The sequence below is a fragment of the Vombatus ursinus genome, unplaced genomic scaffold, assembly GCF_900497805.2.
Source record: "Vombatus ursinus unplaced genomic scaffold, bare-nosed wombat genome assembly UNPS02014830.1, whole genome shotgun sequence".
Lineage (NCBI taxonomy): Eukaryota > Metazoa > Chordata > Mammalia > Diprotodontia > Vombatidae > Vombatus > Vombatus ursinus.
This window is the reverse complement of record NW_020954608.1, coordinates 38279036-38340933: the sequence shown is the minus strand read 5'-3', so window position 1 is coordinate 38340933 and position 61898 is coordinate 38279036. Positions and strand designations below refer to the sequence as shown.

Sequence of the window (61898 nt, the reverse complement as noted above, 5' to 3'; positions counted from 1 at the left end):
TTAAAGGCCTCGGATGCATGTCATATGGAACTGGGCATGGTTAGCCTGGAGAGAAGACTCGGGGTAACCTGATAGCTGTGTTCAGCTCTTTTGTGGAGCCAGGAAAAGACTAGTTCTGTTTGGCTCTAGAAGCAAGAAGCAGGAGTAAAGGGGAGACATTGCAAATTTAAGCCTGATGTCAAGAAAAAGAGGAGATGGGTTCCCTCTCCTGTGAGGTCTTCAAGCAGAGGTCCACTTTTATAGTGAGGATTCCTTTTGTTTAAGGATTGGATTGATGGCTGCTAGGATTCCTTACAGTTCTCAGATTCTGTGATTCTGCAAAGAGACCATTGCTCCTATTTTTGGAGAGAGGAATAATCCCTTATGGTTCATTATGATTGTTTTCCTAATTATTGTGGTAAATTGCCATATCCTATTTGAAATATTTTACTTAATATATTCCCACTGGTATTAATTAAGGCCCAGAGAGTAACAGCCTACAATTTCCTTTTTCCAGGTTTAGGCTTCAAAACCATATTTGCCTCATAGAAGGAATTAAGTAGCATATTATCTATATTTGTAAAAAGCCTATGTAACATAGGGATTGCTTGTTCTTTGAAAGGCTGGAAGAATTCATTTGTGAATCTGGTCCTCATTAAAGGCTTTTCTGAAGTCTCTTTCTGAGACTGGTATATTCAGGTTCATTTCTTGTTTTTGTCATTGAGCATTTAATATTTTTGTATAAAAACCTTTACCCTCCAAAGGGAGTCAGTCCTTGAAATAAGTAATAAAAGGGAAAAAAATTTGCAAAATGATGTATCCATTTCACGTTTTTGTTTTCTATATTTACATGATTATTTTGCTTGTTGTTTCCTCTCCACAATGGCATGTGAACTTCTTAGGAGCAGGGACCCTGTGTTTGGCCCTTTTTTTTTTGCCCCCTGAAGTGCCTAGCACATAGTAAGCCTATATAAACGTTGTTGTTTTTATTATTACTGCTATGTGCCAGGAACAGTTGACAGCATTCCACATCCATAATCAGTCAACAAGTATTTATTAAACCCCAGAGATAAAAAAAAAAAAAAGGATGGCAAAAAACCAGTCTCAGTCTTCATGAGCTCCTCACCTTTACAAAGAAACGGCTGACCCACTCATTTTCAATTACTAATTTCTGTATACACGTATATCTATGCATTTAAAATTATGCAAGAGAACACGGGCCCCAACAGACATATAAATACCAGGATTTCAGGAGAAGCAACACTAAACACTGATGACAACGTCGCAGCTACCCCTACCCCATTCCCGGGCACAATTTGCAACGGCAATGTGGCCGGCCATGTGCAGTAGAAAGGTCAGCATAGGCGCATTTCAAGCTGGAAGAACGAGGTTTCAATGCTGACTTGGTCGGTTAACCACCCGTGTGAACCTACGCAAAGCACCTAACCTTAGTTTCTTCCTCTGTAAGGCGGAGACCCATAACTAGATAACCCAAGGACCTTTTCCTGCTCTACACCTAGGATCCTACGTCCAAAATAATGCTGTATAATGCATGTATTAAGCGCTAAGTGCTAAGCGCTGTGCAAAGACAGTCCCTTCAAGCAGCTTACAAGCTAAAAAAAAAAAAAGGAAGACTAATTCACAGCTGAACTAGCTGGGTGGCGCAGAGATAGAGTGCTGGCCCTGGAAAACTAATCTTGAGTTCAAATGTGACCTTAGACCCTAGCTGTGTAACCCCAGGCAAGTCACTTAATCCAATTTGCTTCCCTTTCCTCAACTGTAAAATGAGCTGGAGAAGGAAATGGCAAACCACTCTAGGATCTCTGCAACGAAGACCCCAAACGGAGTCACGAAGAGCAGGACGCGACCTAAATGACCGAACCACAACAAACCGGCTCCACTCCTAGCTCCCCGCCGGGCAACGGCCCCGCCCCCTTTCCGTAGAGCGGTCGCGCGATTGGTCACCCGCGCCGTCCAATCAGGCGGGAGCGGGCTATAGGAAGGACTGCGGCATTGGCGTCTGCGCTGGCAACATGGCGGATCGTCTCACTCAGCTTCAGGACGCCGTCAACTCGGTGAGGAAATGGCGTTGGGGTCGCCGCCTCTTCCACTCCTGGGCGGGTAATGGGGTCGCCGGGGTCTTGGTGTTTTCTTTCACCTCCCGCAGCGGCAGGGGCTGAGGTGATGTGGTGAGGGAGATGGCGATGCCGCTGCCAGGCCGAAAGCCTCGGGTGGACTGACCCAGGCTGCGGGGCAGGGGGGAGGGGCCGCGGCGTCGGCCGGTGCGAGCGACCAATCGGAGACGTCATCGCCGCCGGCTCTTGTCTACTCTCCTCTCCTCCCCTCCCCCTCGCCCCTCCCCCAGCGCTGCTGGTCTGAGCCGAGCATCCCTTCTTACGCTGGGGGGAGGGGAAGATGGAGGGGAGGAGAAGCCCCTGGTCCGGGGAGGGCAGCGAGTTCTCCTGAGGAGGGTTTTGTTTTCTACCCTCGGCCCCCAAAGAGGGCCCCAGGTGTCTGAACACAGCCAAACCAGCCGCCTGCCCCCCAGTAGAGGAACGAGGCCATTATGGGCCAGCCGCTGTGCTGACCGCATTACAGATGTGTAACGAGTATTAAGTCAACAAGTATTAAGCGCCAGCTGTTTTACACGCTCTGTGAAGAGCCTACCAGATAAAAATAAACATTAAGCGCTCAGTACGTGCTAAGCACTTTACAGATGTTAATCAGTAAACATTAAGCAGCTCTTACGTGCCAGGCCCTGTGCTGAGTGCCTTCCAGATATTAATAGTAAACATTAAGTTCCTTTTACGTGCTAGGCACTTTGCAGATGTTAATCATCGATCAATAAACATTTGTTAAGCACCTTCTATGGGCCTGGTACCCTGATGATAATAAACGTTTATTAAGAGACTACTGTGTGTGAGGCACTGTACAACAGCTCTGGGAGATAGGGGCTAGTATGATCCCTATTTTACAGTTAAGAAAACTGAGGCAGACAGGTTAAGTGGCCTACCTGGGCACATACAACTTGTAAATATCTGAAACTGAGTTTGAATTCGGGTCTTTTTTAAATTTTTTTTTTTTTACTATAAGTTAACAGTTACCTTTATTTAAGGTTACCAATTTGCTTTACATGTTGTCTCATCTCTGTTGGTCCAAGAGGGCCAGATGTATTGGTAATCCAGAGTTAAATAACTTTATATGTGAATAAACCATATGTGTGTTTTCTTAGTTGTTTTTCACAGAAACTATTAAAGTGGTTATTATTGTTAGAGGCGGCTAGTGATGGTGGGTAGAGGCTGGGCCTGAGATCAGGAAGACTCATAGGACCTCTTTTAACTAGCCGTGTGACTCTGAACAAGTCATTTACCCAGTTTGCTCTGTTTTGCCTCAGTTTCTTCAGTTGTAAAATGAGAATAATAATAACACCTATCTCACAGAGTTGTGTGGTTAAAATGAGATAATATTTGTAAAAAAGCTCTTAGCACAGTGCCTGGCACGGAGTAGACCCTATTTAAATGCTTATTCCCTTCCTTTCCCCTTATCTCCATTTTAGGGATGACTAATACTGAGGTTGAGATGTTGGGTCTTCCTCATAAGTGACTGATTTGAATTCAGGTCTTCCTGAGTCCAAGTCTAGAGCTCTCCTCAACTAGCCACCTGGTCAATTGGGCTTGCTGACAAGTGTGGCAAGCAGGATGAGGAACCTTAAGTTCTTGATCATTGCAGTGATTGTTCAGCCAGGATTAAACTGGAGATGGCACTGCAAGATTGACCTTATTTTCAGGTAATTTTATGTGTAGAAAATATAAGATTATCTTATATAAGATTAATCTTAGCCTTAGCCATTGTCTTCAGGAAAGAACTTGTGGAAATTGAGGTGAAAGTAGAAGTTCATTCATTTGGCAGATAATGAGTCTATAGTATATACACAGCCCTGCTAAGTTCTGTAAGATATAGTTCTTTCCCTCAAAGAGCTTAGAGTTTAATTGGGGCAAACATATATACATTTTAAAAAATAACAGTATAAAACAGTATACTGAATTTTTTTAATTGCAAACTTTAATGTGATATATAAACATTAGTTATCATTCTCACATCATGCTAAGATAGTGGTTCATTTTATTCTGTTAGATTTCTTTCCGATGATAAAGACTCATATATTCTTAAATCCTGCTGCACTTTCCCATGTTAATCCTAATCCTAATTCCTGTAGGATAAAGTCATTTTCCTGGCAAAGTCATCTTTTTTAAAAAGATTTTTTAATCATCAAGTTACAATGAAATTCCTTCTGCAAAAGAGGCTACGGAAGCATCCACTTTCTCTTCCCTGCCCTCCTTGGGTGGAAGAGCTGAAGCAAGAATGCCCAGTGGTGTGGCCTAAAGCTGGACAATAAAAATGAAGAAAATTTACAAGTCAATCAAGAAATAAAAAAAAAAACCACTTATTTAGTACTTGCTGTGTGTAGAATATTTACATTTTTTTAAAGCAAACAAAATTACGAACAGTAAAATTTATTTCTCTAAGTTTGAGAATTTTAAGACCGGAGCAACATTTGTCAGTGGGTGGGCAAACCTGACCTTCATGTGTTGAATGAAACCATTTATTCATTTATTCAGCAAACATTAATGAAGCATTACAAGCAAGAGATAGAGAGATGGAATAAAATATAATCTTTACTCTTATTTTTATACAAAAAGGGAAATGACACATATATGGTAATTATAATGCAAATTAGGATATTATGAGCCATACAGGGTCCTCGGAGTAAGAAAAATCATTTTTGACTAGAGGGATCGGGGAAGGCTTTGGGGGAGGGGTCCTCCGGAGCCGGCCCTTGAAGCATGGGCAGTATTTTTTTTTTAATTAATTAAAAACAGTATACTGATTAAAAGCCAACACGAATGCTTACTCTAGTCCTGTGGGTTTGAGAAAGTAGAGACTTGCTTGCTCAAGAAATGTAGAAAGGGTTCATGGAGTCTAAATGAATCGGAGGATGTAGTTTAGGGATTAATATTGAGTGGGGGAGAGATTATTGAGAGTTTTGAAGCCCATCTAATGTATTTGAATTTTATTCTGAGGATGATAAGAAACTACTGAAAGATTTTGAGCAGAATGGTGACATAATGAAAGTAGTGCTTTTAAAAAAATTAAATGCCACTAATATACTGAAGGAATGTGAGACCAGAGACATTACAAATCTATTGCAGTAATATATAAGTGAGCAGATGATTAGGTAGTGGGAATGGAAAATAAGGGACAGATCTGACATATTTTGAAGGAAAAATTGCTATTGTTAACAATAAAAGAAGAGAATCATAAGATCATAAAGGTAGTTCCAGATGTTACAGGCTGTTACAAGCTCAAATAAGAATCAACAATGACAGGGCAACCAAAAAACTAAAATGATCTTTGACTTAATTAATCAGTTTAGAGCTGAAGGGGATATTAGAGGTCCAGCCAACTCACCGTAGAGAATAAGTGATTTGCCTAAGGTCTCACAGTTAGTAAATACAAGAATATCATCTAGAAAAAGAGGTGGTAGTTCTGTTGTGGGCAGCCTCATGGTACAGTGGATAGAGTGCCTGGCCTGGAGTCAGAAAGACTTATCTTCCTGAGTTCAAATCTGGCCTCTGGTGCTTACTAGCAGTGTGACCCTGGGCAGTCACTTATCCCTCTTTGCCTCAGTTTCCTCATCTGTAAAATGAGCTAGAGAGGAAAATGGCAAAGCACTCCGGTGTCTTTGCCAAGAAAAACCCAAAATGGAATTATGAAGAGTAGAGAACCACTGAAATGACTCAACAAAAACAAGTTGTGTTGTATTATGTTCTGATTACACCACATCTGGAAATTTGTATTCACTTCTACTTTTTCAGAAGGACATTGAAAAATTTGAGGATGACCAGAATCATTCAGAGACTAGAACTGAATTGAGGTGCCTTGGGAAATAGTGAGGTCCTCATTACTAGAGACCTTCAAGTAGAAGCAGAATGACCATTTGCTAATATTGTGGCAGTTGGTCTAGATGACCCTCTGACATCCATAGGTCCCTTCCAACTCTTGAATTCTATGATATGACACTTAGATTTAGAGCTTGATGGCTAACTGGAGAATGATGTTAATAGTACCATAGATAGACACAGGAAAGTCAGAAAGGGGAGTCAGTTTCATGTGGGAAGGTGATTTGGACATATGCTGAGTTTAGATGATGAAATATCTCCTTTGGAACATCTGGTCTGCAGTTGGAAATAGAGGGTAGGTTGAGAGGTTAAGGGCTGGAAAAAAGTTAGGAGTCATCAGCCTAGAAATGGCAGAGAGCAATTATGTCACTTTGACTCTCTCTACGTAAGAAGGCGAGAGAATCAAGAACAGTCTGTGAACAATATATTTATAGGTACCTGGGTGAGTTCTCATGATTTTTTCCCCTCTACCTTTTTACTTTTGTGCCTGTCCTGAGCTCTGAAGTAAATAAAGCAGCTTGGATGAAACGTACATGAAACCTCTTCTGTATAACTCCAGGGCTGTTAATAGGTGTTTGCCTAAAGATAGTAAGATTTTACACTTACAGTTGCCTTAGGAAGTGTTGAGAGAAGCAGAGTCATTTTAGAGGAAGAGAGTTTGACTTGCAAAGAGTCTTAGGGTTCTGAAATTGGAGTTTGAGTTCTGGTTCTGACATTTAACTTGTCTGATAACCTGGGGCAAGTCATTTAACTGTTTCCTTATCTCTAAAATGGGGGGTAGTGGTCACTTTGAACTATAAAACTATGGAACTGTGAGTTGTTAATAGTAGTATTCTTTCTTGACCTTATAGCTCATAACCATATTGGTATTCATCTTAGTTATGATTGTAGTGCTTTCATACAGAAGAAAGTGTCTTTTTAAATAATTGTTTAAAACTATTTTGTATAATTCTTCACCTGTATAAATAAAATACAGCCAATTAAGTTCATCTGATTTATTTTATTCAGAATCTCTTTTTAAAAGTATAAGTAATTATAATGCTTTATCTAGGGACTGTCACTAAAAAAAAATGTTGCTTCAAATATCCCTAAACTTTCCAGAAGTATCAACCCTGAGTCCCTAATCTTTTGGTAATCTGTTTCAAGCTTGCAGATCAGTTTTGTAATGCCATTGGAGTGTTGCAGCAATGTGGTCCTCCTGCTTCTTTCAACAATATTCAGACAACAATCAACAAAGATCAACCAGCAAATCCTACAGAAGGTAGTTTCTTTATATGTTTTAAATTTAACTTAAACTTCTTTAGTAAGGTATTTAGTTATATACACTTGCTCAAAAGATCAAAATATATTTTCTTTTTGTTCACTTAAAATGTGTGAAGCGATTTAGGTTTATTTGTAATGGGTTATTATAATATCAGTCTTGTGAAATAAGCTGTCCTTCTATACAGTTACAACATTGCGGATACACTGTCAGGTAGGTAGATGCTCTTAACTGTTCCCAGTAATGGTAATGGATTTGTGCTTCTCTACAGACTGAGTCAAGCCTGAGCATGTATTTTAGTAACATTAGCTCTAGTGAGTGCAGCCTGTAGCTGTGAATCACAGTGAAGCCAAAAAGCATTGAGACCATGGTTGGTACCATATTTTAACCAATTGAGCTAACTAGCTATAAATTAATCTTGAGGTCAATTATTGTTATTCCCATTTCATCTAGATGAGGGAAGTATACTTGTTCTGATTCATATAGTGGATCAGAAATGTGGTATCAGGTCATACTTGAATGCTTAGTCTTGTGAATGACACCTCTACTCTTCTGAGTGGGGCCTGGGAGAATGGACCAAGAGTGGTGAAATCTAGTGTTACAATCCATAAGCTATTTCCATCTGTTTTATTTAAAAATTTTTAAAGTTTTTATTATATATCTTTTGGTTTTTATATCACATTTGTTTCCAAGATATCCTTACCCTGGAAGCCCTACCTCATAACAGAGATTAAAAAGAGGCGGGGAAAAGTAGTGAGTAAAACTAACCAACACTGACCATGTCTTATATTGTACACAGTATTCCACATCAATGGCCCCCCAACCTTTGCAATTGAAGGAGGGTTTTCTCTCTGTTTTAATGAGTGCTTTGTGTTTTCTTCAAACAAACCTGAGAGTTTTTTGAAATGACCTAGTTCTGGGTACGATAAAAGTTGAGTTTACTTATTAGAGTAGCTGAACATGTCAAGTAATCCTGTTAATTGTATTTCATGGGAAATATAATTGTGTCGAAATGCTGCAGTGCTGAAAATTGTAACCCCTCTATGCTTTCTCCTGTTTGACTTCTCCATGTTTTCCCTTAGTTCTCTGTCTGCATCTAACATACTGGCAGTCTTCTTGTAGCTCTTGTCATATTATTTGGGTACCCGGGTGGCATTTGGATGGTCCATTTATTATCTCTCATTTTTGATACTTGACTGACCCATTTCCCTTTCTGGTCAGACAGATTTTTTTTTATCTCTTTTGCCCTGAATTTTGTATGCAATTTATATTTGGCAAAATGCTCCAGTTTTTTTATGTCTACCATGATATGTGGCTCTCCATTGCCTTTTCATTGGGTGACCTATTTTGCTTCCTTGAAGATTGTGATTTTTCATTATTTATATATATGTAGTATCAGAAGATTTTAATGTTAATTAGATCTCTACAAGATAACTTATTTTGGACACTACTTGTGTTAGATTTGCCTTTAATTCCCAGGTTAATTAATAGCAGTTAATAGCGATAAATATAAATTTCAGTTAATATAAGCTCAGTAGGATTTGGACATTAAAATTAAGTTTTAAGGATTGGGAACCTCAGGTTAATTAACTTAAAATGTGTTTGGTTTCTGATAGCTTGAGGTATTCTGTAATTTCCTAATAGAGTTAAATTCTTTCTGTAGAATACGCCCAGCTCTTTGCAGCATTAATTGCACGAACAGCAAAGGATATAGACGTTTTGATAGATTCATTACCTAGTGAAGAATCGACAGCTGCTTTGCAGGTAAGGTTCCTTCCTTCCCCCCTCCTTCTTCACCCCCTTTCCCCCCGTTTAAGAAGTGATTGCTTAACGACAGAAAATTTCTTAATAAGACAGATTAATATCTTTTTGATGTAGTATTTAACACCTAGCATGTGAGAGTAGACCTGGATTCTGCACTTGAGGGCAAACCTCAGTGTGCTGGGTATGACAGCCCTTTCCTGGTTTCTAAGATAACCTCCATTTTTGTTAACTTTATTAACAGGTAGGAGATCTGGGTTTGCATACTTTATCAAATACTAAAACATCTGCTAGCTCCCTGACCATAGCAAGGCACTTGCCCTTTCTCACCCTTAATATCCTCAGCCTTACAATGAGGATAATATATGTATTTCATAGGCTTGTTGTGAGGAAAATGCTTTGAAAACCTTAAAAAATTATGTAAATAGGAGTTGTTTTCTCCTAATTAAAGGTGTGAGTAGGGTAGAAATCTGAATATGGTATTATATTGACATTTAAAAATTGTGAGTAGGGGAATCACCAGTAGATAGCCCATATTTGCTTTCAGAGGTTCCTAGTTTTTGAAAAGCTACATAGCAGAGTTTGCTCAGTGTATAAGATACTGATTAATTTTGCTTTTCCCTCCAAGTCTGTGACGTTCATTGTATGGAAAGTCATCCAGATTTAAAAGCATATCAATTTATTGTTGAGTTCTTCACTTTTAACCTTCATTGATCACCAAAGTTTTTTCCCCCTTTTCATTCTAAAAGCATTTATTTGCTTTTCCCCCCCACTAAGGCTGCAAGTTTGTGTAAGCTGGAAGAGGAAAATCATGAGGCTGCTACATGTCTTGAAGATGTTGTTTACAGAGGAGATATGCTTTTAGAAAAAATACAGAGTGCGCTTGCAGACATTGCTCAATCACAATTGAAGACAAGAAATGGTACTCACAGCCAGTCTCTTCCAGATTCCTAGCACCAGAGTCCATACAGCACGTGGCTGAAAAATTGAACTATTTTAAATACAACCTATATTCTGCATCAAATTTAGATGTGAATTGTACCAACATTTGCAAAAAACATAAAGCACTGTGAGATGACTTATCTCTTTAGTAATTCTGAACAATCTGCCCATGTCACTTTTGATATAGAATAAGCCCTATAAAATGCTGAGTTGTGGTAAGTTTGTGAATTGAATCAGCTTTAAACTGTTTTGTTGTCAATGTTTCCATTGTTATCTGTATAAAGTTAAATTTCCTTTTGCTTATTGAGGATAATCTTGCTTTCAGGGTCTTACTAATATAGTTAAGTAGAGTCAGCTATAAAGTCCTGTGTTGAAACAACTTGCTGTCTCATTTAATTATTTCTACTAGATTGTAAATTCTCTTAGGGTAGGGAAGGGGGAGGGAAAGAAATAAGTATTTATTAAATACCTACTTCATGCCAGGCACTGTGCAAAGGGTTTTATAAATATCTCATTTAGATAAAACATGAAGTACATGTACTGCCCAACTGTTGTATCTTTTGGGGCACCAACATAGTATTCTTCACATAATTAAGTACTTAAGTGTTTGTTGAATTAAATTGGTTCCATAGTTTCTGCTCAATTTTAAAAGCAAAATTCTTTTTTTTAAAATAAATTTTTATTTATCTTTTTTGTCTTTATGTTGCGTAGATTTTCCCATATCCTTTAATGTTTTTCATCTTAGTCCTACCTTATAACAATTCTTTAAAAAGAAAAAAGAGAGGGGCAGCTAGGTGGTGAAATGGATAGAGCACCAGCCCGAAGTCAGGAGGACCTGAGTTCAAATCTGGCCTCAGACACTGGACATTTACTAGCCCTGTGACTCTGGGCAAGTCACTTAACCCCAACTGCCTCACCAAAAAAAAAGAGGAAGAAAAAAAATTCAGCAAAATTGCTCAATACATTGAAAAAAAAATCTTTTGTGTGATGTTCCATACCTGTAGAACCCTCTTCATTTTTCTAGTTATTTACCCTGCCTCCTCCCAAAAACCATTTCTTCCCTTCATACCCAGATACCCTTTCACCTTATCCCCACACCTGTCTTGCCAAGACTTCCCTTTGCTCTGCCCTTCTGCTGTTCCCTCTGGCATTTTGGTTCCATGTTCTATTCTGTTCTCTTTCTTGCACCCATTTCTCACTCTTTTTCCTACATCACCTAGTTCAGTTGAACAGTTACGAAGTGCTGTGTGATAAATGCTACAAGTAATGTGCTTTTGGAGTTCTTAAAAGGGAGAGATCTCTTCCAGCTGGGACAGTCTTGGAAGATTCCACAGAGAAGCTAGACCATGAGGATTTTGACACAGAGAGAGGGAGGTGAAAAAGAATAGAATGAAAAAAAGTAGGAAAACACAAGCTACATTGTTTGGCTACCACATAAAGTTAATGTAGAGAAGTAGTGGGAATTAAGACTGGAAAGTTAGTTTGGATCCAGGTTAGACCAATCTGTAAATGCCTGGCTAAAAATATTTGGACTTCTGCTGGCATTTGAAGGCTTCTCATCTGAAAGTGATATGATCCACTGTTATCACCAGCTACTTAGTGAATATTTTGAACTGAATGACCCATAGGATTTCCAAATTCACTATGTATGAAATAGAACTTTATCTTTCTCTCAAAACCTGCCCCACTTTCAAACTCCCTTGTTTTTTATGGAGGACACCACCATCCCTTCTAACTTTTGTAATATCGTCAACTACTTACTCTCTTTCACCCTTGCTTCTCTCCCACCATAATCAGTTGCCAAGGCTTGTCATCTCTACCTCCACAACATCTCTTATCCTTTCCTTTCTTTTCACCTAAACCAAAAGCACCCTAGTTCAAGCCCTCATCATTTCTCACCTTTCCTGTTGCAATAAACTAATTGACTTCCTAAACACTTGCATTCCACCTTATCTTCCCTGGAACCAGGCCTCCCCATCACTCTGTGGTCATTTCCAAACCATGCCACCTAGCATGGACCCCTTTCCCCTCTCGAGCACCCTTTCATGTGTTGGCCTCCCCAATAAGAATGTATGCTTCTTGAACTCTGGGACCATCATGCTTGTATTTGGATCCCCAGCATTTAGTATAGTGTCTGGTACATGGTTGATACTTAATAAATCTTTATTGTATATCATAGCTTACCGCTCACCTAGTCATGTACAGTAATCTAATTGGTCTTCCTGGCTCAAATCTGTTCCCTTTCTAGTACTTCTTGCCAAAGGAATATTTCTAAAGTATGTATCTGACTGTCATTCTTCTGCTCAATAAACTCCAGTAGTTACCTATTGCTTCTAGGAGCATTTTACCATGAACTTTCCCTAGCATTACAACCTGGTTTCAACCTACCTTTCCAGACTTATTACACATTATTCCCTTTTGTGTAATTTACTGGCCAGCCAAACTTCCTTGGTTTTCCTCACACAAAGCATCCTATCTTTCCCTGGTATACAGTCCTTACTCACTTCTGTCTCTTAGAATATCTACTTTGTTTTGAAGCTCAACTCAAGCCTCTACACAAGGCCTTTCCTGATTCCTTTGAGTTGTTAATGCCTCTCCCACCCCCCAAATTTCCTTGGGGGTAATTTTGTATCTATTTTGAATATATGTGAATGTATTATATCCTGAGATAAACTAATCTCCTTGAGGGAGCAGTTCAGGGGACAATGTCTTTTCCTTTTTGATCTGTATCCCTAGCATCACAGTGCCGTAGTAGCTGCTTTGTAAGTGCCTGGTAACTAATCAATGATCAGAACAGTACTTGAAAACATAATCTGGTTGATATGGAGAATAGTTGAAAAAACTATAAATGAATGGGATGGAGCATAATATTGTTGTAAAAATGATTAAATGAATTCAAAGAAATGTGGAAAGATTTTTATGAACTAATAAAAAGCAGAACCAAAAGAAGCTAACTACACTGTGCCTGAAAAGACCAAAGAAAGCTGAACCCTGAGTAACTGAAAAAACAGAGTCATGGAGAGCAAATAATGAAACATACCTCCTTATTACAAAAAAAAGGTGACTCCTAGGACAGAATATTATATACATTGTCAGACACAGTTCCAATTTGATATCCAGAGTAGTTAAAACAATTAGCTGTTCAAACAACAGTAAAATAGTGTTTTTCTTCCCCTCTGACATTACTGTATTTCTTTCTATCTGCCGATTTGCAAGATGTAAGGTGAAACCTCAGAATTATTTTAATTTGCTGTCTTCCAATAAGGAGACCATTGCCAGTAATACGGGTATTTAGGTAAGGACCTAAAGTCAGCTAGTGTCAGTGGGAATGGAAAGAGAAGAGTTGTGAGTTTCTTAAAGAAGAATCTGAGGATTGGTTTGATGTGGCAGGTTGAGTCAGTCGACAAGAGTTTATTAAAGAGTAAGTTGATAAATATGTTTCAAAGTTTCTAGCTTCTTGGGGAAAATTGGTATCGTGAACAAGGGATTTAGGAGGAGGAACTGACAAGTTCATTTTAGGTTGGTTTTGAGATGATGATTTTTGATGGTAAGCAGGAAGTGGGCAGCTGGGGCAGCCTGGTCTCAGGAAAGGAGGATGGAACTGTCCCAGCACCGCCTCTAACTTGCTCTTCAAACTTGGCCAAGTTACTTAACCTGCATAGATGGATAGATTGGTTGGTAGGTAGGTAGATAGATAAAATATTAAGAACTTGCTAGGTGCCAGGCATTGTGTGCTTAGTTTTCTCATCTGTAAATGAAGTGCTTGAACTAAATGATCTCATAGGTCACTTCTAGCTCTTATGATCTGGTCAGTCACTCTAGCTATGTCAGTTTGGCTTAACCGTTTTTCTTTGTTGTATGAGGGTTTTAATGATGGGTGGGGAAGAGGTTAAAAAAAAAGTATCAGTAAAATACATGAAAAAACAAGCTCCAGAATCAAATACAGTCTGGCACAGACTGATTGCTTCACTTAGTATTGTCAAAGTTTTTCACTTGGTCTTATTATCCCTGTAATTTATAGAATGTATTCAAAAGTAGAATGCACAGGAAAACTCCTAAAGATAAGAAAACCAATAATATGGGTTTGTAATAACTGCATTTAACTCAAATATTTTATAAACAAAGTTCACGTTTCTTAGATTTGTAGATTTAGAGCTGGAAGGGAACTTAGAGGCGTTTTAGTCCAACCCCCTCATTTTTTAAATGAGGTAATGGATGCTGCACATTAAGTAACTTGCCCAAAACCACACAGATGGTACGTTTTCTTTAGTTCCATGAAAAATAGCAAGGAATTTCATTGATTTATCCATATTAAACCAGTGTTTTGCTCCTACTCTTTTTGTGTATCAGTAGGGAAATTAAACTGAAAGTTTGATGGAAAAGTAGCTCCTGATGACTATGTAGAAACAATGAATTATTTTGAAAACCACCCTATCCTACTGGTTTGGGTCAGCAGATTTTTGATTAATGCCACTGTTTTCTCATTTCAGTCTGGAAAGCGTTATCAACCCTAAAAATATAAATATTTTTAAACTATTCAGCAACTTCAGCTTCTGTCTACTGTAAATATAATAATTTCACTAAAGCCTTTTTTTTTTAAGTGAGGCAGTTGGGGTTAAGTGATTTGCTAAGAGTCACACAGCTAGGAAATATTATGGGTCTAGGAAGTATTATAGGTCTGAGGTCAGATTTGAGCTCAGTTCCTCCTGACTCCAGGGCTGGTGCTATATCCACTGCACCACCTAGCTGCCCCCTCACTAAAGCCGTCTGTCAGTCAACCTGTAACTATACAACCTTTTTCCTGAAATGTCTTATAGGTTGAATTGCCTAAATGAGAAAAGAAACCCTTCTTACCAGTAATTGTCATTAATTAATGACAATTAATTAATAATGACTTATCTCACAACAAACACCTTCTTCCACTAAAGATGAAGGTCAAAATGCAGGACTTACAAAATCATAGAATTTTAGAGGTGGAAGAGGCTAATTTTATAAATGAAGAAATTGAGGCCAAGTGACTTGCCTACACTAGGTGGTAGAGCTGAGATTAAGTATAGTCCAATTGATTTATTCTTTTGGTTCTGTCTATTTGGCTTCCATAGCTTTTTCTACTATGACAAATCCCCTTCTTGTTTAGGATATTTAAAAAAAAAAAAAACCAAACCAGATACTTTGAAAAAGACCTGATATATCTTGGCTCTACAATAAAAATCTTTACCAGCGATTAAGCCTACAGGACATAAAACCAATACAAAAAAAAAAAATGGGGTCTATTTCATCAAATCACACTCTCCATCCCTCCAGTTACTTTACATTACCCAGAGGCATCTGAACTAAGAATCTCAGCACCAGCATACTATACTAAAATCTACTGGCCTTCAAGTCAATCTTCCTGTTTTCTTAACTTAATACATGGCTTGAAAATCTTGCCCTTCACCTCAGTCCTTATACTTTGGGACTTCATTATACATAGAAAAACAGTTTTAGGACTGGAAGAGTTCCATCTCAGTGGCCATCTAGTCCAACCCATACTAGAAAAGCAGTCCCTACTGTAGTACCAAAGAAGTGATCATTCCTTGCCTTCAGTGGGCAGCAATGAGAAAAGCAGAGTCTCGGACCTTATGTCCTTCAGTTTTTTGTGCAAGACAATAATTTTTGATATCATTTTTTTTAAGGTTTCTTTTGGCAGAGTCATTAGTGCCTCAATGAACCACCAGAAGTAGATTGTAGTCATGTTTTGATAAGTCTTGGGAGGTTCTCTTATGTCTGGATTACGTGCCCCGGAAAGACAGCAGATCTCTCTATTGTTATTAGATTGGCAAATAGCAGTGTGGGTACCTCTGAATCAAGAAGTTATCAACCACCATAGGTCGTTTCCTCATCTAACCTCTTACCTGATAGTTTCTGTGTCTCAATAGTATTAATTAGAGGATGAGCCATGACTTATTCCTCAGAACATCCATCTTCCTTTTCAGGAAGATCCTCAAATTTTATTGTTAGAAATGTACAATGACGTCTTTCCTTTTCTTCCTCTGAATGACATTTTTCTCCTCTCTAACCTTCTGCCAAGGATTGTTTCCTCTATCAGATTCTTTATTTCCCCTTTGAAGGATAAAGGTATCCTCATTTAGGAACATTTTTTTGTCCTTTCCAACCTGTAGTTGATTAGACCAGCCTACACTTGAAACATAGAGGGATTTCACTTGGCTTTGACTGAAGTACAATCATTGTACAGTCAATGCAAATTACTGCAGGATTACCCCTGCTTGCCATATTGATTTAGATTCTCAGACTTGTTTTTTTGGACAACTTCTGGGTGTTTATATCTGCTAAGCACCTTGTAAGACCTTTTCAGTCTTTTAGTAACTTGACAGTCACATCTTGCTTAGTTTCCCTTTTCAGACTAATCTCTTATTTGTTTTACTAATTTTTTTTAACTTAGAAATTTACTTCTTCAGCATTCTTTTGTACAAGCTGGAAGCTACTGTACCTGGAAATTGTTCTCCATATTTTTTCTCACTTTCTCCCAAACTTCTCCTAATTAGGCTCAAGCCCTTCTCTCTTCTGCTTCTGCAGAAGTTAGAAATGGGAAGAATTAGATAAATTGATGGCCCTTTGAGCATTCTGGCTTACACTTCATTACCCTGCTTAGCTCTCACAGTTTATCTTCACTTTTCCCCTGTCTACTCCAAATACCCAGAGTAACCGATGGCCATACTTTAGATCAAACCATTGCCCACAACTGTACTGTCTCTGATTCTGAACTCTGAAATTCTCTCTGATCAATTTCCTTTCCTTTCATGTTACTTTGCCTCACTCCCAACTCTTTTCTTCATTCTCACTTTAATTTTCAGTTGTTTTTCTACTCTCTCTGTTCTCCCACTCCATCATCCCTGCTCTGGCCTCATTTTTTCCATTCACAATCTTGGCCATATAACCTATTCAATTATACAGTGTTCTCTATTCTTGAATTCTTTGCCTCCCTGCCTAGGTTTCTGGCATCCTTATAAATCCTCTACCCTGCCATCTCAAGTTATCTATTACATTTCACTGCCAAACTGCTAGAAAAAATATTCTACATTCATTGTCTCCACTTCTCATTCCTTGCAGTCTTGCTCCTGACCCCCACCACATGAGTCAAACTTTTTCCTTAGATTACAAAAGATCTCTTGCAAAATCGCTCATCATTCATGAATGAGGACAGTATTTTACAGTGTCAACCACTCATCCTTTCTGGAGACTCTTTTCCTCCCTTCTCTTGTGTGCTGCTGCTCCCTCTTGGTTCTTTTTCTTATCTTTTTGACTGCCCCTCAGTTTTGTTTGTCTGGATCACATCCATCTTCCATCCTCTAAGAATGAATGTCCCCCTAGGCCTTTTCTCCCTACAACCTTGTCCTTTAATGATTTCATTAGCTCCCACGGATTCAATTGCCATTTCTACACAGATGACTCCCAAGTCTGTCTCTCTACATATTTACTTATATGTGTGTGTATATCTGTATATGTATATGTATGTCTACATATATGTATATGTATAGCCCTATTTTTTCTTTTGAACTCCAATTGCTTATTGGCAGTAGCTGCCTGCTGGACATATCCACCTAAATGTCCCATCAGCATCTCAAACCCAACATGTCCAAAATGGAACTCATTATCTTTACCTCTTCTACAACTTCACCCCCATGTCTAACCAGTTGTCATGTCTTGATGATTCTACCTCGACAACGTCTCTCAGATCCTATCTTTCCTCCAATCACATATCCATTACTCTAATTCAAGACTTTCACTTGGATTATTAGTATTGGTTTCATTAGAATTTAATTTTGGATAATAAACAGTTTAATTTATTATATATAATAAAGTATTATATATAATGGTTTAATTTATCATATAATAATAATTTGACTTATTATAATTATTCTTAATTGGTCTTTATGTTTGCAGACTCTTCTCTGCAATCCATTTTCCATACAACTTTCAAAATAATTTTCCTAAGTCACAGGTCTGACCATGTCATTCCCTTGCCCAAAATTCTTCAGTGGCTCCCTACTACTTTTAAGATAAAATAAAAATTCCTTAAGCTGGCGTTTATAGCCTTCTATAATCTGGTGCCATTCTACTTTTTCCAGACTTATTTTATATTTCTCTCTTTCAATCACTGCATTCAACATTTCAGCCAAATTGACCTCCTAGCTCTTTTCAGAATTCTACTTTCTGTCTCTGTCTCAGATCCTCCACACTGGAATGCCTGGAATGCATTCCCTCCTTCATCTTTGTCTCTTAGAATCCTTAGCTTCTCTTTGTGCATCTCAGAAGCCTTTTCTGATCCCCTAGTCAGTGCTCTCTCCTTTCTCAGATTGCCTTGTGCTTAATTATGTGTTAGTACACTTCGATTTCTCCCAGTTGAATGTAAAAGCCTTGAGCATAGGGACCATATGGAGGTTTTTATCATGGTATCCCCAGTATGGTACAGTGCCGTGAACACAGCGACTACATAATAATTGTTTACTGGATTGAAATTAATTCCTCTGCCCTAAAGAGACCATTTTCTACACTGTTTCACAAACATGTTAGGATTCATTACCAGCTCTAAGCCTTTGCATATGCTGTTCTATGCTGATAAAATACACTTCTTCCTTCTCTCTGAATTTCCTTCATTCTTCACAGTTCAGCTCAAGTCCTACCTCTCCAAAACTATTCTCAGACCACTTCAGCTCACTTTGATATCCCTCTTCCCTGACCTCCCTAGTCCTGAGGTAGATTAGTCATTTTCCCACTTAATTGTAGACAGTGTACTGCCTTACATTGTTATTTCAATTACTCAATCAACAAGTATTTATTAAGCTCCTGGGTATGTCTTAAAACGAGTCTATTTTGGACAAAACTGTAAGGACAGGGAGGGTCCATTCCTTTTCCATCTCAGTATCTAGCACAGTGGCTTTGCACTTAATAGGATGCACTTAACATTACTCTGAGTATGCTGTATTTGTGACATTAGGCTGTGTTTGTGAGCGCTGAAACTTCCACCCTGTGTCACTGTAACAGGCAGAGGACTGCCTGTCTGGCCTCTCGGGGAGCAGATTGGTTAGTTTGGATTCAGGAGTAGATATACAGGCACAGTCCCTGCTTTGATGAGATTCCAGGTCTGAGGAATTGGGCCCAAGATGTGCCCATCAAGGGCATTTAGTGAATGTTTGAACAATTTTCAGTTTGTTTGAAAAATGCTATGTTCTTTTCCCACCTCCTCCCTTTGGAATGATTTTTCACACTTTCCAATGAAATTTTTTTTTTCTGGCTGTGTTTTTCAAAAGACTTAAAATAATTATGTGTCCAACTAGTCTTCCTCAAATTAGTACAACACATTGTGAGAGTAAATCTTATTTAAATGATTCTGAGGTCTTTAGTTTCAATAAATTTTTTATGGAAGGGAATTTTCAGATGCACAGTGCCTGGCACATGGGTACTTAATAAATACTTTTGGGTTGATGCTATTTGGAATGTGATCTGTAGGAGATTTGATGATTCTGGGTTGACTTTGTACCTGGAAAGTAGAGGAAAGGTCGCTGGACCAGTAAATATGGATAGTCTGAGACATGTTCATTCCCTACCTATCTGAACTACCACTAGGGGGCAGACTAAACCCATAATGTGTCTCCCCACCCCCATTAAAAATGCATTTTTATATCTCTAGACAGCCAAGAGGAATCTGTGTGTTTAATCAGTGTCTTCACTGATTAAAATTGTTAGGCATTTAAGCATAAGCATGCATAAAAATAAATTTAGCTCCAGTAGTAAATATTAATTCACAGGAGAGAAGAGCTGCAGTGACTGCCTAGTTCTAGAGGCTAGAAAGGGCCAAGAGTAGAATCCTTAAAATGTTTTTGTTGTACTTGTTCAGTCACTTTCAGTTGTGTCCAACTGTTCCTGACCCCACTTGGGGTTTTCTTGGCAAAGATACTGAAGTGGTTTGCCATTTCCTTCTCCAACTCATTTTACAGATGAGGAAACTGAGGCAAACAGGGTTAAGTGACTTGCCCAGGGTCACATAGCTAGTAAGTATCTGAGGCCAGATCCAGACTCGAGTTTTCCTGACTCCTGACCCTGGACTCTATCCACTGTACCATTTAGTTGCCTTGAATGCTATGTATAAGGCCTGTACTTTATATATAGTAGGAGTTCAGTAAATGTTGGAATGAATAAATATTTCATGGACACAACTAAGGTGGGGCAGCTCGGTGGTAAAGCGGATAAAGAACTGGGCCTGGAATCAAAAGACTTATCTTCCTGAGTTCAAATCTGTCCTCAGATGCTTACTTGTTGTGTGACTTTATTTGCCTCAGTTTCCTCATCTGTAAAATGAGCTGGAGAAGGAAATGACAAACCATTCCAGTATCTTTGCCAGGAAAACCCCAAATAGGGTCATGGAGAGTCAGACATGACTGAAATACAATGGCACAACTAAGGTAGTTTACTTTAGAAAATTGTTGAAGATTACATTTTTGACATCTGTTTCTTATTTGAAGGAGGCATTATAATTTGATTTTTAAAAATAGCCCCATAAATTCTCCAAATAAAAATTAAAAATTAATTTGATAAAGAAAATGAAAGTTTGAATGAAAAAATGATAATAAGTAGCAACATGCTGTTTTACCGCAATGGTCAATGCAATGACCAAATTAGGATGTGGTTAATTTAAAATATATATACATATATATATATATATATATATATATATATATATGGTTGGCTATTTGACATTCGTCATATTATTATTTTTGCCTCTTTTATAATATATCCTGTAATTTTGATGTTTTCATAACATAAATCTAAAATGTGTAAAAAGAATGATAAAAATTTTATTCTAAGTTATTCTTTTTAATTGTAATGATAAAATAAAGTCAAATTGACAACATAACATTAAATAAATCAACCAAATGACTTTGGGACAAAGTTCCTGTAATGTAGTCAAAGACTTCAGGCAATTAAGTCAATAAGAGACAATATTTCAGGATTTGTTCAAGAAAATCTGAACAAGTCAAACATCTTTCAATCTGTCAGAAAAATAAAAATTATTTTTATAAATAGTAAATCACAAAATATACATATTCATACCTTCTTATTTCACAGGGAATAAGCATATGAAAGTGCTCAAGAGACTCAAGAGGAAGGAAAAGGAAGAAGGTAATTGACGAGGCAAAGTAAAAATAGATAAGTAAACAGTTCATAAGGTAAAACAAATTAGAAATTGGTCTCAAAACAGAAAAATGTAGAAAGTAACTATCAAATTACTAAAAGGTTGAAAAGGTCTTAGAAGATTCTTTATATATTAAATACTGCATTTTAATTATTTAAAAATTATAACTTTGAAAAGACTCTGTCACTTGAAATCACTTGGGGAAAAAAAAGTTACCTTTATGCTAGGAACAGACTTTGGGGATAATTTTGTCAACATTAAAATAGATGGGAGTATTTTGAAAACATAAGCAGATCTCTATTCTGTTATTTCTACTTTAAAATTGTAGGCAAGACCTTATAATTTGTAATTCCTCTATAAAGGTTTTCTCGTACTTACTGTAGGTAAGTGTGTTGCTATCAGATAGCTTTGGACATTACAGGGTAGAAATTGGAAAAGAAAAGGGATTTACCCCTTTTTCTAAATGTTCTTCTGGTGTTTATAAATGCAGCATGTCCCAAAAGTCTTAGTGCAATTTAAAATTTTAATCACTTTAGACCTATAAATGCTGCAAACTTACCAAAAAAAACCACCATTTGAAAGTTTATTTAAATTTCTTTTATGCTTATTTCTTTTTTGTGAATTTTGAATAATTAGTAAATTTTAAATTTTACTTTTAATTTCTGGATGACACTTTCTCAGACTAGGGCATAAAAAAAGAAGTCTTCTTGCTTGGCCTCTGTCACTTGATCAATTTCCATTAGATTTTTTCTTGTTAGGTTATTTCAAAAATAGTGTGCATCAAAACCTCATTCTTTTGCATAATTTTAACACTAGGATTAGAAAGGCAATACTTTTCGTCACTAAGCAGCAGATGAAAGTTCGTTACAAATTTTAAAAATTGACCAGAGTGATATGTAATGATGATGGTTCTATTGAATTTTAATAAGAAATATATGAGTATTTAAATTTTTAAAATAACCTTTCAAATAACCTTTTTTTTTTTTTTTGCAAGTTTTTAATGCAAGCCCTTAGCTTGCAGGGCCAGTTGTATAGGATTCTCTTCTCACTGGTAGAGACCAATTACTCAATGCCCTTTTCCTATGTGAGGGACAGGAGGATTTGGCAAGAGTTAGAAATAAGAGAGATCCTGGGCTTCTTCTGGCTTCCAACTTTGAGAGAGAAGAAGCACAATGCCAGCCTTCCTTTAGGTCACTGAAGGGAAAGAAAGACTCTGGAAAGAAGCTGCCATGAGAGGAGCTGGTAGTCTCTACCGCATCTCTCTCCTCAGATTTTTTTTGGGGAGGAATTTCCCTTTGGGAGAGAACTGGGACATTCTGTCTCTCTGTCTCTCTCTCTCTCTCTCTCTGTCTCTCTTTCTTTCTCCCTCCCACCCTCCCCAATAGGAAAGCCCCTTCTAATCTGTATTGGCTAGTACAGAGGTTTCAAACATGCAGCTTATATGCCACATGCAGCTCACAATATTACCAAGTGCAGCCTGAACCAGATTAAAATGTAATTGGGAAATATTTAACAGAATAAATACAAATTTGATAAAAAAAAATACAATAAAAAGTAGATAACATTATATTTTAAAACCAAGTTAATATGTGGCCTACAGGAATCCTTATGTACTGATTAGTGGCCCGTGTTTCTATTGGAGTTTGACACCATTGGTTTGGTATGTGTGTTTGTGTATATGTGCATAGTGTGCATGCTCTCTCTCCATACATACATACATGCATATATATTTTTTCTCTGATTTTTGTTTTTCTATCAGCTTGAATAAATGGTTTTTTTAGTTATTTGCTATGACTGTTCATTGTGGAACTGGTATTTGGTGGAAAGGAGGTCAAACCTTGGACATAGAGCTTAGGACCCTCCTTTCACATAAAGAAATAGTGATTAGGAGCTATAGTTTGAACCTAAAGAATCCATCCCCTAAACTAATAATAATTAAGGGAGCAGATAGAAATAATTCTAACTTGGTTCCTTCTCGCTCTGAAGACACCACAGTGACCAGAGACTGAACCCAACTTCCTGCTTCCCTTCATGGAAGGAATCAGTCTCCCTTAGAGAAAGGTGTTGGGAGGAGACACAAGAGATATTTATTTTTGGGTCTCTGGAAGCCCATGTAGACAGACCCATGTGGACATCCATAATCCACATGGGCAGCAACAACACCCATGACTCCTTTGCTACAATAGCATTTATACTTCTGAAGTTATTAAAGCTTAATACTGCATTGAGGTGTAGATAAGAAAAGACAGTTAATGCCGTTAATCTGTGACTGCACGACATATTCTCAAGGAAAAAGAAAAAGTCTGTAAAGGATTGATTAGTTCTTTTCCTAACCAGGGTAGTGTTCAGTTTATGCTATCAGGAATATATTAACCTTTATATTACCAAAATGACATAAAGCTAGGTGGCACAATGGATAGAGCCTCGGGCCTGCAGTCAGGAAGACATGAGTTCAAATCTAGCCTCAGTCACGTACTAGCTGTGTGTCTCTGGGCAAGTCACTTCACCCTGTTTGCCTCAATTTCTTCATCTGTAAAATGGGAATAATAATAATAGCACCTACCTCCCAGGGTGGTTGTGAGACTCAAATGGGAAACAATTATAAAGCGCTTAGTACAGTGCCTGGCACACAAAGCTAACATAAATGTTAGCTATTCTTATTACTACAGTAGACACATGCCAATAGTGCTGTGGCCTCCGGCTATGGGTTCAATGGAGAAGAGGGCAGAGTTTGCTGGGAAGGAAAAAGGCAAGCCACAAACAAGGATAATAAGATCTTCTTGTAGTTTTGGTGCTAATTTGGAATGGGGAACTGTCTAGGTAAAGTATGCTAGCTGCTGGGTTAAGAGCCCCTTAACCAAGGATAGCGAGGAAAAATAGGAAGGAGGAAAATACACAAGTAATTATAGCTTTCAATGTAAGTGGGACAAATTTACCCATAAAACAGAAATGGATAACAGATTAAAAAATTTAATTCAACAATATGTGGCTTTCAGGTAACATTACAAAAATGAGAGATACACACAAAGATAAAATAAAGGACAGGAGTAGAATTTAGTATGTAAAAAAGCAGGGATAGTAATTATGATCTCAGACAAAGTTAAAGCTAAAGTAGATTTAATCAAAAGTGAAAAATAGAGAAACTACACTCTGTGTCAGCAATATTATTCAATATTGTTTAAGACCATTTAAAATTTAAAAAAAGACCATTTAAAATACCAATAGAGCTGGTGAATTTAGAAAAACATGGAAAGACTTAGACTTATGAAGGAAGATGCTATCCACCCTCAGAGAAACAGATGATAGGAAGAAATAAGCATAGTACAGTCTTACATATATGTGTATGAGTATATATGTGTATGGATATATGTTTGTAGATATCTGTGTGTGTGTGTGTATATATATATATATATATATATATATATATATATATATATATCTCCATGCTTAATTGTAGCCTTTTTTAGGGTGGTAAGGGGAGGAAGGGGGGAAAATAAAGTAAAAAGTGCACAACAATTCCCCAATTGATAAATGGTCAAAGGATATGAACAGGCAGTTTTCAGATGAAGAAATCAAAGATATCTTTATAGGCATATGAAGAAGTGCTCTAAATCACTTTTTTTTTTTTAAGGCAATTGGGGTTAAGTGACTTGCCCAGGGTCACACAGCTAGTAAGTGTCAAGTGTTTAGTCTAAGGCTGGATTTGAACTCAGGTCCTTCTGACTTCAGGGTCCATGCTCTATCCACTGTACCACCTCGCTGTCCCTTCTAAATCACTTTTGATTAGAGAAATGCAAATTAGAACAACTCTGAGGGACCACTTTACACCTATCAAATTGTCTAATATGACAGAAAAAGAAAATGACAAATGCTGGAGTTGTGGGAAAATTGGGACACTAATGCACTATTGGTGGAATTATTAACTGGTCCAACCATTCTGGAGAGCAATTTGGAACTGTACCCAAAGGGCAATTAAACTGTGCATACCCTTTGATCCAGCAATACCACTGCTAGGTATGTATCCCAAAGAGATCATAAAAAAGGGGAAAGGATGCACAACTACAGATATATTTATAGCAGCTCTTTTTGTGGTGGCAAAATATTGGAAATTGAGGTGATGCCCATCAGTTGAGAAATGGCTAAATAAGCTGTGATATATGAATGTAATGGAATACTATGGTGCAATAAGAAATGATGAGCAGGTGGGCTTCAGAAAAACCTAGAAAGACTATGCAAAGTGAAATGAGCAGGACCAGGAAAACATCGTACGCAGTATCAACAACATTATGTGATGGTCACCTATGAATGACTCAGCTCTTCTCAGTAACACAATGATCCAAGACAAGTACAAAGGAATCACAAAGGAAAATGCTATCCATATCCAGATAAAGAACGGGTAGACTCTGAATGCCGATGGCAGCATATTTTTTTCCCCTTACTTTATTCTTTCTCATTTTTTTTCTTTTTGATCTGTTTCTTCTTTCACAACTCTGACTAATATGGAAATATTTTTACATGATAGCACATGTACAAACTATATCAAACTGCCTACCATTTTCAGAAGGAGGGGGGGACAGAGGGAGGGAGAAAAATTTGGAACTCAAAATCTTGTAAAAATGAATGCTAAAAAATTTCTTGACATGTAACTGGGGGAAAAAAATAAAATACTATTCAAAAAAGTGTACAACAGAGAACAAAAGAAAATCAACAAGGAAGCAAAACCAGGCAGCTTTGAAAACAATGTGTAGTATTTACTATATAGGTTTTCTAGAAATGGAAATTTATTATTTTACATCGAATCGTCTCTTATGATCTGCTGTGTACATGACAATGTTTTTTTTTCCTTTTCTCATTTTGTATTTAAGTCTAAAATTAAAAAAAAAATTACTCCCCCAAAAAAGAGCCCTTTAACCGGTTAGTCAGACAGTCAATTAAAAAGCATTTATTGAGTCAAGACTCACTATGTGCCAGGCACTGGACTAAGTGCTGGGGGTACAAAGATAGACAGAATTAGTCCCTGACCTCTAGGAATTCACATTCTAATGGAGAAAAGAACATGGAAGAACCTAGGTGCATAAATATAGAGTAGATGGAAGATTGTAATCTCTGAGGGGAAGGCACTAGCAGCTGGGGGAAGACTGGGAAAAGCCTCCTACAGATTTGAGGGGGGGCGGGTCTGAGTTGAATCTCTAAGGAAGCCAGGGAAACTAAGAGGTTTGGTGAGGAGGTAAAGAATTCAGGCATAGAGGACAGCCAGCGCAAAGACTCAGGGATAGAAGATAGTGTGTTCTCTGTGAAGAGCTGCGGTTCGGGCAGTGGAGCTGAATTGTAGCATATGGAAGGTAGGAAAGTGTAAGAAGAATAGGAAGAAATGACTGGGCTGTAAAGAGCTTTAAATGCTAAACAAAGACCTTAGAAGTAATTGAGAGTCACTGGAGTTTATTGGATGGGGATGAGGTGGGGGTGACATAGTCATATCTATACTTCAGGAAAATCATTTTGGCAGTTGAGTTGAAGGATGACAAGACCAATTATAAGGCTATTGTGAGAGTCCAGGTAATAGGTGATTAGGGTCTGAAGTAGGAAGGAGGCTATGTGAATGTAGTGTGTGTGTGTGTGTGTGTGTGTGTGTGTGGTTTGCCCTTCATTTTTGAAGAGGACCACATGAGTGGAAAGAAGGGGACCTATGCAAAGCAAACTTTTAAAAAATGATATCAAGCATTTTCCTATCCAAAGTCTGTCATTAATGTTTTCTTATTCGTTAGTCATTTTTTTTCAGCCATGTTTAACTCTTGGTGGCCCCGTTTGGGGTTTTCTTGGCAAAGAGACTGGAGTGGTTTGCCATTTCCTTCTCTCCAGCTCATTTTACAGATGAGGAAACTGAGGCAAACAGGGGTAAGTGACTTGCCCAGGGTCACACAGCTGGTAAGTATCTGAAGCCAGATTTGAACTGAGGAAAATTAGTCTTTCTGACTCCAGGCCCAGCACTCTATCCACTTCAATACGTAGCCACCCCTAGCATCAATGTATTTGTGATTAAAAACAACATACCACTACTAGAGACATCTTACCAAAACTTGGTCATATCATGGACCAATATGGTATGAGAGCACAGTGATATCTATTGTTGAACTTTAGCATTTCAAAAATGCCTAATACAATGCCTATTTTACAGTGTTACCAAAGTTCTGAAATAAGAGAATTATTCATCATAAATGCATTTTGAGAACTACAGAGAAGCTTTGTTGTTGTCATCCTATCGAGAAAACTTGGAACAGAATTTAATGAACTTTTTGGCTGGATGTGATTTTTTTTTTTTGTGACTACCCCTTGCAATGATGAAGATTGCATTATTCTTTGTATCACAATTTTGTAATGCATTGTGTTATCAGTACAATTTTGATTCTTCTGACAATGTGCAATTCCATGATTCACAGCTATATGTCATAAATTAGAGAAGATTGGGTCTTCAGTTCTATGTGGCAAAGAATAGTTTGGAATCACTGAGTGTTCCAGAATTTCCCACCTGTAATCCATACTGATTTTCTCTTTTTGTTCAACTCTGGACCCAGTTCACTGTCCATCTGCATGTATGTGTTCTTGAACTGACTCAAGCTTACCCAACAATGAATAGGCATTCTTTATTCACTTGGCTTTTCATATGTGGACTGCTTAGGCTAATCTCCTGTAAATCTCATCTTGGAGGTTCTGAAAAGTTCTAGGAATTTGAAGCAACCAGGGCAATGTCATTCATAAAGAGAAGCATATGAAGGAACTCAACATCTATAGAGAATGGACTTTTTTTGAGAGCTCCCCCATCATTCTTAGGAGCACATGAGAGGCAACTGGTGGTGCAGTAGATAGGGTGCTGGGCCTAGATTCAGGAGACCAGAGTTCAAATCCAATCTCAAACACTGATCCTGAGCAAGTCACTTAAGTAATCTCAGCCTCAATTTCCTCAATTGTAAAATGGGGATAATAACACCTACCTTGCAGGATTATTGTGAGAGTCAAATGAGATATTTGTTAGAACACAACCACAGTGCCTGGCATACAGTAGGAGCTATATAAATAAAATAAATATATAACATTATATATAAAATATATAAATAATATATATTCCCTTCTCCATATTTCTTGCTTTATTTCTTGCCTAATATTAATGATTGGAGGGTTGTAGTACAAGGTTGTCTCTGTTGTTATGTCTTTCAGAGAATCTTACATAATTTGATATATTTATTTATGGGAATAAATAGATTATTGGAAGGGAGAAGGAGGGGAGGAGAATGAACATTTAGGGAAAAAGGTTAAGGGTAGTTAATCAGGGGCAGCTAGGTGGAGCAATGTGGTTAAGAGCACCAATCCCAGAGTCAGAAGGACCTGAGTTCAAATGTGGCCTCATACACTTGACATTTACTAGCTGTGTGACCCTGGGCAAGTCACTTAACCTCAATTGCATTACCCCCCCCCCCAAAAAGAGAGGTTAATCAAGTATCTTTTAATAAACAATAAATAAATACAGTGAGTATTATCTACATCTTTCAGTCAATTTTTGATGATAAAGATGGGGCATATTGTGGCCTATCCCTTTCAAAAGCTTGCCTGGTCTCTACTAACACCCTCATCAAAGTATGTTCTCAATTCATTTGTAGATAATTCTCATAAAATGTTTATATAATTGGGAAAGTAAACATATAGGTTGGTAATTGCTGATGTTCTCTCCTTCATCTTGTTTTGGTTTAAAAAAAAAAAAGCTTTTAACCCAAGCCTTTGTTACCATCCCTTTATTTGGCTGCCTTGTAAACTGATCCCTCAAAGTCCTGGAAAATGTGTCTTCATCAGCATGGATCTCTTCTGTTTAAATTTAATGTAATCCAGCTATCTTTTTGGTTTTTGTTCTTAGTTCCATTTCCACCTTTTCTCTAAGCACATTTGGGACTGTGATGTTAGAATCCAGTTGTGATGGCTCCACTGTTCTGATGATGAAAAGAATTTTTTATTTAAAAAAAAAGAAAAAAAGAAAGAAATTCTTTACAGATCTTTCTTACTCTTCTTCAGTTTATCATTCCCCTTTCGGTTTTACCCTTAGATGTCACTAGGATGATTTCGCTAATGTGAAGGTGGGCATTGACTGAATAAATCAATCACTTCCGTTCCTGATACCCTTGTCAGGAGAGAATTTATCTCAGTCTAGGCAGCGAGATAGAATTAGGTGTGAACGAAGCTTAGACATCTCCCCCGAATCAGTCAGTCCAAAGACATTTTAACGAGATGCAGCAGGATGTCTATTGGAATTAGTTGAGAACTTGTGGTCGTGCCTTGTAGATTTTGTATAAAAGCAACAAACCCGTTTGCTTTCCAGCTGATTTGAGAGTCTTGTAGTGGAAAGGAGAGAGACATCCTAGCCAGTAAGTGGAAAGGGAGTAACTTGGAGAGGGGAGGAAAGGGAAGGAAATGATTACTTTTAATGATTGCTCTTCAGTTCATTTCTCCGGGCTCCCACCCCCCCACCCAGGATCTTGTAAACTTAATAGGGCCAGAGGATTTGGAAATTTTCATTAGCGTTTTATTGTCAGTAGTGTCTTTATTGGAACAAAATACACTATGAGGAAAGATAGCTTTAAGATTCTACCAGGATTCCACTTCCGGGGGCGGGGGAGGGAATACCCTGGGGGTCTTGGTCTCTGCCCGGGGTCCCTTGGCTGGAGCAGAAAGACTGGGGCAGGCTCGCCCGAGCTGGTCATCTGGGCATCACCACAGATGGCCGGGAGCCTCTTCCAGGGCGCTGCGGTGGTGATATTGGACGTGCCCCAGGGCATCACCTGCAGCTATTGCCAGGTGGGCCCGCGGGATCAAGGCGATCCCGTCCGGCGTCCACTTTGTGCGCTGCGAGGTCAGCCGCACTGGCTTTCCTCTTTGTGAACCTTCGGGGCGCTGGGCTCTGGGACGCGCGACCCGCCAGAAGCTGGGCCTGACTCCATGGCTCGAGGAGCATCAGCAGGCAGCCAGCGCTCACCTGTAGGAGCCGGAGTGCTTCCTGGGACCCCACCCCAGGACGGGTTTTAGAAGTGGGACTCTCCGTGCAAATGTCTCGTCGAGGAGCCCGAGAACGAGAAAGGACGTATCTTCGCCCTCCTCCAGGTGCTGCCCGTGGTGCCCGCAAGACACATCGAGGACCCTCTCTGCGATACCTAGTGCAGGAGCTACCAGGAGGGCCCGGCCAGCCAGCCTGGGATAAAGAACAAAGCCGGCACTAGACCCCAAGAGAGTTGACTTACCCTGACTGGCAGACACAGGCAGAGATTACTAGGCACTAACAACGGATACTAAAACCTCATTTCCATCTTTTACCATCAACTCAATGAAATTCCAGGTGACTTCTTTGAGAATATCTGCCTTTCAGGACTTCTTTTTTAAAAAATATTTATTATTTATTTTTAAAATTAATTTTTTAACATTTCGAATTCGAATTCTTTCCCTCCTTCCAGCCCCTCCCCCATCTTTTGAGAAGACAAGTAATATCTTGCAAAATATATTTCCATGTTAGTTATTTTGCAAAAAAAAAAAAGCAAGAAAAATAAAGCGAAAAAAGTATGCTTTGATTTATACTCAGAGTTTATCAGTTCCCTCTCTGGAGGTGGATAGCATTTTTCAACATGGGTCCTTTGGAATTGTCAAGACAACTTCTTATCCAGCACCCTGCAGGTTTTCTTTTACCACTTCTGTTGTGGTTGTGTTGTGTCCAACTCTTTGTGACCCCATGGACTATGGGATTTTCCTGGCAAAGATACTGCAGGAGTTTGCCATTTCCTTTTCCAATGTTTCCCCTTTTAACAGATGAGGAACTGAGGCAAATTGGGGTTAGGTAACTTGCCCGGGGTCACACAGCTAATAAGTGTTTGTGGTAGGATTTAAACTGAGGTCTTCCTGACTCCAGGCTAGGTGCTTTATATGTAGCACCACCTAGCTGCCCTGGGCTACAGGTCAAACCACTGTTGCTGAGACACTGAGGCAGAAGGCAAAGAAGTTCCAGGCCTAAATGACTAAGAAGTTCAAATGGGACTTTGAGGCTGCACTAGATGACTGTGCCCCAGTGGTGGTGGGAGCTTCCACCTGGAAGTGACCTGCCAGCCCTGAGACCATGAGCAAAGGACACTTTTCTTCCTAAGTGGGCAATCATCTTGGATCCAAGCTCTTTTTTGATTCAACATGCTTTTGGGCTGTGTGGTGGAGGCAGAGCTCTGTAGCCTCAGGTTCTGTTTCATGGGTTTGGAATAGCCTGCCCCTGTCTTATTGTTGGCCAATGCGGTCTCCTCTGTGGCCACCCCTTCCCCCACCCCTACTTTACTGATCTGACTGAATTTCACCAAATCTCACTGGGTCAAATTGAACTCTTATGTAAGATTCTCAAAGAAGCCTCCTTCTGACAATTTAGTTCCTCCAAAAGGAGCAGAGAAATTGAAATAGAAGGCAGAGAGAGCCACCAAGCTTTCCTTAGAGAGCTGTCTTGAGATAGTTTTTTTTTTAATCAGAAACTACAAACTCTATCTCAAATGAGTTAATGTTTATAAAGCACTTAGTACACAGTGCCTGGCACATAGTAAGTGCTTAATGAAAGCTTGCTTCCCTTCCTTCCTACCCACCCTTTGTATTTGATTTTGTTTTTCCTAGGTGTCCTCTGAAGTCAGGGAATAGTGGTGACAGGTGGAAGATTGCTGTGCTCACTACATTTTAATGTTGTTGGTTGTTTAGAAGTGGAAATGTCTCTAAAGGAATCCCAGGAGTGTGAGGGGTAAAAGACAGCTTGGTAGTGTCCGAAGGCTAGTTTTCATGCTCTGCTTAAATTACATGCTGCTGGTTCTGGGGTCGGATTATCTAATTCCACTGAGCACAGGACAGTAACTGTGAGGGTCCACCCAGAGGGGTAGACCTGGAACAATCACTTTCATTGCCCAGTGCAGTCATGGGGCAGTCTTTCCTGATCCTTTTGGAACATGAACAGAAACTTCACGAACTGGCGAGGTTCTCTAGAACTGCCTGGTGAGGACTGTTCCCACGTTGGGTTTTTGGAGCTGCTATAATTCAACAGCAAGAAGTTAAGCTCCTCTCAGTAGTTTTCGTGTCTTGAGGAAGCTTTTGTGGCCCATGTTGGGATCTTTCAGTAGGTTACAACTTTACCTAAATTCCCTAGGTCTTACCCCCTCCATTTATTTCCTGTGACTGTCAATCTTTGATTAACTAAAGCATCCATATAGAATAGAGTTCAAAGGTTGTGCCAATAACTTGTAGGCAAAATGTTGTAGTTAAAGGGAGACCGCCTTGAACTGCTCATCTTTTCATATTATTTGACAACAAATCTTGGCTGCCATTTTTTTCTGGTGCATCTTATTGTCTCTGTTTTTGAATGAGAATCTTAATTAGGTAGGATTTTTAGTTCCTCTTGTTTCCTTGAAGATTCCTTTATCCGAAGCTTAGATGAGGGGCAGCTAGGTGTCATAGTGGATAGAACACCGGCCCTGGAGTCAGGAGGATCTGAGTTCAAATCCGACCTAAGATACATAACACTTACTAGCTTGTGACTGTGGGCAAATCACTTAACCCCAATTGCCTCACCAAAAAAAAGAAAAAAAAGAAAAAGGTTGGATGAATTAAATAGTTTCCTGAGAGAGAGAGAGAAACTTTACAAGCAGCTCAGCAGAAAAGTTATCCCATACCTCATGGGACCTTCATAAAGTATACCCTACTGTCAAAGAACCAGACTGAGATCAGTCACATGAGCCAAAAGAGAATGTACTTGTTAAACAAGGGAAAAGAGGGCCAGATTGCTGTGAGTCCTGTTCTCATTATATTCATGCCCAGCTGCACCCTTTTATAAGTTTCTGGTAGGGATGTTGGTTAAGTGGGAGCAGTCTGTTAAGCAATAGTAGGGGAAAAAAATCAAGGCTCTTTCTTATAGCTTTCTGTGATTTCTAGGTTTACATTCTAAACAGTTTGCCTTGTGCTTTTGTCAGTTTACTTGCCACAGAGGTTCCTTATTCAAAGTATTTCACTGCTCCAAGATATAGTAATTATCTTTATTCTCCTTCTTTTGTTCTACCCCTTTTATCCAAGACAACTCTTGGACAGTAAGAACTGTTGGCTCACTGCATCTGAAGGGTCATCTGATGGTGGGAGGGAGGCTAAGAACCCGAGGATCACTGCAACTGGGAGCACATGACCTATAAAAAATGGGTCCCTCTGTCACATGAAGGAGTTCCCAAACAGGAAAAACATGCTTTAAAAGTTTCTTTGGGACTACTGAAGCAGTAGCTGTTCTACACGGGAAGGCCTCAATCCATTGGACAGAATGCAGGACAATGGGCCTTCTGGAGGGGGTTCAGTACCTTGTCTCACCTTTACAGGTTTCTATTATACCTCGGTGTAATAGATTCTCAAATCAAATACAGAATCTTCTGTTAAGTATTAAAAGCTCTCCATAATCCAGCCCCTTTCTAGGTTTCCAGTCTTCTTATGCCTTATTTTCCCCTATGTACTCTTTGATCTAGAGTACACCATGGACTAATTCCTGTTCCTTGTACATGCTGTTCATCACCACCTTTTGCATTATTATCTAGTATTTTTCTATCACCCCTATAAGTGTCTCTGGTTCAGGACAGATACTGGGATCACCTGATTGAACAAAGGTGTTCTAATGGGTCTTGGTTGTCCAGAATAAATAGCAGAGTTCCTCAAATAATATATAAATTTCAGGGAAAATATAAGTAGTAGGATTTTTGACCCCTGCACCATCATCTTTGTGAACTCAGGGATACCTGATGGTTGTAACAGTAAGACTCATGAGAAAACATTTACGGCTCTGCTGCAACAGTCAGAGGAATTTTCTATGAAAAGAGGAGGAAACACATGGTTATAATAACATCAAAACTGTTCTAAAAAAATTACACATTGACCTATCATAGGTATAGTGGGACAAAAATCCCTCAGCTCTATTTAATTTCAAGTAAATGTCATAAATTTTGATTAGCCAATTCTTATATCAGAACTTCACATATTCAAGAGATCTCATAGCCAGGTCCTTGATCTAACAGGTGGGCAACTTTCCTGCTTAGAGAGAGGAATTAGCACAATGGGGAAACTGAGTCAAGACTATCCTGCCATTATCTTTGTAAGATGACCCTCTCAGCCTTCTCAACAATCTATATGTATCTGAGGATGTGCTAGTAAATGTATAACAAACAGCTGTAGGGGAGGAAATGAGAGCAGGCCACACTTTTAATTTGCATTATTTATATTTTTGTAATTTGCATTATTAACGCTTTCCCCTTGTTTTCTTAAGTCTAGGCAATCAACAAAACAATCATTCAAGGCTTGAATTGTAGCATTTGCTAATTTCCAAGTAAATACACTGAAAATTAAGAACCTGCTCTGGAGAGCCGGGTTTGAGCTGGCTCTAGCACACCCTTGTGGCTGACTGTCTTTGCACTGGCAAATGTAAAAGGAGCTCTTTCTGTGAGTAGCTGTTGGCATTTTCCTTTGAAAGGTAGACTACTGACTTAACAGTTGTCTAAACAATTTTTCTTGAATCCAGACTAAGAACAAATAAAATTATAGCCTAAGAGATCCTGCCTCCTAAGTTCTACTGTTTATAATTTTAAGTAGGATACAGTTGTGTCTGAAGTTAAGAGTAATGCCAGTAAGTTCACAATAAATGACAGTTATTGAAAACATTAATGCTTTATACTTATTAAATATCTATAAAGTCTTTTGAAAAGCTTTTAGTTTTTTCTTCCTAGTTGAAAGTCAATCTTTAGAAATTAATAAAATAATTATATTCTGTGATTTTACTCAGAAAGTAAATCTAAGAAAGCTCACTCAAAATCAAAAAGACACTGGCTAAATTTAGTCCAGATAACTTAACGCAACCATTTTTTAAACTTGAGGTCTGTGGATGCAAGTTTGGGTCAAAGTGTTCGTGGTCGAGAGACCTCGGGGCAGTCCTGCCCTCAAGGAGCTTACACTCTAATGATGGAAGATAACACATAGAAAGAAGAGAGTTGAAAACTGGATGGGGGAGCTCAAAGGCTGAGGTGGACAGTGTAGAGTGCAATCTGGAGAGGAACGAAGACAACGCTGGCCTGGACCTCCTCCTTAAAATAAAGGTCTTGGGAGAAACCTGAGAATCCGAGGGAGAGGCCAGATGGGCTGAGGGTACTTCCAGTATAAGAAGTAGTCCAGGAGTGGCATGAACTTCTAGGATGAAGAGGTTTCTATGACACAACAAAGTCCTGTGGAGGGTCAGGAGTGAAGTCTTTGTTTTTCTCACTTCTGGCATTTGATTTACAGAGATCAAACTTTGATACAAAATTATTGTAATTGATGTTTAAGTTCTTTCATCTTTCATCATCCATTTTTGGTCATCAATAGCTTTTAAAAAATAAGGTGAGTTGGAGTTTTAATTGTATGCCATTTCTTTTTCTCATTTTTATTCTTCCTCCCCGGTTTGTTTTAATTTCAGTCATAAGTCAGTGGTCACAGACAGCTGATTCAGAAATGACTTCCATCAGTGATGAATCATTTCCTGTCTATTACAATGCAATCAATTTCATTTTTTGTGATGCTATTTCATACTCACCATATTTGGTACCTTCTAATTCTTTTGTTAAGGCATTGATGAGATATAAGCATGAGGCTTCTGTTTAGTGTATGTGACTCTGACCTCATTCCTTATTCATGACCTATATTTTCCTACATATTTCTCACCATCTTCACATACTTTTGTATTAAAGTCACTCAGTATCAAAGTATATGTCATTTGAATTTAAACTGATCAAGAAGCTTCAGCACTTCAGTATTACTGCAAGGATGAACTGCTTGACATCTGAAGCCCTTCCCAACACAACTGGTTTATTTTTTCAGACTAACTTAATTATTTCCCCTTGCCCCGCCTCTCATTCTAGTCCACCTGAACTACTAGTTTTTTGTTTTTTTTTATTCCCTCATTTATAACATTCAATCTCCAGCTGACAGCTTTTACACAGTAAAAAAGTAAATTAAAGTAAAAAATATTCCCCTTGCCTGGAATACTCTCCTCATCTCCTCTACCTCTTAAAGCACTCAGATCTCTCAAAACTCAGCTCAAGTGATGTTTCCTACTCTAAGAGACCTTTCAAGTTATCAATATACCTTCAATTTATTCTGTATTTATGGGCGTTGTTGTTCAGACCTGTCTGACTCTTGGTGACCCCATGGACCTACTGTCCATGGAGTTTTCTTGCAGAGATAATGGAGTAGTTTGCCATTTCCTTCTCCAGTGGATTAAAGCAAACAAAAGTTGCCCAGGGTCATGAAGCTAGTGTCTAAGACCACATTTGAACTCAGGTCTTCCTGACTCCAGAGCCAGTGCCCTATCCACCTTGCCACCTAGCTGCCTCCATTTACTGGAATATGTTCTGTATTCACTTTCATTGAACGTGTTGCATCCCCTGCAGGAGAACATAAGCTCCTCAACTGTAAGGTCTATTTAATTTTTTTTCCTTTCGTATTTTGAATTTGTATCATCAATACCTAGCACAGTGCCTGGCACATAGTAGGAGCTCAATCAATACTTGCTGATTTTTTGGCTGATTCTACACCTATAGTCTTTCTTTCTTTGTTTTTTTTTCTTCCTTCCTTCCTTCCTCTGTCTCTCTCTTTCTTTCTTTCTTTCTTTCTGTCTTCCTTCCTTTCTTTCCCTCTTTTACTTCGTGGTTTCTCCTTCCAACCTCATTAGAAATTCAATACCTTCTTGGTTTCTCTCATTTAAAACCCATTTTTAGAGAAAAGGTTGGAAATACATTAACACTAAGGTGTAAGACGGTGTAACATCAACCTAAATTGTCACCTCTCCACTGAGGCATTTACATTTTAAAAGAAATTCAGGTTAAAGGGATGAAGTTCTAAAGATCAGAAGTCATCATAAACGAAGGTGGAGGAAGTACTTGGGGGAGGGGTGGGTTGAAGGGAATAGAAGGGGAATTTCCTGGGACTCTGGAAAGGTCAATTTCTGCCCAGTGGCAGCTCCTGCTTATCCCTTTTGGGAAAGGGTGAGTTGTAGCCAGAGTTGGGCTGGCGATTAGCCAAGTATGCAAATGAGCCAGGATATAAAAGAATTAACAATCCTAAGGAAATAAAGCAGGGTGTGATTCAAAGCCAGCGGGAGGAAACCGACTTTTAAACGAGGAGTAATCACAGTTCAAAGTTCAAAGATTAGGAGGAGCCCCACCAGAGATCCTGGGGCAGGGTTGGAAAACACAAATTCAGATTTATAAATAGAATTATACAAAAGATTGACTTCATTTTTGAATGATACTGTCCCCGTACTCAGCTACAGCCAGAGCAGTTGTGGGCTAAGACTAGAAACCCCAAGGCTGCCAACAGCAAAACCTAGGTTGTACTCCTAGACTGAAGGGAAAAAAATAGTCAGTGGTAGTTGGTGTTTTCTTATTGTCTTTTTTGTTTGCTTATTTGTTTGTTTTTTGAGGGGAGGGGGCTGGTAATAATAAGCCCTTAGCTTTTCACCTGCCTCAGTCACACCAAACAAGTTGGTGTACCGAGACTGAACTTTTTGAACAAAGACATTGTAAAGACTGTAATACAAAGAGGCAAGGTCAAACAAGGTGGGGCTCTGTAAATAGAGTCTTTCATGGCTAATCGAAGCTCGCTCAGAGTACTAAAGACTGATGGTTGGTCACATACACTGACGTCTGGGAAGCAACTACCATTATCTTACAATACAAAATTGTGGAAATAAACTGAGGAAAGGAAAGTAGAAGAGGTGGAACTACAGGGAATTGTCATAGGAAAGGGTAATTTTAGAGTTTAAAATGATCATAGCTAGAATTTGTATAGCATTGCTAGGTTTGCAAATCATTTTATACGTGCTATCTCATTTGATTTTCGCTATAACCCTGAGAGGTACAGGTAGGTGCTATTGTTAACCTCATTTTTGCTGATGTGGAAACTGAGGCTCAAAGAGGTGGCAGAAAATTATTAATACCAAATGTAATATTAACTGACACTATCCCTTAATCACCCTAACAATGTCATGAATTTTAGTAATGTCTTTACATTTCAATTCTTAAGATATTTACTCTTTGTTAGGTTGAGCTTAACCACATCCTAAGTCTCCCTACCTGGAGATTTTTCCTTGTAAAAGAATTTAGCTTAAGCTGGATCTAAACTTCTACTGTCCTTGCCCCCTTCTGTTGGGATTCAAGGCATGAAGGGTAAAACGGCCAGAATGAAGTGGTTTTCCTTGCCCCGACTACCAAGGGTCACTGGGGTCTCATGACCAGGTCCTGCTACTTCATACTACCTCCCCCTTCTCCCTTCCTTAAAGAACCTTTTTTTGGATCTCTTGGTTGGGAAATCCATTGTGCTCTGCACTTATGGGATCAACCCCCAGGGTGGCAGGTTTGCTACCCTGTTATCTCAATTAAAGATGCTTTATTCCTCAACTCATGGCTTTGATTTATTTCAGCACTTGATAGAACTTGTCAAGCTTGTCAGGGTCATACAACTAGTAAATATCTATATTCCTGACTCCAAGTTTAGTGCTCTATGGACTGTGACACTTGACTGCCTCTTGGAAGAAAAATGTCAGATGATGGTGAGGTCACTCTTGCACATGGCTGAGGCAGAGTGAAAGTGGACATTATAGAAATTGAGACAACAATCCTAAAGGGATCATAGACTTGATGGAATACTAATAAAGCTGCCCCCAACCCCAATACTCCAACTTCCTTATAGGCCCCACTGAACAGCAAGCCCATTGCTCCTACCTAGCCACTGCCCCCTTCCCCCCAATATCCTAACGTCTTCTTATATGCCTCACGACTCACTAAGACAACAGGTGTGTCCATGAACTCATATTTCTCACAGAAACAGCAGGCGTGTCCGTGTGATGAGATCCCAGCCATTGCCTCCAGCTAGCCACTGGCCCCAGACTCATTCCTCATATTTCCCATAGAAACAGCGGGTGTGTCTGTGCACTCAAGCATAACCACATCCATCTAGTCTTAGACAGGCCCACAATACTCAGCCAATCAGAAAACAGCACCAACAGGATGCCCAAGCAGGATGTGGACCCCAAAACAATAGAAGAGCTTTCCCTAAGTAGGTACCTGTGCACTAATAGCAAAAGCTGTCCTTTAGGTGAACTTATGACATAGAGAGGCTTATTACAATATCATTATCATACATATATTTCCCCCCATGGGTTTTTCTGTATGGATCGTGGGAAATCGCATGGGAAGTTCCACTGAGGCTGGGACCCCTCCCCTAGTACTTCATCCCTTAACAAACCCTTCCTGCCGTTTTAATATTCATAATTTCTGTTATGTAATTGCATCTTTACCCTATAAAAATCCATCTTGCTTTCATTAAAGTTGCTGGTTCCTCTTGGAACTTAGTGTACTTCATCAGAGGTATCAATCTCAATAAATGCCTATACTTGGATTAGAGATGGTCTGACTGAATTCTTTGAGCTGGTTCCACCACAACACATCATGAAACCGCAACAGACTTACAGAAGTATTGTGTTCAGAAGGAGAAAGGTGACAGTCCCATTTTCTTCTATGATGGCCAGACCTCATCTGTAGCATTATATTCAATTTCTGGTGCTACTGGGACCAGAGGTTAGATGCTATCAAGAAACAGATTTTCCACTTAGCATAAAGAAACATTTTATAATTGTTAGAAGTGCACTAAAATGGAATGGGTCACCTCAGGGCCCATTCTAGGTCACCTCCTTATTGCTAGAATTCTTCAAACAAAGGCTGGGTGATCACTTGTCACGGAATCATATTTATGATGATTCAAGTAGGGGTCAGACTAATTGACATCTAAGTTCTCTTCCTATTCCAGCATAGAAAAGGTAGCTACTTACAATGATTCAATTTCAGACCCTGTAAGAAAAGTCTGCTCTGTACTTCTTTTCCCTCCATCCAACTTGTTTTTGTTCAGTTGTGTCTGGTTCCTCATGACCCCAGTTGAGATTTTCTTGGCAGAGATACTGGACTGGTTTGCCATTTCCTTCTCCAGCTCATTTTACAATGGAGGAAGCAGAGTCATGCAGGATTATGTGACTTGCCCAAGGTCAACAGCTAGTAAGTGTAGGAGGCCAAATGTGAAGTCAAGATGATGAGTCTTCCTGACTCCAGACCTGGTGCTCTATCCACTGTACCACCTAGCTGCCAATATATTTTGCCAACTGGATGACTAATGCAAGAATTTCCACAATCAGAAATTAATTAGTTGGCTTATAGCTTGTCATTTATTAAGGTGCAAATAAACTGGGGAGTCAGAAAATGTTGTCTTGTCTATGATTTACACATTCATGCAAGTTTATCTCCATTCTTGAGAACTGGCTTTTATGTTGGCAAAACGAAAGATGATATAAAGATACTAGATACCTGAAGATGGAAATAGGTGGCCTAGGAGGGGGGAAATGGCTTAGAAAGTGAGAATTCTAGAGAAGGTGGTTAAAATAAATTCATTTTCTTTACAATTTTACATGGGGATAACACTGGACCTACCACTATTGTCTATATTTGGTATCAAAATGAGCATCTTTTGCAACTCAAACCACATTAACTGTCTCTGGCCGATTCCTTCCTCTAAACTTCTCCACTTGTTTTGCTCCTTACCACAGAAAACTATAAATCCTCTGCTGCAAGACTCCATCAAAGTACACCCTTTGCTTATTGTTCCTTTCACTTCTCTATGCTTTCTCCATCATTTTCTACATTGTCTCCCTTTTCTGTTTTAACTTCTCCTTCTGTATATACATCTCCCATTTTCTAACTTATTTATTTTTCTTTTCATTACATTTCCAAAGTTAAGGAGAGCCTTTCTTGGTTAAGTGTGACTCTTGTGTTAGAAGCCTTTTCCGCACGTCCAAATGACCTGAGTCATCTTGGGAACTTTGTGGTTCCCTCTGCCATGTTTGCCCATATGCAGATAGTGCTATAGAGCTAGCTCTGTATATCTATGTATCTTTATCTCTATCTCTGTGAAACGATAAGCAAAGGGTGTACTTTGATGGAGATGTACAGCAGAGGATTTACAGTTTTCTGTTGTAAGGATCAAAACAATAACACACACACATACACGTGCACACCTACATATCCTGTTAACAATACGTATAGGAAGAGAAAGAGAAGAAAGAGAGAGCACTCTATCAAGAATGGCCATCTGTATTAGATGTTGTTGTTTATTTATTTCATTCATATCTGACTATTTATAGAGGGTTGTTGTTATTGTTGTTCAGTCCTATCTGACTCTTTGTGACCCCATTTGGGGTTTTCTTGGCAAAGATACTGGAATGGTTTGCCGTTTCCTTCTCCAGCTCATTTTACAGATGAGAAAACTGAGACAAGCAGGATTAAGTGACTTGTCCTGGGTCACACAGCTAGTATCTGAGGTCAGATCTGAACTCTTCCTGATGTAAGGCCAGCCACTCTATCCACTGTGCCTCCTAGGTGCCTCACATAACCTACTCATTTCTCATCGTTTATATTCTGCTGCTCTGTCACTTATAACATTCAAATATTCGGTTTGGCCATGAGAGGAATCCTACTCAAGTATTTCCCAGCTATTTCCTCCCCTCTTGATTGGATGGGACCTGTCCCTAGGGGGTCACTCTTCTGATTGACTGGTAGATGGTGAGGGAAAGAAGTAGCAGGAAATACTTGAGTAGGATTCTTCCAATGGCCTAACTGAATATTGCAATGATACATATTTTATACAAACACACATAGTAGGTGCTTAATAAAGGCTTGTTGGATTAAATTGAATGAGTTTGTTGCAATAAAGCAGCCTGCCCATACTCATTAAATAACTTTTATTTCTTTTAAATGAATTTTATTTTGGGGCAATTTTCTTTGTAACATTCACCACAGAACTTCTTAATGGATGTCTCAGTGATATAGCTGGCACCCACTCCAGATCCTTCACAGCTATGTCTTGTCTGCAGGATTTTCATTAAGGAACATAAATTGGTCTAATTCTTATTTCATTATTCAGCTCTTCTTGAAAAACAACTTGATTTCCCATTATAGCAGACTTAGAATTGTGCATGCTTTATTAGTGTGGGAATAGTTTTAAGATTAGAGAAAGTGAGTAGGAGGGAGGAAGAAAAAAAAAGGAAAATAAAAAGACAGGAAATAGATAGTGAGGAAATTGTGGAATAGAAAGTCATGCTTCTAATGCAATCAGTGTGTCAATGTGTGTGTGTGTGTGTATTAGGCAGCATACTTTTAAAGCCACAATCCTATCAATTCCTCTATTATTGATGTAAACTTTGTATCTTCATCAGAAGCCAAGGTTGCTTTTAGTAGCGACACACTTTGTTGGAAGGTGCTGTGGCATCTTCCTCCATTGACTTTGCCTATGTACTGCAGAAAAATAGGCTCCCAGTTACAAGTATTTCTGTAACAAGTTCAGCAGCCGTTTGATTACCTCTGCTCCTCTTCTCTTCTCCTCCCTCATCCCAGGACTGTTATATTTTAGTCCAGGTCACACTAAGCAGCAGCTGAAGGAAACAACAAGAATTCCAGGTAGCCTATGGATAGCTGGAGAGCTTCATTATGTCTCTGACTCTCTATGACACAGTACCTGCTGCATAGGGCATCACCAAAGAAGCCCACGATACGCTTAGCTGTTGGGCTAAGAACTAGACACAGCAATTTTAGCACAGTAGGAGAAGAGTAAATGAGATACCTGGTTCTGTATTGGAAGGTGTCCTGAAGGGAAATGTTACGATCTTGAAGTGCCTCAGTAAAACTGGGGCAGCTAGGTGACACTTATTAGCTGTGTGACCCTGGGTAAATCACTTAACCCTGATTGCCTCTAAAAAAAAAAAAGAAGAAGAAGCAAAGGCACTACTCTCAGATGAAAGAACCCCTAACATTGCCAGCAGGAGGACATTAATAATGCATCAGCCTGTCTTCCTCTTCTCTCCAATAACTTTAACTCCCTCCCAAATCTGGAGGACCAGAAGAAAAGTGCTAGGGGCTTAGCATTACATTGTTTTCCCTAGTTGTGACAAAGCAAGAATTAATTGAACCTATCTTTTTGTTGGTAGTGCTAGGAGATTATTATTTTTTTTGGCACTAGAAACACCTAAATGCTATTTTTATGAATTCATGAACAAGAGGACTCAATATAGATGTCCCTCAGGGTGACACCAGACTGTCCTGACAATTGAGTTCCCTCTAAAGAAGACTCAGTTGGAGAAATTCTGGATTGAGCTGGGCTTTTGGATCTAACTTGGTGTATCAGTCACAGGCTCTTTTTCTCCTTGATTCCACAATAAAAGGAAATAGGATTAAACTATAGTCTAGAGGCAGCATGGAACAGCAGGTAGAAAATTGGCCTTGCAGTCAAGAAGATCTGCCTTGGACACATAATGACTTTTTGACCCTGGACACGTCATACAATCTCCCAGTGCCCAAAGATGACTGTTTAAGATTATAAATTGCAAAATTAATGCCAATCTGCATTGGAAGAGGGAGTTTCCTATCTGGGGGTAACTTGTACCAATGAAATCCCAGGTCTGGTCCAAAACAAAATGATCAATTTAGGATTCACATAAAGAAGAATTTCTTCTGCATGAGAAAGTAATATTTCCTCCCCCTCAAATGTCTTATTTTTTATTAACCAATAACCAAGGAAGCTACATAGTCTCTTTCTCTGGATGTCTATAGGAACCTATTAGAATAGCATCTATATGGATAGGTGGTATCATGGGTATGTCTCTCAAGATTCCTTCTAGCTCTAGAAGAACTAGCACTTAGCATAGTGCCTGGCACATGGTAGGAATGTAATAAAAGTGTATGTATCGAATAAGTTCTATAATAGCTAATTTATCAATAGTTCTACAATAGATAATTTTGTGGCACTCCTCTGAACAATTCCCCAATTTGTACTCCTGGGGTGATTAGCCGGAGGGAAGTTCCTGCTTTGGGTTCTAGGAGTAACTTTATTGGTTACTACTCTTATTGCTATAGTTTACAAGTCTCCTACCAGTGGGATTCCCATTAACAGTCAGTAGACACTAATACAGGGGTGGGGACCTAAGGCCACATGTGGCCTTCTAGATCCTTAAGTGTGGCCTTTTGACTGAATCCTTTGACAGATGGAATTGATTGAGCTCTCAGTAGATGACATTTTAAAGTCATTGTTTGATGCTAATTTTGATCCAATTGAAATATAGAAAAATGAAGAAGGATACTCACGCCTTTGGCAACATGCCTGAAAAATACTTTCTTGCTTTTCAACCCCTTATTGCTGTGCATCTACAGTCTCCTACCTAAGCCAAATCAAGACACCCTTAAAGTCACAAATGACTGATACCCATCTAGAGGATCAACTGAAACTGTAGACCTCCGTGCTGCAACCAGATATTCAAATGCTTTGCAACAAAAAGCAGACACAACAAAGTTGCTGAAAGGTTAGTTAACTTTAAAATTAACATTCATTTTTTGAAATTATTAAGTATATAGTAGTTAGATTTTTACAAAATAATGGACATTTTTAAGTATACCTAATTGAAGTTTCTTGAATGTGGCCTTATTTGATTACAGCTAAATATTAATGCTGCCTTCCAACATGAAAAGTTTCCCCACCCCTGCACTAGTAGCTCTTGGCAAAGGCATTTACTCAGATGACATAGCAATAATGACAGTTATAAAACATTCTCCTCATAAACACTGGGCATTTTTGTTGTTATTCAGTTGTGTCTAGCTCTTCATGACCCTATTTGGGGTTTTCTTGGCAAAGGTACTGGAATGGTCTGCCATTTCCTTTTCTGGCTCATTTTATAGACGAGAAAACGGAAACAAACAGGGTTAAGTGAATTGCCTGAAGTCACACAGCTAGTGGGTGTCTGAGGTCAGACTTGAACGCAGGAAGAGGAGTCTTCCTGATTCCAGGCAAGGCTCTCTATCACACACTGCGCCACCTAGCTGCCCCCTTGTACATGGAAGAACAGGCTCAAACATGGGCTATAATGGCAATGAGGCACACGGGTAGGGTACATGTAGGGCAAAGTAGGGAGAAGGGAAGGGAATAAGCATTTATATACTGCCTAGTATATGCCAGGCACTGTACTAAGCACTTTACAAATATTATCTCATTTGGCCTTCCCAACAACCTTGAGAAATAGGTGCTGTTATTATTTACATTTTATAGTTGGGGAAACTGAGGCAGAGAGCTGGCAAGTGACTTGCTCAGAGTCACACATGTAAGTGTCTAAGGTCAGATTTAAACTCAGATCTTCTTGACTCCAGGCTCAGAACTCTATCAACTATACTACCTAGCTACCTGTTGAAAAGGCAATTCACAACTCCTAGTACTTCATGGTCTGGAAACCTTTTCTTTCTTTGTAGACTTCTCACACAGCTTCTCTTGTGTACAGCATCTCTGCTTGTGCTAGGCTCCCAGAATCTCCTCTCTACAGCTTGATTCTTGATTAATGAAGTCCTTGAAGCTGCCTCACCTATAACTGAGTCTGTCTGGAATGTGTTATCTCTGTTCCCCACTGGATGCAGTGTCTCCTACTGGTCCAGCAGCACCTTTCCAAAGTTATACGCCTCATGGAGGGAAAGACAGAAATACTTGTCAACTGGCCACATTTCAGGATTATCAAGATCTGGAGACAATTCTGGAGTTTGTGGCTGTTGTTGGAGATTTATGAAGAACTATGCCATGAATATAAATCCTTTCATTTTAGTTTGAGAACCATAACCAGGATAGGATGGGGCAAATCAGCCTGATGGCATCTTTTGAAGATTGTTGAGACAGGAAGTGTAAGCAGGTCTTAAAGGATTTGGTTTACTTCTTTCACATAGTCACCAGCATTAGCTTTAGATGAACTAGGAAAACCCATTGACCATCCTAAAGTTTTGTGCCAATAAAATCATGATTGCTACAAATCTGTTGTATCTAACAGGGGACTCAGGAACATTAACCCAAGAAACTCCTTTTGGAGCTTTAGACATCTTATTTGCCCTAATTGTCAATGGATGATTGACAGTGAACTCAGCTATAGCATAAGATGACATATGTAAAAAAAATGTTTATGTGTGTGGGAAAGGAGGGAAGGGGAGAATGACCAGGGAATCAGGCTTGGATCTCCTGTTGAAAAAGTGGTAGAAGTTAGAATTCTGTCTTAAAGCACTGGGATATAATGAATCTTACATAGTGTATAAAAAAAGTAGCTAGTGCACCCAAAGCCTTCTACTCTATGGTGACAAAAGTACTCCATGATGACATTGGAATCTGGGCCAAGAGAAAATTTTGGACCTCAGGTGGGTGAGGTTCTACTGGCTTTAGACAGCAGCAGATGTATGCAAGAAGTGTGAGTCCTGTGCTCAATTGTGCAAAGGAAACTACTTACCTGGAGAGCATAAGCAGCAATGAGCCTTTGGAGACGATAAGGATAAGCTTTCTGCCTGAGGATAAAAACATTATAAGCAACATGTTATTGTAACACCTCTGCCTACTCAGGTTGGGACAAATAGAAGGACAAGCCTCTATTTGCTGAATTGCCATATTCTTTTTATTTATTTATTTATTGTTTTCAGCATTCATTTCATAAGATTTTGAGTTCCAAGTTTTCTCCTCATCTCTTCCCTCTCCCCACCCCAAGACAGCATATAATTTTATATAGGTTCTACATATAAATTCATATTAAACCTATTTTCACATTGTAAAGAAGAATTAGAACCAATAAGAGAAACCATGAGAAAGAAGAAACCAAAGAGAGAGAGAAACAGAGAGAGAGAGAGAGAGAGAGAGCAAATAACATGCTTCAATCTACATTCAGACTCCATAGTTCTTTCTCTGGATGTGGATAGCATTTTCCATCATGAGTCTTTTGGAGTTGTCTTAGATCCCTGTGTTCCTGAGAAGAGCCAAGTTAATGAAAGTTAGTCATCACACAATGTGGCTGCTATTATGTACAATATTCTTCTGGTTCTGCTCACTTCACTCAGCATAAGTTCATATAAGTCTTTCCAGGTTTTTCTGAAGTGGATTGTTCTGAAGTAGACTGTTCTGAAGTGGACTGCTTATCATTTCTCATAGCGCAATAATATTCCATTACATGCATATACCACAACTTGTTGGGCCATTTCCCAACTGATGGTCATCCCCTCAATTTCCAAGAATTGCCATGTTCTTTGGCAAAGAATTGGAAATTGAGGGGATGCCCATCAATTGGGGAATGACTGAACAAGTTGTGGTATATGCATGTAATAGAATACTATTGTGCTGTAAGAAATGATGAACAGGTGGACTTCAGAAAAACCTGGAAATACTTATACGGTCTGATGCTGAGTGAAGTGAGCAGAACCAGGAGAACATCGTACACAGTAACAGCCACGTTGTATAATGACTAACTTTGATAGACTTAGCCCTTCTTAACAATGCAAGGATCTAAGACATCTCCAAAAGTCTCATGATGGAAAATGCTATCCACATCCAAAGAAAGAACTATGGAGTTTGAATGCAAATCGAAGCATACTATTTGCTCTTTTTTTTCTTGTTTTGTTTTGTTTCCTCTTTCTTGTGATTCTTTCTATTGGTTCTAATTCTTCCTTACAACATGACTAATGTGAAAATATGTTTAATAGAAATGTATATGTATAGCCTATATCAGGTTGTACTTTTTCTTGGGGAAAGAGTGGGGAGGGAGGGGGAGAAAAATTTAAAACTCAAAAGCTTATGGAAATGATTGTTGATAAATCAAAATAAATTAATAAAAAAAGAAAACTGAAAAAAAAGGAGAAACAAAAGAATTGCCATATTCTTAAGGGCATATGACATCTCATTGACTGAGAGATCTCTGAGTTTCTGAGTGGTCCATGAGGGAGGTGTGACTTCAGATGGTTGAAGGATTTTGACAAAGGCAGTCTAAAAAGACAAATGAGGACTTTTGAATGGCAGAATGGATATCTCTCTAGAGTGGTAAACATGTAGGGGAAGCAGGTCCCCACCACGTCCCTGATGTTCAGTGGTTGGCTCTCTCAAAGTTCCCTTTTGTACTCCTTATGCCCATGCACAGTTTCACAGGGCTCAGGTGTCTCTCAGTCAATCAGGTGTCCCTTATACATGCTGACAAATCATTCCATTAATGATATGTAGTCCTATCTACCAGGAACCAGAAAGTTTGCATAGTACCAAAGGTGCTATAGGAAAATTATTTCTTTTTTACTCCTCTGCCAAGATTCTCTTGATCAGGGTCAATATTTTGAGAACAAACTACTCAGGAAGGTGCTGGCCTGGCCATAACTCAATGGACATTTATAACCTAGCCCTCAGTATGGTTTTATAACTGTTTTCGTCTTTATGTTATTTGTTTCCCTGGAGTCCTTCCTAGAACAGCTGTATGAGCACTGTGTGGCCCCAGGAATTTCTTCCATAACAGTAGCCCTTCTCTGCAAAAAGGTGGTTTGCAGTTGCTGTGAACTCTATTTGATTTTTTTAATTGTATTTTTTCCAATTACATGTAAAGGCAAATTTTAACATTTTTTTAAAATTCTGAATTTTCTCCCTCCCTTCTTTACCTTCCCTATCCCTAAGACTGCAAGCAATTCAATGTTGGTTATATATGTGCAATCATGTAAAACATTTCCATATTAGTCATTCCATTTGGTTCTAATAACTTTCAGATTTGAGGCTGCTATCAATTTGGTGGATTCTTTTGTTGCGGGTTTTCATCTTGAGGAGTAAGGTATTCGTTAGCATAATAATAGGACAAATGCAAGTAAACTGGCAGCCAAATTTCCATGTTACAGCCTTTTTCTTTGGGGATTTCAGAGGCATGAGATTGCTGTTAGGCTGAATTGTCTCCCTTGGGTCCTTTCATTAATCCATACTTGCAGACAGAGAGTCATGAAATTTTAGGGCTTTGAGTATCTCGGCTTCCTGCCAGTTTATAATCTATCCCAGTAATATAATAAAAACTTTTTTTAAATCTATAAACCAATTACTGACTTTCCAAGATTGTTTGTGGGATTCTCTCTTTGGTTCTTTACCTTTTGACCATTTCCTTAGCATTTATCTCCACTAGAGGGCAGGTAAGGGGGATAAAAAGGAAATTCCTAAATAAAAGGTTTTATGGGATATGAGGATAAAGTAAGAGCTTTATATTTTTGTTATCGCTTCAACTTTTGTGCCCTCCCATCCTTTAGCAGAGATTCTTAACCAAGGGTCTGTGAACTTATTTTTTTTTTGTTACCTGTATTTGAATACAATTGGTTTCATTTGCATTTTAATTTAATTCATTAAAAAAATATTACTCTGAGAAGGGATCCATAGGCTTTACCAGGCTTCTCCACAACACACAAAGGTTAAGAATCCCTGCTTTATTGCATCCCATACATTCCTCCTAACAAAAAGATGGCTGTGTTCAATTTAGAAGTAACTCCCTACACGAGTTCTGAGGCTAGCTTTTCAGAGTCTGAAAAACCAGTTCCAGAATCAACTAAGTCTCATTTAAATACTGGAATGGAATTTTCCAGCATGATCTGGCTAGTTCTTCTAAGTCAACACTGTTAAGTGGGTGATCTCAGAACACTACCATTTACGTCCTTTCTGACATACTGTTTTTCTATTTTTGGACTACAGCGCAGTAGCAATATGTGATTTCCCCTCCCCCTCCCACCCCAGGAACTTAAGAATGTCCTATCTTCCCATTCCTTTAACCCTATACTTAAAGAATGCATCAAAATAACATTCAATTAACACTGTCTACTAGAAGTACCAACACAACTATTTTTCTTTTGTCACAACAAAGTTATGTTAAGCCCTTGGTACTGTCTCTATAGATGGGAATGGGGGGTGGTGGGGAATAGAGAAAGTAGGAAAAGCTGATAACATGCATTTTCTCTTGATGTTAATCTTACATGTTCTTTCACCTGGAAGTGAATTCCTCAAAATCAAGGGGCCAATAATTTACATAATGCTTTGTTATATAGGTGGAAACTTTCTTCATATTTCTCTGGGTCCTGTCCAAAACTGCATACCACACACATTAACCAGAGAACCGAAAGGAAGTACCTAGGCTCTTTAATTTAAAAAAAAAAAGAAGATTGGTGTGGTGTGAGGTGCAGTGCTGAACAGGGTGCCATTAGTGTAGCAGAAATTGATCAGGGTATCCCTAATTAATCCGGTCCTTCCAAACAGGTAATAGAGACTGGGAAGGTTTAGGTCTTGTTTCTTTCAGATTCTTAGTGGTTTCATTCACAGCTTGTAAAGGGTATGTGAATCCTTGAATGGTTCATATCCTGAGTAGCCTATTCACACCTTGAAAGGGGTTTCCCCCTTTTCAGACTTTGATGGGCTAATATAAAGGAATTGTAAATAATTCATGTTGTTTTTCTCCTTTAGTAAATAGAAAGAAGTGCCTCAGTGAATTTGATGGATAGAGACAGAGAGACACAAGAAGGATATCAGAGACACACAGAGAGAGAGAGAGAGAGAGAGAGAGAGAGAAGCACATTTATTTAATAAGTGCTTACTATGGACCAGGAAGTATCCAGAATTAAAACTGAATACTTCAAATTTGCTGAGATCCTCTGGAGAGATTTTGTACCCAGGATTGTATACCTTAGGTTGGAGACCTAAATTTTGGAGATCCACTATCTCAGAAGGAAATCTGGTCCCTACAGAGCTTCTCAGACCACATGGGGCTTTCTCCAAAGGGATTGAGAACCTGGGGTTCATTGGCAATCACCTCCTCACCCTTAAGTGAGAAGATAAATGGATATGGCTTGGTGCTCACAAACCAGCTCTGTGTGAGTGGCAAGGGTGGTGAACTTTGCTGTCTCCCTCTTCCACTAAGGGACCCCATCTTCTCTGGACTCACAGAGTGGGGTTTAATAATTGAATACCCCAAAAAGGAAAAGAAAATCATGATTTCTATCTCAGAAAAAAAGCTTAGTTCTAATAACTAATCCTACAGGGATTAGGGACCTGGGCTTTCTTGAAAGTTATCTCTTTACCCACTGATGAGAAATCAGACTATTTAGAATGAAAACTATCTCACAATTCTATTAGTTCATAAGACCATCCCTACTGTGGTCTGGACAAAATTTTCTTGGTGTCCCTTTCTACACAGGGCACACCAAAATTTCTCTTTGAGTCTTTGTACCATGCATAATCCCCTCTGAAGTTTAGGCAAATTTCCCAGGTGCTTATTTCAAAGAACACATGAAATATCCCCCAATGGATCCCTGCTACTGCAAGGACACTTTTATTAGAAGAATTCCAGACTCAGCTAATAACTGGACAATAGGCTCAGTTAGACATAATAGAAACAAGATCAAGTGAGCCTTAAATAAGAATGAGACTTCCAAGAAAAGAGTTTAAATACTAATCCCTATCAGTGTTTAACCTGTATCCCTACAATATATTTAATATATCCCTACAAATAAGGCAAGAATTCTAGGTCTGCTTAAAGGTAACAAACATTTATGACCTACATAGTATATCTGACCTAGGCTAACTGCTAGGCACCAGTATTTTAGGGAAGCAAATGCCATGCTTCTCAAACTCTTTCTTCAAAAATCTCTTCCATATGTCCCTAATTCTCCATTCCTTCTGGCACCATCTTAGTTTAGGTTTTCATTATGTTAATAACTGCAAATTATATTTTTATAATGTCTTACAAGCTACAAAGTGCTTTGTTATTTATTATCCCTTTTGGTCCTCACAATAACCCTGGGAAAAAGGCAAGGTAGTTCTCGTCTTCTCTTCCTAGACGAGAAAATTGAGATTTCTAGGGGCAAAATGACTTGCCTCAAAGTTACCCAGTAAATGGCAGAACCCAAGTCTCCTGACTTCAAATCAAATATTATTTCCATAGTATTCCCTGCATAGCTGAACCATTGAAGCAGCCCTGGATATGGTCTCATAGATTCTAATTTCTCCCTCACCTCTGCAATCCAACCCACATTCAGTTACCAGGATAATCTTTGTGAAATCCAGATTTCAATATTTTGTTGCACTGCTCAAAATCTTTCAATGATTCTCCATTATCTACAGGATAAGGTTAAAACTCTTTAGCCTGGCATCCAAAGCTAGGCTATAATTTGGCCCCACTTTGTCCATCAACTTTGTTTCCCAATAAGACTACTCTGCAATTTTTTTTTTCACTATTCCCTAAACTATCTTTATTGATTTCTGACTCCTGCAGTTTTCCGAATTAAAATCCTCTCTAGTATTGAAATATTTCCCTATGTACATTGTTTAGTCCTACCTTCTTCACAAGGCTGTATCCAAACATTCAAGTCCACTTGGATCTCCCCTTTCTTTAAACTCCATAGCATTATATGCTTAACTTTGAGAGACCACTCAGATGATCGCACAGGAGCAAGGGCACTCACTCTTCTTTGTCCTGTACTCAGACTATTTTTCAAGACTGAAGCTCAGGAATTCCATATTTCACCTTGGCATTGCACCATCCAACCATTCCTGGCACTTGTCTCCTGGTAACATGGGACAAGCTTGTGCCAGTCCTTTTGTTGGTGGCCATCCTCTCAGATACAGAATCTTCTACCATTGTTGCTCTAGGGATGCTGCTGACATAGTACTTGAAAGCTTCCCAGGACCTCTAGAACTTTCAGACTTTTAGCCCCCATATCCACCATGGAATAATGACCTAAGATCCAGAAAGAACAAACAGAAAAAATTAGGAATTGAAAGGCAATTAGAGTGAGGAGATAGAAAGAGAGCTTCCAGGTGTCCTCAATTAATTCAAGTCTCAGCCCAAACAAATTACATTTCTGTATATTGAAAAGTTTTATGGATGGGATTGAGGGATTGTGGAAAATAGAATTGGAGAGAGGCAAATGTTCTGGTTTTTCAGAAGGGGAGGAAAGTGGTTTCTTTGGATTATAAGTCAGTGAACTAGATGAATTAATGAAAAAAAAGTTATTTAGTGTTTACTATGTGCCAAACACTCTGCTAATCAATGAGGACACATATACAAAGCCCTCCAGAAACTTATATTCCCTCTTTAGTCTGGCTTCCAACCTCATCATCAACTAAAACTGCTCTTTCCAAAGTTATTAATAGTGATTTCTTAATTATAAAATCTATTGACCTTTTTTAAATCATCCTTCCCGATCTCTCTAGAGCATTTGACATTGCTCCTCCTGAATCATCTCTCCTGTCTAGGTTTTTGTGACACTGCTTTCTCTTGGTTTTCCTTTTATCTGTCTGACCATTCTCTTGGGCTCCTTTTCAGGATCTTCATCCAGGCTCACCAATTTTGGGTGTTTCCCTAAGTTCTGTCCAGGACCCTTTTATCTTTTGTCACCGAACTCACTCACTTGGTGATTTCATCAGTTCCCACCGATTCAATTATTATCTCTATGCAGATGATTCCTAGATCTGTACAGTCAGCCTTCGCCTCTCTCCTATCCCGCATTATCAACTGCCTATTGGCAATTTCCAACTGAATGTCCCACGGGCATCTCAACTGCAACATGTTCAAAACAGAAGTCGTTATATTTCTCCTTAAATCCATACCTATTCTTAACATCCAAATTATGGTCAGTGACATCACAGGCCTTCCAACACCCATTTTTGTACCCTTTGTGTCCTCCTCATCTCTTTACTCTCATTCACCACACCGATCTAGTCCATTACCAAATCTTTTCATTCCTTATGTAGTCAGTCAGCAAGTTTCTCTGTGGAGGCCATAACCTCAGAGTTATCTCCTCTACTCTATACTCTGCATGGGCAGCTAAGTGGTACGGGGGGAGAGCACTGGGCTTAGAATCAGGAAGACTTATCTTCCCAACTTCAAATCCAGCTTCAGACTTACTAGCTTACTTACTAGCTGTGTGACCCTGGGCCAGTCACTTACTCAGTTTGTCTTAGTTCCTCATCTGTAAAATGAGCTGGAGAAGGAAATGGCAAACCACTCCACTATCTATGCCAAGAAAAGCCCAAAATGGAGTCACAAAGACTTGGCAGCTAGGTGGCACAGTGGATGGAGCACCGACCCTGAAGTCAAGAGGACCGGAGTACAAATCTGGCATCAGATCAAATACTTGTCACTTACTAGCTGTGTGACCCTGGGCTAGTCACTTAACCCCAATTGCCTAAAAAATAAAAATTTCAAATTTAAAAAATTAAAAAAAAAAAACAAAGAGCTGGACACAACTGAACAACAACACTCTAATCAATTGCCAAGTCCTGTCAATTCCAAACTTACAGTATCTCTTGCATCTGTTCCATTTCTCCATTAACAAAACCACTATATTGTAATGCTTACATTAGCCATTCAAATCAACCCACTAAAGCCTTAGACCAAGGTAGCATGTAGAGAACAGGCAGCAAAAGCTGGGCTCAGAACCAGGAAGATATGTTCAGGTTCATTGTCTGAAATAGGCTGTGTGAGTAATCATTTAACTTTGCAGGGCCCCAGGAAATTACAGAGGATGTGCTGATTTGTATTAGTAGCAGAATTTCCTCACCAGTAACTCCATACACTGATGAAATAACATATCTAGTTAAAAAAAGAAGAAATAGGCCAAACCCAAAAGAACTTTAATTAAAAAATGAATAATAATAATGGCTGACACTTATATAACACTTTAAGGTTTGCAAAGCTCATTAATTCATTCCTAAAGTACATTTTCTTGATCATGTAGTGGGAGCAATATCTTACCCACTCAACTGATATGAAAGGCTAGTTTTTCCTCTTTGATGCACATATTTGTTGAACATACTTCTCTTTTTTTGCAGGGGGGGGGTAGGTAATGGAGTTAAGTGACTTGCCCAGGGTCACACAGCTAGTAAGTGTCTAAAGTCATATTTGAACTCAGGTTCTCCTGACTCCAAGTCCAGAGCTCTATCTACTGTGCCACCTAGCTGCCCTGAACATACTTCTCTTGCTATGGTTAAGTAAATCCTTTGGTTAACTTTTGAATTGTCCATATATGTCTCATATCACTCCAATCTTAAACATAAACTATGGGATAGGGGGCAGAGCAGGGAGGAGAGAAGGGAGTGGTTAATTAAACTTAAAAATATATATGTTTTTTGAGAGCTGGTTGTTAAAACATTTAGCAGTATGCACCTAGCCCAGAACAATTTGCATAGTCAGTAGGAAACTGAATGATCCTCTTGATGTCGGAGTGCAAAGGAAGGTGAGCCCAAATTGGGTTCCATGGTTTTGGGGATGCCTTTAGAGATGATGGTTGCTGACTATGAGGTATCTCCCACCCCTGAACAATTAGAGAATAAACTGTTAGATTGCTATTTAAGGAGAGATTGATGTGAATATGTTCTGTGTCATGGAAACCATCTTGAAAAAAATTGCAGCCAACCTTTGACAGTTAAATTTGTATAATTTCTTGTATTTGAGGTTGACAGTGTTCTCCAGGATCACCACCTTGTAGCCTTGAGTCTGGGTCAGGGCTTATTTTCTTCATCTCCTTAGACTTTAATTTTGGGATAGCTGTGAAAACTGTGCTTAAGCAACTCCTTAAAACTTTTAATGTAAAGGTGGTCATTGGGAGCTGTGCCACATGGACTTTGTTGAAAGATTGTTGTTCAGTTGTATCTGACTCTTCGTGACTCCATTTTGGGCTTTTCTTGGCAGAGATACTGGAATGGTTTGTCATTTCCTTCTCCAGATCATTTACAGATGAGGAAACTGAGGCAAGCAGGGTTAAGTGACTTACCCAGGGTCACACAGCTAATACGTGTCTGAAGCCAGATTTGAACTCAGAAAGATGAGTCTTCCTGACTTCAGGACCAGCACTCTATCCACTGCACCACCTAGCTGCTTTGTTAAAAGTACTTGAAAGGAAATTGCTTACTTTTCCTTAAAGGAACCTAGTGACTTTTCTGAAATTGGGATATGGACAGATGTGCCAATTGCACCTCAGTTTATTTGTTGGGGGCAGGAGGAGCTGCATCAGTTTACAGAATTTAAAAGGCAAGACTATTTCCACTCATACAGTGAAATGCAACTCTCTCTTGCTCTCTCTCTGTGTCTCTGTCTCTCTCTTTCATCCTCCTCCTCCCCTTCTCTATTTCTCTCCGCGTCTCTCTCTCCCCCTTCCCCTCTCTCTTTCTCTCTCTCTCTCCCTTTCCTTCCCCTCCTTCCCTCCCTCCTTCTCTCCCTCCCCCACTCTCCTCTTCCCCTCCTCCTCTTTCTTCCGTTTTTCCTTCTTTCTCACCTCCTCCACCCTCCCTCATTTCCAGTGAGGGCCCCTGCAGAGCTCAGCCCACAAGCACCCTTCTCCACACCGACAGGAATACTACTGCTTATCCATGACAGAGCACACATACTGGCCCAGAGGAATCCCTGCCTTGTTTTTATATTTCTACCCCATCATGGGGGGCAGTGGGAGTGCTCTCGAGGCAAATCCCAGCAGGGGCAGCACCCTTTGTACTCCCGCCTCACCAAAGGGATGCAGAGGAAATGCAGGCTTACGGTATAGAGGAACAGAGTCAGGTTCATGCCACGGGTTGGGGGACAGTCAGACACCAGCAGTGGCTGTATAGGCCTATAGTGATGCCTTGCCCTGACATAGGGAAGGTGAGTTAGGCTCTGGTCTAGAGGCCCAAAATCATGCCCCAGGGGTGGCAGTTATCCTGCCCTGTGACAGTGCTCAGGTTGTAGAACAGGGGTTTATCAATTGACCTTGGCAGAGTGGGCAGCAGCTGTGGGCAGCAGCTATGGGCCACAGTGACAGTGGGAGTGGACAGTGGCACTAGCCCCAGTAGCACTAGCTGGAAAGATAGATTTGGGGCTCGGGATTGGGCAATGGCATGGGCAGTGGTAAAAGCAAATTTACCAAATTTCCTTACCGAAATTTAGAACTAATAGAACCCTCCCACATTGCTGCCATTACCACTCCCTGGGAGGACCAGGGGGTGTCATTCTTGGGAGAGAAATTGCTTTCTCCAACAAACAGAAGTGAAAGTGCCCACCCAGCCCTCACAGCAAAAAAGGTGGTGTTAGTCTCCCAAAGTCCTAGAAAGGAGCAAAGATTTATTATTATCCCTACCCCCGGCGTCAGGGCAAAGATTTGTTATTATTCCTACCCCCATCCAGGGATGGGGAGGTCCTGGCCAGTGGGCCAGGGAGCACTAAATGGAGCAGTGCTAGAGGGCAGCTCACCCGACCCATACCGAGGGTCAGTGTCTAAGCAGGAATTGTCATCATCTTCAGAGCAGTCCTTGTATTCCTGATCTTGGGAACTGCAATGATTTGGCATCACCTACCATGAGGACTAGATCATTTCAATCTAGGACTTGGTCCTTCCAAGGTGTATATCTGTGTGTATTCGGAGGGAGCTTGGAACTTTGGTCTTCATTTTCCCATATTCAGTCATTCCTTTAGGGTGCAATTAGATTGTTTTTGTTATCTTTCAGTTTCTTGTCCTTTTTTTCTTGTTGTCTTTCAGAGCTTAAGTTGCTTATACATCCAACGTTAGGGTTGACCAGAATTAGCCCTAAAGTCACTTAAGGGGTGAAAAGCCCTATCAAAGACCTTAAGGACCTTACCACCAAGGGATGTGGTATGGTAGGAGCAATATCCCCCTGGAATATATTTCATGTCCTCCTCCAACTCCGTGCCCCATGCAATTAATTTAGCTTTCTTTAAAAGGTATGGAAACTGTCCTTGATATTTTACTGGCTCGGGGGACTAAAGATTTGGGCCTTTGATATGACCTACTCGTTGCCTGAATACAAAACAGCCACAAGGAACTCTGGTCTCTCTCAGAGGTTTGGCTGATGGACCATCATGGGCAACTCAGAAGCAGAGAAACTTTGCTCAAGTGAATCAATTCATGGTGTACTTAATGCATTATCAACAACTAGGTGGTGCAGCAGATACAATGCTAGACCTGGAGGTAGGAAGACCTGAGTTCAAATCCAGATTCAGACACTTACTAGCTGTGCATTCATTGAACCGCTGTCTGCCTTAGTTTCCTCATCTGTAAAATAAGGATAATAATAGCACCTACCTCCCAAGCTTGTTATGAAAATTAAATGAAATAGTAATTATAAAGCACTTTATTGTATAGCATATTATATTATATATTGTATGTATCATATATTATATATAGTGTGTTATATATACTATGTATAACTGTGTTGTGTATTATATATTATCGTTTGCATTATGTATTAATGTATTATAGTATTATATATTAATATAGTATATATTATTGTTTATATTATGTATTAATATATTATATGTTATTATTTGTACTATGTATTAATAGATTATATTATTATATATTAATATATGAAATATAATATTATATATTATTGTATGTATATTTTATATATCATATATATCATTTATGTGCTAGATACGTGATTATATAATTATACAGGATGCATCTATTATATATAATGTTATTATATAGCACAGTGCCTGGCACATAGTAAGCACTGTGTAGTTTTTGAATATCCATCTGATGCTGTGCTGAAGTAAATCTCCTTTTAACTGCTGAATGAACTAAAATTGTCTTGTTTCATTCCAGTGTTGAACACAAACCACCACCTAACTTCTATTCAATAAACTCCAGCGGCTCCTTGTTACCTTTAGGAGCAAATATAAACCCCTCTGTTTGGCATTTATAGCTTTTCACAACCAAATCCCAATTTACCTTTCCAGCCTTGTTACACATCACTTCTTTCCATGCACTCTATGATCTGGCCATACTAGCTGCCTTGCTGTTTTTCATACAATCCATCTCCTGTAATACCTATACATGGGACCTACACTAACAATGGATGGCCAACTTTCTGGTGATAAACATATTCATGCTTATCTAGGATTGGTTCCCAGATCACCATTACACTGACTGTCACCAAAACTATACTAAGGTTTTTTCAAGTACAGCAGGCCCTGACAAAGTCTGCACTCCATTGGCACAGCCTTCGAGAACCCTGGGTCACTCCAGCTCTAGGATGAGTCATCAGAGTAGGATGATAGAAGAAGTGGTATTTTTAAGTAAGTGGAAAAGTTTAAATGGCTAAGTAATCAAGCTATGAAAGGCAAAGGAGAACTAGAAAGAACGGCGATTCCTTGTCTTAATAGAGACGCTCTACACTATAATTTATCTGTCTTTTTGGTTTCCTCTATCCATATCCTGCATTAGTCACTACCCCATCTGCTATTGTCCAATCAACATATATACAGATTAAAGTGGATCTACATTTCTGGCTTCTCTCTCTAGAGCTCACTCATGAGCTCTTATTCAGTATTCACTTATGCAGTATACTACTTCAGCTTCAGAAGATCTATGATTTCAGTCCATGTTGGTACTCCCATCTCCCATCTCTGCCAATGTAGACTGCAACTCCTAAAAACTTGGGCAGACAATTTCCTAAAAAATTGAAAAAAAATTGAAAAAGTTGAAAAAAAATTTGCTAGGTTCATACGTCATAGGATCATACAGATGGAAGCTGAATCACCTAGATTTAGAAACTCAGAGTCCATCTAGACTCTTCGTTTTGCAGATGAGGAAACTTGGAGGTTATGTGACTTGTCCAAGGTCACACAGTAAGAATCAGAGGTGAGATTTGAATCCAGGTCCTATACTACTCATTCCAGCTTGGTAGGACCTATTAAGGTTCACTCTGCTGGCAAAGTCTTAAAGAACCCAGGGTTACCTCCACACTCAAATAAAAGGTTGGAAAATGACTTTATTGGAGGATTTTACACATGACACATTTGCAAATAAAGTATATTCTCTATTATTCATATTGAAAGGGGGATGAATAATCCCAGAAATAGATTTTATAATACAAAAATATTTTTGACTTTTAGAATACACTGTATACTTTTTTGGGGAAGAGAAGACAAAATTATTTTAAAAATTGTCTTTAAATACCTGAGCACATACCATCTTGGTTAGTAACAGAACCCTGAAGTTTTCTTGACAGTGGGAAAAAGTTGACCTAAGCTAAAAAATATATATACCTGGGTAATTGAAATTTGGTAATGTCAATACTTTAAAAACTTGTCATTTCAACCATGTAGATACCACCTTCAGACTGATCCTCTCTAACCTATTAGAAGGCCTTCTAGAGTTGCTGTGGCTGAAAAATTCATTGCCCTGTGGTTGATCTATTAATGGAACCTCTCCGAATTTAGCTGGACTGATCTTTGAATGACAAGATGATCACTGTCAACAGACTCAAACTCAAAACCTTTCTAGTTTGGTAGGACTCACCTGAGTTTGGACTTTGGTGTTAATAGTCTTTGAGAATTCAGAGTCATCTCAGTGCTCTAAAGAGGCAACAGAGTAGGACTTTAGTGGAAATTATTTAATAGTCAGTAGGGGGGGATGTACCATAATTTTAATTAATTTTAAGTTAGTCTTACTGGGAAGTACAAACTTCATAAATTATGATTTCTTGAACTATGGGATTCAGGTGTTTTGTTTGGTCATGATTTTCAAGGAGTCTGATGCTTCCTAAATTATTGTATTCTCAACCTTTTTCCCAGGTCAATTTTTTTAATTGTAGAAAACATACATTTTCTTCTTATTTTTAAAAAAAAACTATTTTGGCTTTATTCTAATATTTCTTGTTGTTTTATGGGATCATTGAATCCTATTTGCTCTACTCTGTTTTTGAGGGAGTCTACTATTTGGGTATGGTTTTTATCCTTTTTTTTTTTTTGCTGTTTATTTTCCTTTCAAATTTTCCTTCTCAAAATCTTATTTTTTACCCTTATTTAGTTTCTAATTAATTTTGAATCTTGTTTCATTTTTCTTCCAGATTCTATTGAAGTTCTTGTGGCCAGGCCATTTTTTTTCTTCTGAGGCTCTGCTTAGGGTTACTCTCTTCTTTTGGGTTTACCTCACAGGCTTTTCTTACACCAGGGGTATCAAATTCAGATAGAAATAGGGGGTCACTACACCATATATAAGGATCCTTATGGAGTTCATCTTGACTTAGATAACCACATATTAAGATTATCTATGTTCTATTGTATTTTTATTTATTTTGTTAAATATTTCCCAATTACATTTTAATCTGGTTCAGCACTGAAGAGTGTCGATTGGGACTTCCTGTTTGACACCCCTGCCTTTACACCTTTGTATTTCTTTAGGGTTTGGTATCTTGTCTTTACTCATATTTTATGTATCAGTTTTCAAATTGGGATTTTGTGTTTGGACCAATCCACTGGAATTACTGAATGGGTACCATAAGCTTTATTTGGTTCTGTCTGCTTTGTGCTCGAGACACCACTAGTACTACTGATATGGATGGGGTGATTGATATTAGGTTCCATTTTCTGCCTCAATCCCTTGCTTTTGTGCGGGGAAACCAACTAGCAGGTTATTCTAGTAGTACTACAGTTGGTTGGTTGTGATGTGAGTTTCCTGGTGATTTACTACAGGTTCAGGCTTTGGCTGGTGTCTTTCTCCTTCTCTTTGAAAGACCCTCATTCAGGACTTGATTGTGTAGAGGCAACCAAAAGGATTAGGTTCAGAGACCAAGAAGGTTGTGAGAAATCTTTTTTCTGAGTTCCTACTGCCTGCAGTTTGCTTCCTCCAATTCCTGACTCAGTGAGGAAGGGGAGTTTTATTTTACATTATTTTTATTCGTTAAGCATACATTTTTATACTTCAGTTATTAAAGTAGTATTTTATCATTTGAAATTCCTGTTACTTTTTTTTTTAGGAATAAAATTCCTATCTGTTGGACTAAGTCACAGTTAGGCTTAGCCCACAATACCTTACCACTTGACTGAAACTAGTCT

General features: G+C 38.9%; 1 protein-coding gene across 1 annotated transcript; it reads left to right on the top strand.

Annotated features, from left to right (window-relative positions):
• Positions 1–1946: 1946 nt before the first annotated feature.
• On the top strand, positions 1947–10282 carry MED21 (mediator complex subunit 21). The gene is made up of 4 exons (XM_027838690.1): positions 1947–2054; positions 7086–7200; positions 8864–8964; positions 9739–10282. The coding sequence occupies exons 1-4, from the start codon at positions 2013–2015 to the stop codon at positions 9913–9915; spliced, it is 435 nt and encodes a 144-aa protein (XP_027694491.1). The 5' UTR covers positions 1947–2012; the 3' UTR covers positions 9916–10282.
• The last annotated feature ends 51616 nt before the right edge of the window (positions 10283–61898 follow it).

Bases quoted from the DNA above. Each gene is read 5' to 3' on its own strand.
- MED21 (XM_027838690.1), top strand. From the start codon at position 2,013: ATGGCGGATCGTCTCACTCAGCTTCAGGACGCCGTCAACTCG. The intron at 2,055-7,085 runs GTGAGGAAATGG...ATCTGTTTCAAG, and splicing joins TTCAGGACGCCGTCAACTCG to CTTGCAGATCAGTTTTGTAA. The intron at 7,201-8,863 runs GTAGTTTCTTTA...TTCTTTCTGTAG, and splicing joins ACCAGCAAATCCTACAGAAG to AATACGCCCAGCTCTTTGCA.